Genomic DNA, 72,089 nt, shown 5'->3' on the forward strand with positions numbered 1-72,089 from the left:
CGACCCCGGGTGACCCATTAGCTGGTTGCATATGGAAGAAAGCACCTTGGTTTTCCAAAGAGGCATAGGCCTTGGAGTCTGACCCCTAGATCCCACCCTAAGCGTCACATCCCCTTCCCATCTGGACTGAGTCACGAGGCCCTCACCAACCTTTTAGAACCTGGACTGGGGTTGAGCCATCATTTTCCCACATGGCGGATGGAGGACCCAGGAAACAAAATCAAGTGTTTACAGGAAGTCATATAGGAAGTGGGCGCCTGAGCTAGGTACCCGGCTCTCAGGCTGTTTCTCTAAGGTCAGAGGGAACATACTCAGAAACTGGGTAGAATATTTTTCTCTCAAAATAGCCCCAAAGCATAGCTCTAACCGGCCTAATTAATGAGGCAACTTGTTACTGCCCACCACAGACGCCCGGAGTTGGGCGACGCCCCTTTTTTATCCCAGTGCAAGCTTTCAGAGAAAAACCACTTCAAGGCATTCCAAGAACGAGGTGTGGGCACCACGGGCCAATACAGTATGACACCTGCTTCGCGTGCGCTGGGTCCAGTGGGCCGCACCCTCTGGCTCTCAGGCTGGTTGGGGAGACGACGGTCAGGGTCTGGGTCTGGGCTGACACAGGGATGTCTGCTTGACCTGGAGCCGCCTCAAGGGTCCTGTATTCACAGTCACCTTAGCTTTAGCTCCAAAAGGTCTTCTATGGTCTTTGACATTTGTAAAGAGGGAAATGGAGAGCTGTGTTTCTTAGAAAATGTGCTCATTTTCAACTGGTTCGGAGAATTTTGAAAGAAGTTGGAGGGGCTTTAAGATGACTGGGAAGTTGTGGGGGTTTTGTTTGTTTTTGTTTGCTTTTGGGTTTTTTTTTGTTTTTTTGTTGTTTTTTTTTTGTTTTCTTTTTTTGTTGTTTTTCTTTGGGTTTTTTGGGGTTATTTTGCTTTTTTTTTGTTTTTTTGTTGTTTGTTTTTTGTTTTGTTTTGTTTTGTTTTGTTTTGTTTTTTACCTAAAGAGTGATTTCCTACTTTGCATGCCTAAATATTCCAAGTAATATATTGGGTACAGGTAGTGGAGAATGGCCATGATTATCATTAAAATGGGAAGTACGGGGAATCCGTGCCCACTGCATATGGCTGGGTGCTGATGAAACTTTGGTCCCCCCTCGGGGGAACATAAACAGTAGCTGTAGAGACAGGACACATCAACAAAACAATGTAAAATTACGCGACTTAAGTACCAAGTAAGCCTAATAAGGGCCACATGGGTTGGAAAATTTTCTTCAAAATTTTACTTCCAAGAGAATCATCACTTGCTAAAATGAACATAATAAAAAGTCTCTGTTGGGATCCCTGGGTGGCTCAGCGGTTTGGTGCCTGTCTTCAGCCCAGGGCATGATCCTGGAGTCCCGGGATTGAGTCCCACGTCGGGCTCCCTGCATGGAGCCTGCTTCTCCCTCTGCCTGGGTCTCTGCCTCTCTCTCTCTCTCTCTCTCTCTCTCTCTGTCTATCATGAATAAATAAATAAAATCTTTTTTAAAAATAAAATAAATAAAAAGTCTATGTTTGAAGTGGGAACATAAGTCTGTTCTGATAACAATGTTGTGTCCTGGCCACAAAAAGCAGATGACTGAATGAAGGGCTGGTCAAAATCGAATCCCTCTTCCCAGAATTCACTGAACAATCGACTGAAGGCGAGGAAGGCTGTTGTTACCGTCACTGTTACAAAACACAATTGCCTCAGTTCTGATAACTATGAATTAGGAATTAAGCTGTAAGCATGAATAACATAAACAGTGTGATTCTGATGCGCTTTCTACTAAACCACTTTTGTACAGTCTTTCACCGAAAAAGAAATGATACCCTCACGTTTATAAGAAAATGCACAGGATAAAAAAAATGTTTCTTTTTTAGAGTCAAGTCTGTCAAGCTGCAGGCATCTGATTGCTTTGCCTCTAGCTGTGAGGGGGCGGAGGGAAGGGGACTCCCCATGTAAGACCTCTCAGAATTTCCACTACCTGGACCACGTGGGGACATGGAAAGTCAAATGTGTGATCTCAAACAAATACAAGAAATAAAAAGAGGCAGCAGATTATATAATTGGAGGTATCATCAGGTCCTTTTCCACTATCAGATGAAAGAAAAAAAGAACATTGACCTTTCAGATGCCCAAAGAAAATCTCAGGAATTCATACTCACTTCCTGCAGTTAATGTATTTATTAAATGAAACAGATAGAACTATCTAAATTTCCACCGCTACAGATCCATTAAGTCAAAAAATAAATAAAAATAAAAAATAGAAAAAATAAAAGTTCTTAAAATTTTGCTTATCTACTTAAAAAGTGAACCTGAAGTATGGGTACTGATGCACAGTTTTTAGCTTGCACGCCTCCTTGGATGTTCTCATTCTGGCCATTACAAAATACTCTTTACAATAATTTCCACTTCAACAGAGCCAATTTTCTGTTTTTACAACCCACTTGCATTTCTTTTCTTTTGGGGAAAATATAGGATAAATAAAAAACAATCTGAATTAATATTGGAAAAGAAACAAAGTCGAAGTTTCATATTTGTCAATGCGCATATGAAGTTCATTCATTTTTCTATTGTTATTGTTACTCATCTTACAAATATGGAACCACAGTCTTCACTTCCTTTGGTAATATAGCTCTTTCGGCTCTGGCAATTACAAATTCTTGACAATTTTTATAAGCGTCTTTTTAAAAACTAAGTTTCCTTCCTTATTAGAAAATGTATTTTCCCCCCAGATGCATTTAAATAACTGAAATTGGGGACTTTAATGCAAGTAAGTGGCAAAGCTGTCCGCCGACCACGGTCCACTCTCAAACGGTCCTCAGTCCTCGGAGGACCTCGCTCCTTGAAGGCAAGATGTTATTCTAAATTCACTCTATTTTTTAGGAGGCTTGAAGGTAGGAGTGTTCTAAGGACACTCGCTAGAGATTGCGAATTACTTCCTTATGTTTTGGGCAGCTTTGTTAATTTTTTTTGAAGTTGCTAGTCTCTCTCTCTTAATGAATGACCGACTCCTGTTTTATCTTGTGGTCCTTTACAAATTTAGCTATTTGGGTGTGCTTTTTCATCGACTTGTTCTCTCTATCTCTCTTTCTGATATCACTGTGCCTCTCCTTACCACTCAGTTATAGTTTCACACAATCAGCTAAGTGGAGGCACTGGTGGCATTTACAGGAAACTGGGAGCGTTACTAGCACCCCTGATTAGAAGTGCCACCTCAGAGAGCAGAGCAGAGCACACGACACAAATATGGAAAATATGTCTGTATGAGGCTCTGCTCTGTTTCTAAGTTTAATTTTTTTTTTTTTTTTTTTTTTTTTTTTTTTTTTTTTACTTATGATAGTCACAGAGAGAGAGAGAGAGGCAGAGACACAGGCAGAGGGAGAAGCAGGCTCCATGCACCGGGAGCCTGATATGGGATTCGATCCCGGGTCTCCAGGATCGCGCCCTGGGCCAAAGGCAGGCGCCAAACCGCTGCGCCACCTAGGGATCCCTGTTTCTAAGCTTAAAACAAGAAGCTTCCATGAAATGGAAATAAAGTATATTACATATTTTTTAAATCAACAATGGTCTTGCTTCCCTCCAGTTCCCAGACCTCTCCAAAGCTAGTCTAGTATTAACGTTTCATGACTTCATCTGAGGAACCTGGAGACTAGCTTCTAAATGAGAAAAGATGGGGCTTACCTGAGTCTGTTTCTTTAGAGACCCTGTGCTCACAGTGTGAAAAAATCAACATCTGCAGGTTGGTGAGGTGTAGTGGAGACCAAGACAGAACTCCAGAGTTGCATTAATGCAAAATCAAGACTTTGCTGATTCAAGCCACCCAGGCTGAAGAAGCAGGAGGTTCAATTTCTCCAGTAACTGGAAATAAGCTGTGAACATTCAGTTTTCCTTCAATGTGTCTGTTCTGAATTAAATTACATTTAACAGTGACACCCGGGTGGCTCAGTGGTTGAGCATCTACCTTTGGCCAGGGTGTGACCCTGGGGTCCCGGGATCGAGTCCTACGTCGGGCTCCCTGCAGGGAGCCTGCTTCTCCCTCTGCTTGGGTCTCTGGCTCTCTCTGTCTGTGTCTCTCATGAATAAATAAATAAAATCTTTTAAAAATCACATTTAACAACTTACATGTTCAATTTCCTGAATGTGATCTGACTTTTGTGAAATCCGTGTTGTATTCCTCTATTTGGAGGGAGAATAAAAGGGCAGGAGGTTTCTGCAGCTAATATGAGTTGGTAGGAGGTGATGGGTCAGCAAGAATTTAGGAACTTCTTTGGTTTTAATTTTTGGTCACTAAGGGCATGTGGTGTTTCTTCCTTCCAATCATATCGATCAATTATTAGTTCATTTCCTCTCTGAAAGCTGGGAGAGACGGCAAGCTTCCCAAGTACGAGTACCATGTTTTCTTCATCGCTGAGGAAATGTGACCTCAAGGAGAGAGAGCCTGGGTTTTAGAGTCAGGCAAGCGTGAATTTGAAGCTTCCTTCAGCACTAACTCAGCAGTAATAACCTCATCGGTGTTGGGCTGCTCAACTCACTCTGGCCCCGAACAAGCATGGACAACAGCCGTGTCCCCTGATCCCTTCCCTCCCCACAAATCCCCCTCCATGCTGTGGGGACCTGAATGCAGGTGGTTATGACACATGGTTCAGAGCAGCACTTCTAGCAGTTGGCATCTACAGCCCATGGGAGGGCAGGGACCCTGAGGGGGATTTCCTATAACCAAAGAGTTGCCCTAGTGTGTTGAGGTTTCTTTGGGACTAGAAATTAGGCTAATCCTGCCGTTTGACCGTGTTCCTCCAAACTTCTCAGCTAGCACACTCAAAGATAAAGAATATTTATGCCAGGCACTTCATGTAAGATTTATCTTCTCTAAAACCCTCTGGAGTTAGTAATATTATTCTCATTTGGACTTACGGATGGGTGAACTGAAGCTCGGGAAGCTAAAGGAAGTTAAAGGCAGCGTTACAGGTTTGAACTCAAACTTGGGTAACTGCAAGTTCTGTTCCATAATGCACACTGCGCTACCCTGCAGTTCACGGCCCCTTACCATCTCCAGCTAGACAAGTTGTGAAGGTGGCAAGTCCTAAAAACCCTTGATCTTCAGTATTTCTGTGACCCTCAGGTGCAGGCAGTTCTCAGGCTGTCTCCTAGTGGCCCCTGGGGTCCCTACTGCAGTCCCTTAAAAAACCCATCCTCCCACTCTCCACACTGGCCTGGGGCTCCTTTTTCATCCTTAGGATTAATTAAATCCTCATTTCCTGATTTGGTTCTGTGTAAAGATAAGCAAGAAACAATCCCTGGACCAGGAAACTCAAAGTTTAGTCAAGACATAAGACAACTTTAAAATAAGTAGAAAACATAGAAAAGAATAATAAAAGCTTTGAGGAAGATGCAAATGCCTGAGGGAGATAATCATAGTAAATGTGTATGATCCTTTTTAGGATGAGAAGCACTATTAAGTTCACAGTAATAAATACCATCATTGAGACGTATGGAGCACTTTACATCTGTTGATTCTAATCCTCACAAAAGTCCTCCAAGAAAGGATACTATTGTTCCCATTTTGTCAGATGAGAAAATCAAATTATAGTCCAGATGATGGCCATGCAGCTAACAATGGGCGCAGCTGAAACTCAAATACATGCCTTTCTGGACCCCAGCTCAGCCGGACTCCCATGATTTTGTGCCATTATCTACCACTCCATTTTGATCCCATTTTGTGGAGTTGGCTTCTTGGTGACCACTCAGCTGCTAAGCGGAAGGTTTGGATTCAGGCTTAGATGTCCTATCCCTGAGCCCGCTCTTCTTTCCTGGAGCAGAGCTGCTCGAGAGTAACTTGCAAAGGCCTTGATGAAAGGGTGCCTTTGTGAGGATCTTAATAAAAGCAAAGGATATTTACGTGGAGAAAAGGAAAGGAATATTCCAAAGGGAAGAACTGCATGAGCTGTGGTCGGGTCAGGACAATTCAGGGCTTCTCTGGAGGTAGAGAGAAGACAGGATAGGGGGTAGGTTAGAACCAAACTGTGAGTGGCTTTCAGCAATAGGCCATTTGTAATAGAGGGGGTGGAAAGGCTTTGCACATTCATAGCAATGATGTGACGAGGGCCGCAGTGGTGTGCAGAGGGGTGAGGGTGGGAAAAGACTGGGGCCCAGAGAAGCCCATCAGCTCAGGCCATTAGCTGGGCCCTGGTGGTGGACACGGTGGAGAACAAATGATAAGACCACAGTATTGGAAAGCACAAAAAGGCTATTTCAAGAAGTGTTCTAAGAATCTATAGGACTTAACTGAGGCTCTTGAGTGCCTTGAGGCCAGAGAGGAATCTGAGTGATAATACTGTCAAATGACAGGAAGGGCGAATGTTGAGTTCAAGAACGAGAACAGATAGAGTTCTGGGTCATCTACAAGTAGCAATGCTTGAAGCAGGGTCTTCTAGGGCAGAGGTTCTCAAACTTTAATGTGCTCAAGAATAGCCTGGGAGCCTTGGTACAGCTACCTGACACATGGTACATATTTAATAGATTTCCTTCTCTAGGAGATAATGTTTGTATAGAGTCTTAAGGTGTTGATATAAAGAAATGACCGGTATAGTGATATCTTAGTTGCAGTTGCTCAATTATTTTAAATACACAGCCACTTACTACCTTTCAAATCATACCAGATAGGCCCTTATGTAACGTGTTTACTATAATATAGATTCTAACCCTAAGCTATGTGGGCTAAGGTCTACACAGCTTCCATTACCCAAGAGATAAGAATGTGGACATTGGAGCTGGGAATCTTGGGTTTGCACTTTGCTACCTGCAATATATGCTCTTAGGTAATTTACTCAAATATTGCGGCCTGGTCTCCTGCCTCTAAAAGCGGGATAACAGATGTATATATCTTATAGAGCTGGTGTGATGATATAATAGCACAGCAATGGTCACCTACATATACAAATACAATTTAATAACTGATAGTTATAAGTTTTACCATTGGTTAGCCCTTGGGAGAGGGGAACTCATACAAAGAAGCTGCAGGAAGAGGTCCTGGTGAGTCAGAAGGTCATAAGTGGTTCCTTGAGTCAGGACAGGAGCAACATGCCAGCCTGTGATACAGCAGAAGCTCATAGTGATACTCTGTCTGAAACTCAACCAGGTTGCCATGGGTTGACAAGCAGAGGCCCCTTTCAAAACTTCTGGCTACTTGGTCAAGTTTCTGATTTGGGAAATTACAATAATCTGTGAGAGAATTCCCCTTCCATTCCAGTTAGCCAGAGAACTGAGCATCATCATCACTTATTATTCTCACTGTTGGCCAACACTGAACCTTGTAGAGGGGATACACTGTGCTCTTTCTGGTGGCTAGAAACCTCCCAAGAAACCATATGCTCTGTGAAACATGCTATCAGAGGCTGAAAAGCTTACTGGGCAAGCTAACAACCAGGCTTTTTTCCGATCTACAATTCAGGTAACTTCCTGGGCTGATGTGTGTCTCCTTGATTGACCAATCGATTATTTTACTGATTTGGCCAAATTTTTTTTTTTTAATCTTCTTGGCCCAGCCCATACCTTCCATCTTATTCATCATCACAGTGTTATAAGAGCTGACATTTGGTGAGACCTTTCCATGTATCAACACTGTGCTTAGCTCTTTGAAATGTAATCTCATCCAATCCCCACAGCATCACGTACAAGGAAGCTACTATTTTCCATTGTGCAGGAGAGGAAACTGACACTGGAGCCAGTGGTGTCACTGACTCAAGAGCATATCACTGCTAGTGTATATATATTTGTTGATGACCTCAAGGCTTAAAATTCCTGAAGCTTAAGCCATTCATTACCTCAAAATTGAAAATATAAGACAAAGAAGTGTGAAATAGTTAAACAGAGTCCAAAGAACATAAATAGCAAGACCATCACGGGAAGCCAGATGACCCTCAGGGAGGAGAGATGTAAGCTGGGAGTTGAGAGAATGGGATTCCAATGGATGAAGAAGAGGGAAGAAGAGGATGATGCCTGAGGTGGGATGAGGGGGACGGGACAGGCATAGGAAGAAAGGGCAGGGGTTGAGAAGATAGGGTGAGCAAAGGCCTCCACGTTGTACGAAGGCGAATATGGCATAGCAAGGGTTGCTTCAAGAACAAATGATATGTCACTGTATTATCAGATTGTATTCATCGCTACTTATGAAGAAGCAAAAATAAATTGGCTAATCAAGACTAATGCTTGTTTTTTGTGTTCTGCATTCTAGGGAGAGGGTGCACAATTTCTATCAATGAGAAAACGTCTATATATTTCCCTTGCACTTAGATTAATGGAGGAGAGAGAAGAGGAAAAGAAAAAAAGTTTTCAAAGGATCTTAAATATTTCTATGTTGCTAAATGACAAAGCCACTCATTTTAGCAGGAACATTTTTGAGTTTTTGATGAGCTACGGGAAAGTCTGAGTTGAGTAGGGAGTGGGAAGCCGAGGAAGGGGCAAGTCAGTAAGACAGGGCGAGACTAGAGAGGCCTTTCCATTCTGCAAAGGAGGATAGCCCGGTGGCAAACTAGGCTAGTGGGAAGAGACGGAGCGTGCAGACTGGTGTCTGAGATGTCTACTGCCGGTCCCTCTCACACTGAGCCTACTCTGTTTAGCAACGCACCTAATATCTTGGGCAATGGTTTTGGGGTGTGAGATTCACACAAAAAGGATGAGTTCCCCACTCAGCGGACAATGTGGGAACTGAGACCCAAGGGGGATTGTGAGCTCAGGGAGTACTGTGTGGGAGCCAGCGGTGGCCAGGAGAGTCCCTGTGTCCCAAGAGACAAAGGCATCTGAGGGGCTGCTGGACTTCCCACGGGATGTAGAGCGAGGGGACGAAGCTAGAAAACAAATCTCAAGGACAGTTGAGATTCGTCCTTGGCCTTTAGCCCTCCGTAGATATCGCTGTAGAAACATCCTATTTGTTAGATTATTATTCACACGAAGTAACTGCTGTTTTGGTTTTGCTGTTTTTGCCTATACCTGCTATCTCTGACAAAAAGTCAGTTAGAAACAGATACTCCTAGGGAGTAACTGGTACTTTCATTATTTATGGCTTGGTTTCGTGATATATATGGTCCTCTTCCCTTTCTCTTTTTACTGATCTCAACAGTATTTGAAAATTGGTATGCGATGTAGTTATTTACACAGTGGTCAGTTTTGTAATTTCCCCTTCCACTGAGACAGGCTCCCTTGTGAACCAAAGAAAAATTCCCTCCCTTTCTTCTTTTCCTGTGTTCCTGGAGTCTCTCCCTAGTAGCCCCCATCTTCTTATCCTCACTGTCTAAGCAGAGTCATGGGCATAACCTCACCCCCGCTCAACCCTGCCCTCCCAGGACAGCTCTGTGGTTGAGCTTCTCACACACCTCTGCTGACAGTCGGTGTGACGGCTCCAACCTTTCCGCAAAGTTCTAAACCATTGACCAGCTCCCCCAAGCCCCTTCCCTACCACACACACTCAGACTTGAATTATTCTGAGAACTGTTGATTCAGATTTCAAACGAAGACACACGAATAGAAAAGAGTAGAGCTAAAAATAGTGAAGGCTGAACTCTCTAAACTCAAATGAAAACACCATAGAGGCAGGCTGTTATTATTCCCACTTTGCAAATTAGGAAACTGATGCTACCTCTGCCTAGGAAGGGAACAGCGGGAGGAGCAGAGTGCGGCAAGTGTCCTGCCTGTGGCGTGGCCCCTGCTCTGCCTTAGCAACCACAGGGCGATCTGTTAAGCAGAGAAAAGTCCTCGCCTTCTGGAGAACACTTTGATTTCCTTAGAGCTCAGCTTCTAAAGAAGTTCTAAGAAGACATGTTCTTCTCCATAGGGGACTCCCAGCAGAGGCCACATGTCCTGGTTATGTTGGAAAATGCTCGGGGTATGGGCCGGGTCGACTGAAACCAGCCAGGTGGCCAACTGGGGCTGCAGGTGCGTATGGGAGACTAGGAGACACGGGAGCACCAAGGCCTACTGCACAGAAGAGAGCAATCAAACTGTCAGTGGACTGCTGCTGTTCACCTGGAGCAAAGGAAGAAGTGGTCAGGGAGGGGCTGGTCCCCGGCTGGTCTTCATGAGCGGCCTTGCCTAATTTCGTTGCCACGTGATAACAAACAAAACCCAGAGCCACCTTGTACTCTTCTAGCATGCTACGCTTTTAAGTAATCAGAGGGATTTTAGGTTCCAGAGAGGAAATAAATGTAGCCCAGGGGAGAAGCATCCAGTCTAGCATTAGGAGACACTGTTTGGATGCTCTATTTGTGTAACCTTGAGCAAATCACACCGTGTCTTTGTATTTTTAGATCTACGAAACAGGAACTGTCTATCTCAGATTAGCTGTGAGGATTACCCTAGGTCGTGAAGAGTCTGGGAGCAGCAAAACCCGTGTTAAATAATTTAATGTGTCAAGGATTGAAGCAACAGTGCTCACACCTCAGGGCCTATCTGAAGTATGACTGGGAGGCTTGTCTTCAGCTTCCTTTTTCTGAAAATTTGCTCCCACTCAGTGGTTTCTTCTGTGCAATTCAGATACCAGCTCTCTGGATATCTTGACTATGGCTATCAAGAAAAATATCAGCAGAAACTATTACCATGTTCCTTCAAAGTAGGAAGATTCTTGCTCCTCAAGTTGGAGCGTCTTTCTGGGCGGGTGTCAGTCCTGCATAATCAAGGTACGTTTTCCCCGAGTTTCATTTTTATTCCGTGATAAATCCTTCAAACATTGTTCTTATATTTTTAAACACTTGACATATCAGAAAGTAAAATGAAGAGCTCATTAGATTTTTAAAAGATTTTTTTAAAAAAAGAAACTTAAAGAAATGCTCCCATTCAAGACAGGCATTTCCAATGATTTTCCCGAGCTCTGAAGATGTTTAATTTCTGGTCCAACTTCCTCAGTTTATTTGATCAGAGAGAAAATTGGTACCTAGAGAAATGAAGAGACTTGCTCCTCTCCTTGCTATCTCCTCCCACAAGGAAGAGCTCCCCGAGCAAAGATTTCTGTGTTGTTCGGTGATGCAATCCCCACTTCCTAGAACAGCGTTTGGTCAGGATAGCTATCACTCAGTAAGTATTTATTGAACAACTGGATTAATTTTAAGGGGGAAGAAAACTAAGAAAGCCTCTGGGTTTCCTAGGGGATATCCACATTAACTTAAAGAATGGGTCATGACATTTCCAGGAGCAGATGAAGACAAGATTTCTTATATCCAGTTCTGAGCCTATAAAATAAGTCTTTTCTGATATATCAGAAAGGGGGACAGAACATGAGAGACTCCTAACTCTGGGAAACGAACTAGGGGTGGTGCAAGGGGAGGTGGGCAGGGGCCTGGGGTGACTGGGTGATGGGCACTGAGGGGGGCACTTGTCAGGATGAGCACTGGGTGTTATTCTGTATGTTGACAAACTGAACACCAATAAAAAATAAATTCATTAAAAAATAAAAATAAATAAATAAATAATAAAATAAGTCTTTTTCTGTGATGAAATTGACCCGAACATTTCCTTAGAGACAAAAGCCCGTATGACCCTTATGAGGACAGAAAATACACTAAAGTATTCAGAGATTATTTCTTACAGTGAGATTAGGAGTGAGTTTCACCGTCTACAATTTTTTATGATGAGCTCATATCACTTACAGATGTATCAGCAGAAGCGAGTGCTACACAAACGATGTGTTTGTGCTTTACTTTAGTGCCCAAAGAAGGCATTTAGTGGGACCTCCGGGGAACATGTATGCTGGCACACTGCTGTGTGGGGTGCTGGCCTTATTTCTATTCTCAGAGGGGAAAGTGGCTCACACCAGTTTCACGACTGGCCCTGCCAGTTGAGTGGTTTAACAGTGTCCCCAGTCCTCCAAGATTTGGTTAGAAAGAAAACCAGTTGGCTGACACATAACCAAACCGTGACAGCCTTCACAGAACCCTCACTCTTCAGGCCACCTAGTCCACACCCACGCCACACTTTCTTCTTTTGTGGACTTCTGTTCCTTGTCCCTGCTGAAAGGTGACATTTCCATTCGTGGGTGACATTTTTCTTCACCAGAACTCAGAGCTCTTTGTGGAGTAGAGTGAATTAGGGAGATTACAGCCTTTGTTAGGGTAGCACCATCCTAGACTGCTTGGGGTGGGGAAGGTGAAGCTTCAAGAACTGTTGGCGGCTCTGCAAAAGTATTTTAGAGGAATTTGAGAGTTGGGGCTAGGAAGATGTTGAGGGGAAAAGAAGACAGGGAAAGTGCAGAGCTACAAAGCAGACTGAAGTCTGGAGCAAAAGGTAGGTAGGTCTATGAGAAATTCCTGGACTGAGGTTGATGAAAGATTTTTTAAAATACGGCTGCCAAAAAATAATAGGGCTGTTTACTATTTTATTTTTGGGTCTGTATTTCCAACCCTCTCTGAAGACTTATACGTCTATAAATGCCCTACGTAGGAGATTTTAGGGGACACGGGAAAAGGAACTGTCAAGGCAGAGTCTGCCCAGGGTGGGAAGCAGAGTTTGGCCGCGGCAGGTGCAGGGCAAAGAGGGGTCTTAGCAGAGCAGATGTGTGGAGGGAGAACCCACAACTATCCCTAAAGGTCCCTGAATGGGAAAAATGCTACTTTTCTCATGTTGAGGAGTTGACCCAGATCTTATTTAAACTTCAGAGAACAGCGTGACTGTAGCTAATACTTGAGTTCCACTTCTAGGTATATTCCTCAGAATAAGAAGAGCTTAAGTTCTGTAGAAATTCTAGAACTTCCCTTTTACATTTAAACAAGATTCCTCTGTCTCCATATCCTGAAATCCTTAAGAGGAGCTGCTATATTTAAGCATATTTATATTTCATTCTGTGTATAAAGGACCTACCTGAGTCATCAAGTATTTTTACACATTTGCCTGGGACTCAGACCTATGGAAAAATTAATGTCATTGTCCTTAATAACCTTATAACTGAACTGAAACTATGGAATCAAACAACTGCAGATCTGATGACATCTGTTTGCCAAGTGCTAATTTGTATGTTGGTGGCAGGGAGAAAGCAGGACAAGATTTAAAGAAAGGGAAGATACTAGCAAACCAGAGGGCAACCTGGAAAAATTTTGGTGAGAGATTGAGACTTGGAGAAGAATTTGAGGACGGACTCCTGATGTGGACAGCTGCAGATGAGAACCTCCCAGCCGTAGACCCAAGGATACTAGGGGCTAGAAAATGCTTTGCTGTGGGGGCTGCCCTGTGCATTGTAGGATGTGCAGCATTATTTCTGGCCTCTACCCTCAGATGCCAGTAGCACCCACACTCCAGTTGGACAAACAATAATGTCTTCAGACATTACTACAAGTCCCTGGGGACATGATTGGCCTTGGCTGAGAACAACATTTTGAGGAAAGGAAACCGCATGAGTTACAGGGAGAAAGAAATTTGATCTACAGAGATGAGCTCTGGTGCCGGCCTCCCTACAGGTTTGTCTGAAACAAATTCATAAACAAGATTTAAATTATGTCACAATAAGGGACCCGTAAGGCACCAGAAGGTAGTAAGGCTATGACAGACTTTCCAGGACCATTCGTCATTCCCATCCGGCTTCGGTGAGGCCGCTCCTCCAACCACCTGGTGAGAGAAGGCATCTTGGAGTCTAGGCACTGAGTCTACTAACTCTAATGTCCAAAACTGCTCCCACCTGCGCAGCTGGTTACAAGTGACATTCATCTGGCCTATCTCCAGCCGGGCCAAAAAGCACGCATCAGGTACATCGTAGGTGACAGATGTTTTGCTACATGTGGAAGATATGATAGTATAAGCACCCAGTCCCCACCAAGAGGCTCACAGCAGCAGTAAGATAGTCCATGAGAGAGGTGAGCACACGACCACCAGGGAGCGGAGAGGGCTGGGCAGGGAGGCTGTCAGAAGACCGGACTTGAATTGAGCTCAGAAGTTTGGATGGGCTTGGACAGGTCAAGGGAATATAAAATGAGGCCAATTCAGACAGAAGGAACAGCAAGAGTCACACTTTGAAGGCAAAACAGCCTAACAATAATGATGAAGGGAGAGGGGAGATGTAATATATACAAGGGATGGTTATTAGGAAACAATCACGTAACCAGGAGCAATGTTCAAAATACTCAACTGATAAGCAGGGGAACCGACCCATCAGAGTGATGGCCACCCAATCAGGAGCATGAGGTCTGTAGAGCAGAAATCTCCTACCGCCAGCCGGGGGACTTCACCAAGGAGGCCTAGAAAACAGAATGGATGCTGTTCAAGTATTTAAATAAAGTATGAATACATTCAATAAAAATTTATTCGGACAGCCCGGGGGGCTCAGCGGTTTAGCATTGCCTTCAGCCCAGGGCCTGATCCTGGCGTCCCGGAATTGAGTCTCATGTCGGGCTCCCTGCATGGAGCCTGCTTCTCCCTCTGCCTGTGTCTCTGCCTCTCTCTGTGTCTCTCATGAATAAATAGAATCTTTAAAAAATTTTTATTTAAATAATTAAGAATGATGGACGTATACTTACATATTGGATGAACTTTTGGTTTGTCGATTCAGAGCAGTGTTACTGGGAAAGGCAAGCGGAGATTAGGGGACAAAAGAGATGGGTCGTTGCCTTTGCTTGGGTAAGGAGGGAACAAGGAGACTTGGGCAAATAACCTGCCAATGCTGTAGTTATCTCATCTGAGTAAAGGGCTAATAAAACCTACCATAAGGGCAATTGTGAGAATTAGACACAACATGTGTAAAGCCCCTGGCACAGAAAAGATGCCCAAGAAGAACAATAACAATAAATATGAGAACATTAAATTCGGTTTAATTCGTATCCCTCTGTTAGACTTTTCATATCAATCTCAATTCACTCAATTCAATTCATGTGCACACACATGAAAAGGAGCAGAGTTTGAAGGACTCCCTACCTCTTCCCACAGCTTATTAGATGAGTCAAACTCTAAGGTCTCCAGTGGGGTGGAGAGGGGGCCTGAAGGCTGTGAGCCTACACAGGCTGCGGGTCCAGGCGGTGGACAACAGAGCCATTCCTCGGAGGAACCGCGTGTCTGGATTTGGGAGGTGATGACTCCCCACCACTGAGGCACCAATGCCACACCTAGATTTAGATGTGAGATCTCCCCGCTTGCTTCAATGGAGGCCATTCAATTCTCCTTTTTTAGAGGGCAGGATGGGCGTGGGAGAGCCACATGACTCATAATATTCCCTAACAGCCTGCAGGGTTCCTTCCAGATACACCTGAATATAAATAAATACGTGAAATTAGACGTGCATCCCCTTCTCCGCTGTGTGCTCACAAATGCACAATGTCTCTGTAGGGTAATTTGTGTAACTGTTTGCTGTTGATGGAAATCTAAATTGTTCCTCGTTTTCACTGCTGTAGCACGCCCCGTGCCCATGTCTGTACGTCTCTGCAAACTGCCCTGTATTCCCATGATACATTACTAAGAGTGGACTGCTGAGTCAAGGCTCATACGCATTCTACGTTTTGTTACATATTCCTAATGATCCTCCTGAATGTGGTGCAAATTAACACCGACTTGAAAAATTATGTCAAGCTAGTGTTTCTTAAATCCTAGTGTCCACAAGAATCAGTGGGAGCTTTTTAAGAGAGGCCACTGGCTGAACACCTGCCCGGAGATTCTGACTGCGAAGTCTGAGGTGGGCTCCATATATGTGTCTCGTTTCTTTGTTTTTTAACATTTTCACACTGGAAGTTTGACTGTGGAGGAGAGGGACTACAGAGTTCTGTGAATCTTGACACAGGCAGTAGGTTTGCAGAAGCAGCTGATGCTGTGGCAACCAGAGTGCGGAAGATTCCGTGACCCTAGCAAGCTGCTCATGCTCTCAAGTCGCAGTCGCATTCCACCCCCACCTCAAAGCCCTGGTGAGCACCTGTATCTTCTCTATCACTATTGATTTTTCTTCAAGTCTGGAATCATTTTGCGTGTGACCTTCCGGAATTGGCTTCTTTCACTTTGAGTAACGCCTTTGGGGTCCACTCAAGTCATTGCCTCTTGACGGCCAAGTAGTCATCCCCGGCCCGGGTGGCCGCAGTTTGCCAGTCCAACCTCTACAGGACACCTGGGCTGCTTCCAGGTCCTGGGAGTTGCCTCTTAAACAAGCCCACCAGATGATTCTGATGCAAAAGATCCTCAGATCGTGCTTGGAAAACCAACCCTGACACTTCCCCAAAAGTGGATATTACTGTCTTAAACTTTGGCTCATCTGATAAGTGCATAAACTGTCTTATTATCATATCCTCAGGGGCTTGAGAATCTTCTAAAATCCATATTCACCATGTGCAATTCTGTGAATTGTCTACTTATATCTTTTGTCACTTTTTGAAACTGAGTTGTTTCTGCTTTTCATATTGACTTATAGGAGCCTTTTATGTTGATGGGATGAGCACTGGGTGTTATTCTATATGTTGGCAAATTGAACACCAATAAAAAATAAATTTATTTTAAAAAATAAAATAAATTAAATTAAAATAAATAAAAATAAAATAAAAAATAAAAAAAAAATAAATTTTAAAAAAAGAATGTTAACCCCAGTTGTATGTTATGTGCAGCCTGCTGCTTTACTGTTACGTCTTGGTCTGTTGAGGAATAATCAGGGTGGCTCACACCGACCAAAACTAGATCCTCAGAGGGGAGTCCAAAAACCACTGGCAATAGAATGGTCTATCTAGATAACTTATATGGACTATTTTAAAACGTACCGCTTCATCCTCCCTTGCTAATGATTAATCTACTTTCTCCTCCGTCTCTAATGAGCTATTTAGCAATGAAATAAATTTAAAAAGCACAACCTACTCTCAGCTGATTAGTTTTGGTTCTATATTTTTTTAAAGATTCTATGTGTTTATTTATTTGACAGAGAGAATTCAAGGAGGGGGAGTGGCAGGCAGAGGGAGAGGGGGAAGCCGACTCCACGTTGAGCAGGGAGCGTGATGTGGGCTCCATCCCAGGACCCCCGGATCATGACCTGAGCCGAAGGCGGACACTTAACCGCCTGAACCATCCAGACGCCCCAAGTTTGGATTCTATGCATTAAAGGGTCCTTTGCTTCTGGTTATTGCAGCTGATTTTCCTGTGGCGGGCATAGCTGGAGACAGTTTTCATTGTTAATAAACCTGAAAATTAAAAAACCCTACACATACATAGTTTAGTATTAGAGTCTAGGCTGGAAGACAGCCTATTGCTGAGTGTCTTTTTTTTTTTTTTTTCCACTCTAATCAGCCATTAAAATAATCTTTAACCTGGAAGAAAGAATAATATCCCATATACCTAACATGTTTAATGTCATTATGTATTCTTTTAAAATATTAACTCAATAATATGAAAAAATTATATAAATAACATTTTAATTCATTTTGGTGGTTTCTGAAGTGCATTGAATACATTTTTGTGTCTCAGAGGAAACTAAACATCGTTTAATCATTTTTCTATGGCTTGAGAGATTTCCTAGTAGGAATATTGATTTTAACAGATCCTTTATCTAAATGATTCACCTCTAGTTGCCAGTTAGTTTCTCTCCCCTGCCACCGCTTGTTGACACCGAGCATCCCAGACACTTCTCATCGTGGGAATGAGTTTCCTTTTCTCTCTCTCCTTGTCTCCCGTCCTTATCAGTCGTTGCTCCCCCGGACATTGTTGCCCCGTGAGTGCTGAGCTTCCCAGGGGCTCACAACTGCTCCTTTGTGCCTGAAGCTCTGGCCTCCAGCCCCACAACTGGGACATGCCAGGAGTATGTGGTAAGGAACTAGGGCCCCACCTACAAGTTAGGGTTCCATCCCGATCAGTGGCTGCCCTTCTTTAGGAAAGGATATCATTCTGCATTCATTATTTTGTTGGCTCAAAATACATCTATTGCCTGCCGTGCCCAGTCAGTAGGTGAAGAGCAGATGCCCTAGGGGCTCCTGGGTGGCTCATTCAGCTAAGGGTCAGACTCCTGATTTTGGCTCAGGTCCTGGGATCAAGCCCCACACTGGGCTCCGTGCTCAGTGGGGAGTCTGCTTGAGGCCCTCGCTCCCTCTGCTCACTCTTGAGCTCCCTCTTTCTAGATAAATAAAGTCTTTTTTTTAAAGGAGTACATGCCCTGTAACTGGATGTGGCAAATTAATGAGAACACCTTTAACCCTGTCCTGGTGGCAAATCAGATCTTTTCCGGCCTCGCTGAGGCTAGTGTTAGCTCTCCCACCACCCTTTTTACACAAAATATGTCCATTCCACGTTTCTCTCTATTTTGGAATCCAGTGGTCTGTGTGGAAAATCAGGCAAAGACACTGGCGCTGAGGGAGATTTACTCCCCACCCCATAGGCGGGGGGCTGGACCAGATCCGCAGTTTGGGGAGTGTTGCAAGCTGTGGATCAACTTTATTAGTAATTGCCATATGGCCTCCATATGTTGAAAGAAAAGTGTGGCTGCAGGATTGTTTTCTGTTATATTTACTGCGATTTATAAATTTTGCAGTTGTATTACGAGGCCACTGACTCTTAGAGGCTGACCCGAAAAGAGAGCCATTAACTATACCACTGTATCTGAGAGAAGCTATTCAGGATTCCAAACAACTAGCTTATTGCTACATATATCATAACATATTAGAAAACTGAGTGGTGTTTGAAGTGTCCTGCACTTTGAGGAGCCATGAACATGTGAGGTTGGTTGCTTGAATAGTAAATTGTCTGGGACATACTCTGCCTTCTGAGTTCCTGAGCCTAATATTTTAAGACAATCTTGTATAGTTTTGCAGTCTCCTCCCACTGCCCTAAATTCAGAGTTTCCATTTCTGGCAGCATTCTCTCTGTTTTATTTATTTATTTATTTATTTATTTTGGTTTTGTTTTTGTTTTTTTCTATTTTGGTTTTTTTTTTTTATAAATTTGTTTTTTATTGGTGTTCAATTTGCCAACATATAGAATAACACGCAGTGCTCATCCTGTCAAGTGCTTCTCTCTGTTTTAAATACCTTTTGTTAACTAGGTTTAGCTAGTAAGCCAGACTGTCACATTTGTTAGAATTGGGCATAAAGAGTAAATAGATTTGAATAAAGGTGAAGCTCACTTATATATGATACACAAACTTGGTTGCATCTATATCTTTTGTTCTTTACTCCTAAATTTGCTACTGGGTTTCAGATAGTTGAAACTAGAACCTAAATCGCTGAAGATTTTTTTGTTTTGGGTTTGTTTTTGTGTTGTTGTTGTTTTTTTGTTTTGTTTTGTTTTTTGTTTGGTAAGTAGTTTCAATTCATTTTATTAACAATTTTCAACACATTCTTGTCATGATTTTCTGTGTGACATTATTACATTTTACATTTTTTTAAGACTTTCCCTCTTACACAGAGATCGACTTTAGGAGTTGCTGGATAACTCTCTATATGAAGGCAGAAAGACCCCCCTTCTCCCTTAAACTATGAGCGCTTGGAGGTCAGCTTCTAAGTATATTTGTCTTGTGTTCTTCTCTGATCACAGCATATTTTCTCTTCAAAAAAAATTGCAAATTCTCTTTAAGCAACTTTCTAACCCTGTCTAAACAGAAGCTTGATTTGGAGTGTGTGAGTGAAATCTGGGTTCAGCACTTCAATAAAGCACCCATACTGAACTACATACCAACAAATCAGTGCTATCTCATCTCACCTCATCCTATTCATCATCCATCATCCATCCATCCATCCATCCATCCAACTGACACAGCTTTTTTTTTTCATACCTATCAGATGCCAGGAACTCTGCTAGATTCTTGAAATACAAAGGAAAATAAATGTGATCCACTCACTGTTTTCATGGCGTCTATCTCACATTCAAGTGGAAAAACTGGGACATAATAAAATCTACTCAATATATCAAGTGATGCCTGAGGACCTCACAGAGGAGTAGAACTGGTATGACCCAAAGCCAACAGCTCATGGTTATGAGATGCTGAATATTTCTCAGAGTCCCCTGTACCTGGGTCAAAGCACACCCTTCCCCACAGGCCTCCTTCAGAAAGAAGTCATATGACCATTTCCTATAATGAATTCACCAGTGTCAACCAACCTATACCCAGCACTTGAGTCTTATATATGGTAATAAACCTAAAAGGTGGAGTTCGAAATATCTTTATTATAATTCATATGGTTTTGGTTTCCTTCAATAAGATATTGATAGACACAAACAGAGACATTGAGGAGTATAATATGGTTCTGGAAAACACAAGCAGTGAGGCTAATGCTCTCAATGTTAGAGAGATTCCAGCCTCCACAGCTGTAGCAGGTGAGTCATGAAGTGCAGCTCTCTTTTTAGGTATTTTCATTTCAGGATATTTTTGAGGTGCATAACTTTCCAGAACAGTTCTGAGGTTTGTCCCCGCGGAAAGATCAGCATTTCTCATTCCAAGGCCACCACTATAGAGCAGATGGGCTGGGCACCAAATATGTTTCCAGATTCCCATTCAAGGTGCCCAAGTTCATGATGAATCCCCTTATATCTCTGCTCCTAGACTCAGATGATGACCTTCAGTGAAGAGGCAAGAGGAGACTTTTAGTGAAATGGAAAAATGTTAATTATTCAATGTTTAGTGATCAAAAGCTGGCTACAAACACAGGATATACTGATACAATTGTATATAAATGGGCTACTACAAAAACATCTACCAAAATCTTAACAGTTATTATATTTTCTTCTTTAAGTTTTTTATTGGTGTTCAATTTGCCAACATATAGCGTAACACCCAGTGCTCATCCCGTCAAGTGCCCCCCTCAGTGCCCGTCACCCAGTCACCCCCATCCCCCGCCCTCTTCCCCTTCCTCCATCCCTAGTTCGTTTCCTAGAGTTAGGAGTCTCTCATGATCTGTACCCTCTTTAAGTTTTATAGTTTATGTTTTACCTATAAATCTACAATCCATTTTGAGTTATCTTTGGTATCAGGTATGAGGCGTGGGTTGAAGCTAATCTTCTGACATACAGAGATACTGTTAGCCCAACACTCTTTTGTTTGTTGAAAAGACTCTCCTTTCTCACACTGTTTATGGACTTTTGTCAATAGTTAATTGACCATAATTGTGACTGTCTACTCTAATTCATCAATCTTTTTGTCTATCTTCAGGTCAATATCACACAGTTTTAATTAGTGTAGCTATATAGAAATTCTTGAAGTCAAGTAGTATGAGCCCTCCATCTTTATTCTTCCCATCTCCTTATTTTAGTTTTGCTAAAAGATTTCAGACATTTGGTATTTAAGGCTTTATGACATTTCTCCCTTTGTATTTCATTACAGAATGACATCACAAGCCATCATAATCCTAACATTAATATTAATTCTATATTGTCTTCTAATTCTTGGTACCTTTTTATATTTCTAGAAACAATTATTTTTTAACACATCATTCCTATTTTTAATTTTTTGAGGAATGTTCAAACTGTTTTCCAGCAGGCATGGAGCCTGCTTCTTTCTCTGCCTGTGTCTCTGCCTCTCTCTCTCTCTCTCTCTCTCTGTCTGTCATGAATAAATAAAATCTTTTAAATATGCATATTCTTGCCCCTTTTTGTCATAGCTTGACCTTATGTACATGGACTTTATTTCTGAGCTTTCATCTTCTGTTCCATTGATTCGTGTGTTTATTTTTGTGCCAGTACCACATTGTTTTGATTACTACAGCTCTGTTACATACCTTGAAATCTGGAGTTCTGATACCTCCAGCTTTGTTCTTCTTTCTCAAGATTGCTTTGGCTACTTGGCATCTTTTGTGGTTCCATACAAATTTTAGTATTATATATTCTAGTTCTGTTAAAAAATGCTGTTGATGAAGAGGATCAGGTGTTATAAGCAACTGAGGGATTACTGAACTCCACATCTGAAACTATGATGTGCTATTAAATTTAAATTTAAATTGAATTTAAATAAAAATACTGTTAGTATTTTGATATAGATGCATTGTAGGTTCCTCAGAAAATTAAAAATAGAAATACCATATGACGGGTACCTAGGCATCTCAGTCAGTTGAGCATCTGCCTTTAGCTTAGGTCATGATCCCAGGGTCCTAGGATTGGGCCCTGTGTTGGGCTCCCTGCTCAGTGGCAAGTCTGCTTCTTCCTCTTCCTCTTCTGCTGTTCTCTCTCACTGTTTCTCAAATAAATAAATAAAATCTTAAAAAAGAAAGAAATACCATATGATCCAATATTTCCACTACTAGATATTTACCCAAAGTAAACGTTAATTCAAAAAGATATATGAACCTCTTTGTTTATTGAAGCATTATTTATAATAGCAAAAATGTGGAAGCAACATAAGTTTCCATTGATAAACAAATGGACAAGGAAGTGTGATGTACACACACACACACACACACACAGAATATTACACAGCTATAAAAAAGGATGCGATTTTTGCCATTTGTGATGATTTGAATGGACCTAGATGACATCATGCTAAGTGAAATAAGTCAAACTGAGAAAGACAAATATCACATGATTTCACTCGTGTGAAATCTAAAAAACAAAACAATGATTAAACAAACAAAAAGCAGAATCAGACCTATAAATACTGAGAATAACCTGATGGTTACCAGAGAGGAGGAGGGAAGAGTGAAGAGCAAAATGGGTGAGGGGGTGTGGGAGATACAGCCTTCTGGTTATGGAATGAATAAGTCATGGGAATAAAAGACACAGCATATGGTATACAGTCGATGATGTTTTATAGCATTGTATGGTGACAGGTGATAGTTACACTTGTGGTGAACATAACACAACATATAGAGTTGAATCATTATGTCCTACACCCGAAACTAATGTAACATGTGTCAACTATACCCAAATAAAAAATTAAAATAAATTACTTATTTCTCTCTCCCATTAAGATCACCATCATCTTTCTAGAAGAAAATACAACAAAACAAAGTCACCTGCCTTTACCCATCACATCTCTTATTACTTCTTACCTCATAGTACTTCATTACAGAAAACCTCAGCTAAGCATCTACCCCAGAGAGTGCAGAAGGAGAATGAAATTTCTGATAATCTATGACTTTTAATTGCACCATAACAAAACAACTGGGCTATCTTCTATTTGCTGGTATTTTGTTCTTGTGTGAAATTCAATGGATTGAAATTTTAGAAAACAAATCCTAATTTTATCTCTCAATTGCTTTGTGGTTTTGAACAATTCTCACAGCATCTAACTAATCTTCTTATGAGAATTGGGCTTCCTCTGAGTCCTAGCTTGAGATTAGTAAACCACAAAAAGTTATCCTGAAGATACGAAGTGTATGACAAATGCCCTTGGTGTGTGGCTTTGGGAGAAAAAAGGCAACAATATAAGCATCATAGTATATTTCTGGTGTCACAGTAAGTCACGTAGGAAAAGTACATAGAATTAGGTCCCTAAAAAGGCAAAGAAAAAAATCTATGTATCCAGAATAAAAGAATGATCAGAAGTATGCTGAATCATGATGCAGTTAAAAATTCGACTGGGGGAATTTTCTCAATCTTGTTAGTATGCTCAAGAGATTTAAAGTAAGATTAGAAAAAGGAAACAAAGAGGAGAGAGAGGAAGGAAAACCAAGCAGATGTGCATTAAGGAAGTTACTTTTTTGAAACGTGCAAGGTGTTCCTCTGAGTGGCACCCGACGTGGAAGACTAGTCACAACGTTCTAGGGAAATTGCGCTCTGCCTGTGTGTAGGAGTCATTCGTCAGTGGGAATGCCCCAAGGTGCTCCACTTGTTAAAAATTCATAAGATAAAAAGTACAGACAAAATTTGTAGTTCTCACACCCCTAGAGCCATCTCAGACAATAATTTGACTTAGGAATCATGTCCTGCTGTGATTATGATTTAACCCCAATAATAAATGGTGACATTTGTGGAGTATTAACCATGTCTTGGTAACCTAAACACAGTACACGTATTGATTCATTTAATCCTCGTACAAACCACCCTAAAATGTGGATACTATTATTATTCTTACTTTATAGATGAAGAAACTGAGGCCCAGAATCTTGCCAGGGTCACCTAGTTAGAAATTGGCAGTGTTAAAATTTGAAATTAAGTCTCTAAAATCAGAGTACACAACTGTAATCTAATATCACCACTCTCTCACTCGTTTTCAGGCATTATCCATTATAAAATGATTGGATTCTATACAAATACATACATCACACATGACAGCAACTTTGGGTTATACAAGTAAAATTGACATTAATTTGACCAATCAGCACTGTCTCCGCTGGTTCCTCAGTCACTTCCCATTCTAGGTAGCCACCACCATGTTATGCCAGCCCTAACACAAACAGATTCATTTTCATCTTGAGTTCTCAGGGTCCCTCTTTCCCTCTTCCCAGAAGTCTTTCCCCATCTTCTCTAAGTTCTGCTTTCCTCCCGGCCCTGCTGCACACCCAGGTGGATACCCAGGTGACACCAACTTCTCACTCCCTATCCTGGTACTAGGAGTGCTCGTTTCTTACTGAGCTTCTCTGAAATTTACTTTGTCAAACAAGAGTCAAGATGGCAAATTAAAGTTGTTTTTCTTAAAGAATATTTTTTGTTTAGATATAACACATATATAGAAACACATAAAATGTGCCCTGAATAAATTATTATTAGCAAACATCCTAGCCACCACCCAAGAAGAAAACTGTACACTGCAGGGATGAAAGATGTTCAAGGTGTTCCAGGTGGAAACAACTGCAGGTACAACGGCTCTGACACAGGAGAGCTTGAGTGTAAGCGGGCTCTCATGGGTTCAGACTGAACACTGTTCTCCTCCAGGGACTGGATCTAGGGTTGGCTTCCCAAGCATACATCCTGGGCAATCACACAAGATCTTGTGCTCAAAAGAACCCCGTACTTGGTCCTTTGCTGTCACCATCTTGAGATTTTTTAAAAAATATTCTTTGACATTTTTGTACAAGGAATTCCTCATTTTCATTTTGCACTACAATAATTTGTACCTACAAATTATGTAACTCGCCCTGGCTGGGCCTGTATTTAGAGTAGAAATGGCTAATTCTCCTTCCATGCTGGCTCTTCGCTGGCCTATTCTGATGGTTAAATGCCACAACTGTCTCCAACTCCAGTCCTTACACAAACCAAAGTAGGACCATCAGAAAGATAGTTGTTTGTTTGTTTTTTTTCCCTCTGTCTTCTGCCCAGACCCTGATAGCAGTTGGCTCCCAAGGGCTTCTCCACTTATCACAGAACCCAGGGCTCCCATCATGAGTGGAGAGTGGCCCTTCTTTCTTCTGGGGACTATTTATTTATTTAAAAGATTTTATTTTATTTAATATTTATTTAATAATAAAATAAAATCTAAAATAGAGAAAGAGAGAGAGAGTGAGCATGAGTGGGAGGAGGGGCAGAGGGAGAGACAGAGAATCCCAAGCCGACTCTGCACTGAGCCCAGAGCCTGATGCGGGGCTCAACCTCATGATCCTGAGACCATGACCTGAGCTGAAACTAAGTCAGACACTTAACCAAGTAAGCCAACCAGGCACCCCTGTTCTGGGGACTTTTAAATGTTTGTGTATGTTACTTGCATTTTCATTGTGAGGTAGCATCTGTTTCTAGCCTTGTGATGGCTGCTATAGAGAGTATATGAATAAACAATGACCTCTCACCTTGAGGGTTACCCTTTGGTCGATGGTCTTTATTACTTCTCTGTCGCTAAAGGTAATCAAGAAGTCCATTGGTAAAAAAAAAAAAAAAGAAGAAGAAGAAGAAGAAGAAAGAAGAAAGAATGAGAAGAAGAAGAAGTCCATTGGTTAAGGTGTTCTTGAGCCATGTTTTTACAGTACTGAATAATAGCTACGGCTACATCCTTGCCCTTTGGTCAACACATTGAGAAGCCTCAGGATGCCTCATTATGGGTCATGGTTGTCAGCGGCACAAGTGGACAAACCTACCCTGATCTCCTAAAGACTGTACACAGATCTCCTCCTGAAGACCTAAGTCACTCTTCCTGTGTCTGTGAAGGTCTAAAATACAATACTTCTTTGAAAAGAACCTTGAGCTACAGGCTGTAAAGTGAGAGACGGAGATGGGTGCTCCAGGTGTCTCTTCATTTCTTGATGAGCTAGAGCACATTTCTGTGGTCACTTCAGCCCTCCAAGTAAGGACAAAGTCAGGCACAGCATGCCTCTTAGGAAGGAAGCCTCCATCAAGTTGAGGCAGCCATCATCACTACAAATGTTTCAGAACCCTACTCTTAGCATCATCATTCATTCATGAAATCATTAAATCAGTCTCTTTCATTCACTAGATCATTGGCTCATGTATTGCTTCATTCAACCAACATTTACTGATATCTTATATGTCTCAGACACTGTGTTGGGCAGAGAGAAGGACATAAGAGAAATTACAGTCATGGTCCTGCCCTCAGGCAGCTCACAGCTTGCTTGAAGGGCCTCCACTTACAAGAAATAGTTAAAAACAAAAATCAGAACTGTAAGGTACTGGTTGTAGAAAATCCTGGTAAAATTCTAAGATGGGCTCCTAACTCTGGGAAACAAACTAGGGGTGGTGGAAGGGGAGGTGGGGGGTGGGGGTGACTGGGTGACGGGCACTGAGGGGGGCACTTAACAGGATGAGCACTGGGTGTTATGCTATATTTGACAAATTGAACACCAAAATAAAATAAATTTATAAAAAAAATAAAGCTCTTGTTTCTTTGGGAAAAAAAATTCTAAGATGGGAACCATCAGGGAAGGTGTCACTGAAGAAGTGCGATTTAGACTGGCTCTGACGGTACGTACAGGTTTTGAGTAGATAGAAGAGGGCATTCTAGGCAGCGAAACAGCAAGAGGGTTTGGCAGGAATACACCTGATGTGTGTGGTCCGCAGGAGCTGGCTCGCCTCCCCAGAGTGGGCTAACCTACCGAGGAGAAATGGAGAGCTTTGGAACAAGGCCGAGACTTTCTAGGTTGGTTTTGGAAGTATCAGAGAGTCGCTCTGTGTCCTTGAGCAACCGTGACGAAGTAACAAATCTAGTCCTGTATGGTTTTAGGACGACAGCTGTTTGTAGGGAGGACTGGCGGGAGGAAGTGAGTCAGGAGGCGGAAGTCACCTGGAGAGGAAAGGGCAGACTAAGGGGGTGGACATGGAGAGAAGAAATGAAGCACAGCTAATGACTGGGGAGGGAGAGGGAACATTTACAGCGAAGAGTGAAGTTTCTAGCTTGGGCATTGTTACGGGTTGAACTTTATTCCTCTCAAATTTATATGCCTCGGTGTCCAATATCTCAGGATTTGACCTTATCTGGAGACAGGGTCTTTACAGAAGTTATCGGGTTAAAATACGGTTATTAGGGTGGGCTCTAAACCAATGTGGCTGCTGTCATCCTACAAAAGGGAGATTTAAAGACAGACACACACACAGGGAGAAGTCATGTGAAGACGAAGGCAAGGGTTGGATACACCAAAGGTTGACAGCAAACTACAAGGGACCCTCAGATGGAACCACCTGCCACCACCTTTATGTCAGACTGCTGGTCTCCAAAGCTGCAAAACTATACATTTTTGCTTTTGCTTTTCAAAACAGAAAAGAAAGAACTGTGTTCTGAAATAACATTAATTCATAGACAGGCACCAGAGGCTTGTTTTATCTTTCAGAAAACTCCTGCAGAGACATGGCCAAGCCTGTATGAGAGTCCACATTCAAAGAGGAAGGAACCCTACCCACAAGGGCCCTTCTGTTAAATTTCATGGAAAGATCTGGATTTGTTACCTACATTAGATACTATTAGCCAACTCAGGTTTCATTTCCACCAAGTAAGGAAATGAATAAGTTACTTGGAAATAAGAGTCGGGTTTATAGGATCACTATATATATATATATATATATATATTCATAATGATTTGGGGTTTGGGAACAACTGTCATTAAAACAAAAATGTTTCATGAGTGAGGAGTTAACCAAACACACCACAAAGGGTGCCTTGCTCCTCTCCCACAATCATATGGCTCCCTCTAGAGGATCCCTTTGCCACTCAAAAGTGAGGGGGAAATTTTACGGTTTCGCCCACATTAATCTATCTTCCTGTCAACTGCTGCCCATAACTGTGGGGCAAAGAGTCACTGAATATGGTTTGTGGGGTGAAATTCAGATGAAGCTTCCAGTTAAAATGCCCCTTCCTTTGTAAAGCCTTTCTGGATCTCCCCAAGTGGTTTGTCACTCGCTCACGTGTGTTGATACATTATGGAACAAGATATAATTTATGCGTGTCTGTCTTTCCCTTAAACCATGAACCCTTGAGTATATATTTATTTTCTTACTCATTTCTATCTTGCACCTAGCCACAGTGCCTAGCACGTAGTAAGTGTTCAGTAAATATATATCTGTTGACTTAATAAATCAATGACATGCTTGCTAATTCATTCAGTCTCCTTCCTATCACATACAAATAAAATTTTGGCACCTTCAGGATTAATATGCTGTAGGTCAGTGGACTTGTTTCTGATCTGTAAGAATCAAAATATTGGAGGATATTAATCTTTTGCAATATAGTTTAAAAGAGTTAACGTATTATGGGTTTTTTTTTTTTGGAAGAAATAAAGTATTAACAGGAAATCTAAAATCCTAATTTATATGCTAAAAATTCAGCATCTTTTGTCACAGATAAGCACAGGACCCAGTGGGAAGAAACATAGGGTAGTAAAGTTTTGATGTGATGTGTGATTTATTGATAAAGCCCAGGAGAGCCCTAGGCTGCCAACGGCAATGGGAAGAATTTAGGGGCAGGGTAGCGCTCATTTAGTGGTTCTGATCCGAAGTGGAAGACCTCAGGTCCTCCAAAGGAGTCACAAATGGCGCGACACGTTGTACATGACATACAGAGAATGAGAGATTTTAGAGACGATCTGGCCCAGTCCTGTCACTAATGATTCAGGACCCCACAGCTACAGGACTCAGAGCCCTCGGGTCAGAATTACGCCTTCAGATTCAGGAGCATGAAAGTGAGAACTCTGACCTCTTTCCTGCTGCCATGACCAACCCTTCTTTAAAGTGTGAAGCTGTGGTCTATGTACACAATGGAATATTCCTCAGCCTTAGAAACAACAAATACCCACCATGTGCTTCCACGTGGATGGAACTGGAGGGGATTATGCTGAGTGAAGTAAGTCAATCGGAGAAGGACAAACATTATATGATCTCATTCATTTGGAGAATATAAAAAATAGTGAAAGGGAAAAAAGGGGAAAGGAGAGAAAATGAGTGGGAAATATCAGAAAGAGAAATGGAACATGAAGACTCCTAACTCTGGGAAAGGAACTGGGGCGGGGGGTGGAAGGGGAGGTGGGCGGGGGGTGGGGGTGACGAGCACTTAGGGGGGCACTTCATGGGATGAGCACTGGGTGTTATTCTGTATGTTGGCAAATTGAACACCAATAAAAAATAAATTTATATAAAAAAAATAAATAAAGTGTGCTCGAGGCCACGGGCCGGAGGGAGGCAGCTGGACGAGCGGGCACCAGGCAAGCAGAATGGACAAAAGTTGTCAGAAACCCAGGGTGGCCGCCCTGTGAGGTGCCTCTAACCACAGAAGCAGGGCAGGAAAGTTATTTTTGGATTGGTTATGACTATCAGATCTGGGATTTGGGTGCAAGCATTACTCATAAGTGAGCAGAGTATGTGTCTCAGCTCTGGCCCTTAGCAGCTAGCTGACCTCAACAGGGGACTTACTCGTATTCTCTGCACTTTACAGCTTCAGTGACTTGGTCTGGTATCAGCGTGACTACTTGTTCTGCTGCTGCTGCTGCTCAGAAGCAGGTTGACTGGAAAAGTCAGTTACCTCCTTGTTCTTCAATTTTCTCAAATGTAAAATAAGGAAAGTAAAGTCATGTGCTCACGGGGTCGGTGTGATGGTTAAGCAAACTAATGCACCAAAGAGTGTAGGACCGTGTGTGGAACATAGTAACTCCTCAGTAAACTGCCTACTATTATTGCTGGCTTCACTTTGGGGTTGCCAACACACAGACTTGTGCCTAGGATCTAGTGTGTGTGAAAGTGCCTTCAACCTGAGAAAAGAGATTGTGAATGTGATAATTTTGAAAAGTAATCTACAAGTGGGCTTGGCTTGTAGGTACTTGATAAACAGTGTATTTTTAATGGTTATTGAACAATAGGGAGATATGATTGCAAACTATCAGGTCTTGCCTTCAAACTTTCATGTTTGGGTTTGGAATCATTCTCATAACTTGTTTTTTATGTGCACTTGCTCCTTATCCATCAATCAACAATTGTTTGTTGAAACTTACCCTGTGCCAGGGTCTCCCGTCAGCTTTGGTTAAACAGGGATGAGAAAGAGAAATATTTCTTATCCTTTAAAATTTGCAGTCCTGGGAAACCTGGGTGGCGCAGTGGTTTAGCGCCTGCCTTTGGCCCAGGGCGTGACCCTGGAGACCCGGGATCGAATCCCACGTCGGGCTCCCGGTGCATGGAGCCTGCTTCTCCCTCTGCCTATGTCTCTGCCTCTCTCTCTCTCTCTCTGTGTGACTATCATAAATAAAAATTTAAAAAAAATAAAAATAAAAATAAAAAAATAATAAAATTTGCAGTCCTGTGGGAAAAATAAATAGTAAACAAATCATTACAAATTGGTTTTGCAATAATGTTAAAGACTATTGGTGTAGGATTTCTCTTACCCTCCATACGAGCTAGTAAATCTGCCTGTTACAGTTCCACGGATGCGGACAGACGATACCAGACTTCTGGGTCAGAGACCAAGAACTTGATCACTTGCAGCGCAACAAGAAGCTCACTCATCAGCCTGCTTGTGTCGGTTCCCTCTGCTAAATCGTCACCCAGGTGATGTCATGGGCTCAGATGAATGCTCTGCGCACAGAGCCTTTGCGTCGCGACTAAGGAACCCAGAACTTAGACAATCTCCTGCTTCTACAGCAGGCAGCAAACAAGCCTACTCTTTGGAGAAAAATGTTACCTTATCTCTCAAGGTCACTAACTACCCACACAACCCTGAGGAGTGGCCCACCTAAATGGCCTTGCAGCTCAGCATTCCCAACAAGACGTGTAACAGATCAAAAGGCCCAAGAGAGTCATTTCTTCTAACAAACATCTGGTAGAGAAAAATAATAATAATAATAATACCCATAACCCTATTACTTACACTGTTACTTATCACTGTTTTCTTGCATCCCCCCAAGAATTTTCCTATGTACATGTGTGTTTATATAAACACGTGTTTCCTATATACGTGTATTAGAGTTACAACCATGCTTCATACACTACCTAATGTTCTGCTTTATTCATTTAACTTTGCGTCACAAACATAAACTCAACACAGCGCTCACAATTATACTTCAGTGAGTACATCTGCCTGCTTCACTGTGTTGCTGGACCATAATGATTAGACTTTCAGGGTTTTTTAAGCTTGTTTTTTAGAGCAAGCCCTAAACACAGTAAGGAGAACAAGTGGGAGTGGGAGGAGAAGATTCCATACGCCGTGTTTGCTTCTCAGGGGTGTAGTTGGCCTTCCTGTGCCCCCATGCTGCCACCATGTTTGGGATATTCATCCCAAGTAGAGAAGAACTCCTAGAGGTTTCAGATACTTTCTGCTCAGAGAAGAAAATACCTGGTTAACTGCATCCCACTGCAGCAGTAACTTTGAATGCTATCCTACATCTTTCATTCCAAAAGAAAATGTCAAGGTCAAGCAATAACAAAACCAAAGGAAAGGCTCTTTAATATTGTGCTTAGAGTCCTAGTTAGGATACAGAGCTGCCCCCTGTACTGCAAATAATATTTCCATGCCATGGTGGCCCTTGGGTTTGGTTGAGACCTTGAAATAAGATTCTTCATCAATTTCTTTTTTTTTTTATGTTTTCTCTCAGACATTTTTTATGTTTTCTCTCAGACATTTTTTCATTTTTTAATAAATTTATTTTTTATTGGTGTTCAATTTGTCAACATACAGAGTAACACCCAGTGCTCATCCCGTCAAGTGCCCCCGTCAGTGCCCGCCACCTAGTCACCCCCACCCCCACCCACCTCCCCTTCCACTTCATCAATTTCTGCATCTTTGAAATATATAGTTCTCACCAACGCATTAATAAAATCTTTTCTCTTCAATAGTTGTGGTTCTTTTTTAATGTAAGATCGATATTTGTTTCAAGGTTCCAACAGAAAACGTGATTAGAGTATTTTGAAATTAGGACATTTGAGCAGGGTTTAACAAAGGGCCTGCTTATAAAAGTGGACAAGAAACCACAAAGGAAAGTGAAGCTTATTCCTGCCCTTGTAACAAGGAAGCTCTTACCACTCCTAAGTGTACTGAAAGCCCAGAACCCAGAAGGAGAGTTGAGTAGAAAGGGCCATCTAAAGAGGAATAATGATGAACTCAGCTAATGCCAATACAGTTGGGTATGAAGGAAAGCTGCTCTCCTCCTTGATCTCATATCCTCCAGGATCTCCACTGGCCAACACCAACTAGAAGCTGGAAGGCAAGGGGCCATTGTGTGGTCATTCTGGTCAGTTACCCATGGCACCAGGAAAGATGGAGAGTAGTCCTGGAGGGGCAAAGGGAAGAAATCTGGCACAAAATTCTTGAGAGGTATATTTCTCAAAGGGTGCACACCATATTCTAAATTCCTAGCTTGGTCATGATGTGAGCATGGAAATATTTCTCATCTGTAAATAGGAATAATAATAGCATGATTTAAATGTAGCTAGGATCACTCCAGGAAGACCAGCCTTAGAAAAGATACTAGAAGAAGCTTGTGTTCATGAGAAGGTAGCAGAAGCCATGTGGGTGATTTGAAGGTACTTTCCCTAAGATGGTACTCTCCCCAATTCACCTTGCTCAACTTGAGCAGCTGCTGCCTCTGGAGAACCACCTTGGGGGTGCGAGGGGGTGGAAAGCAGCAGAGGGTACATGAAGCAGCTTACTTAGCATGCAGTTCCTGGAAATACCTTTTTCTCCACTGCTCTTTAATTGTCAGTAAGGAAGCTCTGAGCTACCTGTCCAGCACCTGTTTGACCAACCGTCTCTCCAGCTGTGGACCACTCAGAAAGGAACAAAAACAGAACAAGGGCACCTTTTTCCCCCCTGCCACCAGAGTGTGGGTCTCTCACCTTCCTGCTACTCTTTGCTTCTTCAGACTAAAGTGGAGAGGAGACTGGGCTTCAGGCAGTCTCTTCTGGAAGCAGAAAGTTGATGTTCAGAAGGAAGCCTTGTGGTTGTTGAGTGGAAGATGTTTCCTATTTCACTAGTAGGTTCTTTAGTTTTATGCCTGTATCCACATGGGAATTCAGAAGCGGAGTGTGGGTACGGAAAGGAGTAAGGCCTGAGTTGGGAGGAGAGGCAAAGAATCAAAGCCTCAGGTCAGTGACTTAATCAACATTATGGTTTGCCCCCTGCACATTTCCATGAATTAAAGCTAAGAGATATGCGATTATAATTTTCCCTAAATACAGTTTCAGTGGTACCCAATTATAGAAGATGTGTAAAGAAACAGTAAGATTCCTGGCTTTGTTGGTGCCTATGGCACTCTTGGGCTAGCATTTTCTGAATCTTAAAACTGAATGAGATATGAAACATTGGAAAGGTTGTAAGGTTGGAGAGCCTCAACCCTCTAGGAAGACCATTTGTCACTTCCACTGATAGAAGCTTCATTACCCTTTAAGCAGCTTGCTCCTTTTTAAACAATTATTTTTGTTAAACTTCTTTAACAAAAGATCGACATTTTAAAAAAATTGTACATATATAATGCATATGACTTGATGAGTTTGGCTCTAGGTACACACCCATGACCATCACATAACATGATCTACGCCATAACATGTCCATCTCCTCCAAAATTTCCTCTCGTTCTCTTTACTTCTTATTACTATTGTTAGAAATCGTTACCTCATATTTAGCTGAATAGTCAAAACACTCTATAATGTAATGTTCATGTCCAAATATGCCTCTCTACATCGCTAAATGGAATTAAAAGGTCATAAACTTCAGATATCTTAAATTCAGCCATGGGAGAAGCAATTGATTTTGAGATTAAGTGCTTCACTAATCATTACCCTTGATTAGAAAGACAGGAGAAGGTTAGAAAATATTATATAACCTTTATGATAAATTTTAAGTTCTATTTTATTTTCTATGTTGTCATTTTAAAAATGCGTTTGTGTATTTTTTTGTTTTTAGTTTTTTAAATTTAAATTCAATTTAATTAATATAGACTGTATTATTAGTTTCAGAGGTAGAATTCAGTGATTCATCAGTTGCATTAAACATTACGCGCTCATTACTTCAAGTGCCCTCCTGAATGCCCACTTCCTAGGTACCCCATCCCCACCTACCTCCTCTCCAGCGACTCTCAGTTTGTTTCAACCTACAGTTACGTCTCATGGTTCCCTTCGTCTCTGTTATCCTCTTATTTTTCCTTCTCTTCCCCATGGTCATCTGTTTTGTTTCTTAAATTCCACATATAGTAAAATCATATATTTGTCTTTCTCTGACTGACTTATTTCACTAAGCATAATATCCTCTACTTCCAACCATGTCATTGCAAATGGAAAGATTTCATTACTTTTGATTGCCGAGTAATATTCCGTGGTAGTCTGTTTACATATGATAAAACTTTTAGATAATACCAGTACAATCTTGAGATCATGGATGTTTATCATAGGAAATGGTATTTATTGGAGTTTTTCTTGCCACTATGTTTGCCACTGAGGTTTGACCTAATTCCTTAACTTCGCAATGACTAGCTTGCTGATATCACCTGGCTGACCTCTGATGTATTGACTTAACCAAGGACTTTATAGCCTCTCACAGAGTTAATATAGCTAATGGTTTTCCTCTTAGTAAAATATTTTATAAATATAATAAAATGACCATAGTAGATTAACTTTATAATACAAAGAATCTCAATTTTTCTCAATAAGCATAAAGACTAACACATATATAAATTTTATAGGCTTTTAAATTAGCCAATTGTTAGCAGAAATGCCTGTATAATTTATTATCTCATTTTCATATTTTTAAATTTAGGTCTGTAGAGATGTGGAATGTTGACTTCTTTTCCTAGTAAATATTCTACTTTTGACCTGGAATATGCTAGAACCACATGATACTTCATCAGACTATAGAAAAATATCTAAAAGCAGAAGTGACTATTTTCTCAATAAAAATAAGTGCTAATAAATATGACTTTGGTATTAAATGGCAATTAGGCCAGAACAACCTGAACTTCTGCTTTCTGATACTAAGAGTGAACTTGGCTGAGATTAATATTTCACTCACCGAAAACATCAAAAGTATACTCAGAGGAGTTATTTTTTACTTAATGTAACTTTCAAAATGAAAATGAAAGAAATATGGGAATTGAAACATAATTCAGTTAGGTATCTCAGCATGCTGTATAAATTTGATTGCATTCTAAACAAGTTGGTTATGTTATATATTTTAATTTTTCTGTGATTCAATTCATGCTAAGTGATCTTATACAGTTACAAAACAGATTTTCTTTATGTCCACCTTCTACCTAATGAAAAGAAATAACAGATCCTTTTGCTGTTTTCAATATGTGATTCTTCTTGTTTCTTTATAAGAAAAATTTATATAAATTCAATTTGACAACATATAGTATAACACCCAGTGATTGTCCCGTCAAGTGCCTCCCTCAGTGCCCGTCACCCAGGCACCCCATCCCCCTGCCCACCACCCCTTCTGCAACCCTTTGTTTGTTTCCCAGAGTTAGGAGTCTCTCATGGTTTGTCTCCCTCTCTAATTTTCTCCCACTCAGTCCCCCTCCTTCCCTTATAATCCCCTTCACTATTTCTTATATTCCCCGTATGAGTAAGACCATATGATGATTGTCCTTCTCCAACTAACTTCCTTCACTCAGCATAATACCCTCCAGTTCCAACCATGTTGAAGTAAATGGCGGGTATTTGTCATTTCTAATGGCTGAGGAATATTCCACTGTATATATAGACCACATCTTCTTTTTGTGTGTGTGTATACAGTATCCTGTCATCTGAGAAGAGGGAGAGTTTGACTTCTTCTTTGCCAATTTGAATGCCTTTTATTTCTTTTTGTTGCCTTATTGCTGAGGCTGGGACTTCTAGTACTATGTTGAATAGCAGTGGTGAGAGTGGACATCCCTGTCATGTTCCTGATCTTAGGGGAAAAGCTCCCAGTGTTTCCCCATTGATAATGATATTTGCTGTGGGTTTTTCGTAGATGGCTTTTAAGATGCTGAGGAATGTTTCCTCTATCCCTACACTCTGAAGAGTTTTGATCAAGAATGGATGCTATATTTTGTCAAATGCTTTCTCTGCATCTATTGAGAGGATCATCTGGTCCTTGTTTTTTCTCTTGCTGATCTGATCAATCACATTGATTGCTTTATGAGTGTTGAACCACTCCTTGCATCCTGGGGATAAATCCCACTTGATCTTGGTGATTAATCCTCTTAATGTACTGGTGGATCCTATTGGCTAGTATCTTGGTGAGAATTTTTGCATCCATGTTCATCAGGGATATTGGTCTATAATTCTCCTTTTTGGTGGGCTCTTTGTCTGGTTTGGGGATCAAGCTAATGCTAGCCTCATAAAACGAGTTTGGAAGTATTCCTTCCATTTCTATCTTTTGAAACAGGCAACACTACTAAAGCTGTTTCATAATACATAAAATACATAAAAAACTCTAGAGAATTTCTTAGTGCAGAAATGAGGTCTAATCAGGCCAAAATTAAAAATACTTTAACTTAGATGCAGTCTAAACTGGATACTCTAACAGCTAGAGTATATGAGGCAGAAAAGAGAATAAGCAACATAGAAGACAAGTTAATGGAAAGGAAGGAAGCTGAGAAAAAAAGAAAAAAAACTAAGAGCCCACAAGGTGAGGCTCTAGGAAATAAGCAATAGATTATTTTTAAAATAATAATAATAAATAAACAAACAAATAAATAAATAACATCAGAATTATTGGAATTCCTGAGGGCACACAGAGAGAGAGAGAGGACCAGAAGGTATACTTGAGCAAATCATAGCTGAGAACTTCCCTAATCTGGGAAAGGGCATAAGCATTCATATCCAAGAGGTAAAGAGGACTCCACCAAAAATCAATAAAAATAGGTCAATACCCCAACATATAATAGCAAAGCTTGCAAATTTCAGAGCTAAAGAGAAAATCCTGAAAGCAGCCTGAGAAAAGATTCCTACCATACAAAGGGAGACATATTAGATTAACAGCAGACCTCTCCACAGAGACGTAGCAGGCCAGAAAGGGCTGGCAGGATATATTCAGGGTTCTAAATAAGAAGAACATGCAACCAAGAATACTATACACAGCAAGGATCTCATTCAGAATAGAAGGAGAGATGAAGAGCTTCCAGGATAGACAGGCCTGCAAGAATATGTGACCACCAAACCAGTCCTGCAGGAAATATTATGGGGGAACCTGTATGCAAAGAGGGAGCCCAAGACACAGAGACAATCTACAGAAACAAGGACTGTATAGGTAATAAATGCAATAAATTCATATTTTCAATAGTTACTCTGAATGTGAAATAGCTAAATACTCCAGCCAAAAGACACAGAGTATCAGATTGGATAAAAGCACAAGAGCCATTCATATGTTGTCTGTAAGGGACTCATTTTAGACCTAAAGTCAACTTCAGACTGAAAATGAGGGGGTGGAGAACAATTGACCATGCAAATGGACCTCAAAGATAGCTAAGGTAGATTGGGATAGCAATCCTAATATCAAATAAATTAGATCTTAAACCAAGGACTGTAGTAAGATATGAAGAGGGACACTATATCATACTTAAAGTGTCTACCCAGAAAAGATCATCTAGCAATTGTGAATATTTATGCTTCTAATTTGGGAGCCGCCAATTTTATCAACCAATTAATAACCAAAGTAAGGAGACATGCGGATAATAATACATTAATAGTAGGAGACTTCAACACCCCACACTCCACTCTCAGCAAGGGACAAATTATCTAAGCAGAAGATCAACAAAGAAACAAAGGCTTTGGATGATAAACTGGACTAGAAAGATCACAGATATATACAGAACATTCCGTCCTAATGCAACTGAATACACAATCTTCCCAACTGCCTATGGAACTTTCTCCAGAATAGACCACATACTCAATCACAAATGAAGTATCAACTGATCCCAAAAGATTGGGATTATTCCTTGCATACTTTCAGATCACAATGCTTTGAAACAAACTCAATCAGAAGAGGAAATTTGGAAGGAACTCAAACACTTGGAAGTTAAAGAGCCTCCTACTAAAAAATGAATGTGTCAACTAGGAAATTAAAGAATTAAGTAGATTCATGCAAACTAACAAAAATGTAAGCATGCAAACTATTCAAAACTTTTGGGATACAGCAAAAGCAGTCCTAACAGGGAAGTGTATTTCAATACAAGCCACTCTAAAAAATTATATAAATTCCAAATACACAAACTGATCTTGCACCTAAAGGAGCAGAGAGAAGCAACAAATAAAGCCTAAATAAAGAAGGAGAAGAAAAGCAATAAAGATTCGAGCAGAACTCAATTAAATAGAGACAAAAATAATAGTAGAACAGATCAACAAAACTGGGAGCTGTTATTTTTTTTAAAGAATTAATAAGATAAACCACTAGCCAGCCTTACTAAAAAGAAAAGAGAAAAAGTTCAAATTAATAAAATCATGAATTAAATAAGAGAGATCACAACCAACACTTGGAAATACAATTTTAAGAATGTAGTAAAAGCAAATATATGCCAACAAATAAGGCAATCTGGAAGAAATGGATGCATTCCTGGATATTTATAAACTACCAAGGCTGAAATAGGAAGAAATAGAAAACCTGAACAGACCCATAACCAGTAAGGAAATTGAAGCCATAATCGAAAACCTCCCAAGACACAAAAGTCCAAGATCAGATGGATTCCCAGGGGAAGTCTACCAAATATTAAAAGAAGAAATAATACCTATTCTACTGAGGCTGTTTCAGAAGATAGAAATGGAAGAAAAACTTCCATAATCATTCTATGAGGCCAGCATCACCTTGATTCCAAAAATAAACAAAGACCCAACCAAAAAGGAGAATTACAGATCAATATCCCTGATGAACATGAATGTCAAAATACTCACCAAGATATTAGGCAATTATATCCAACAGTACATCTAAGGGACTATTCACTACAATCAGTGGGATTTATTCCTGGAGTTCAAGGGTGATTCAATAATAAAAAATATCAATCAATGTGATAGATCACATTAATAAAAGACAAGAAGCATATGATCCTCTCAATGTATGAAGAAAAAGCATTTGACAAAGTACAGTATCCTTTCTTGATTAAAACACTCCAAAATGTACAGATAGAAGGAACACACCTGAAAATATAAAAAACCATCTATGAAAAGCCCACAGTGAATAAAATCATGAATTATTATGATTAATAATTATGAATTATTAATAATCATTAATTATTAATGAATTAATAATTATTAATAATCATGAATTAGTGAATATTATTCTCAGGGGGGAAAAGCTTTCTCCCTCTAAGATCAGGAACACAACAGGGATGTCCACTCTCACCACTGCTATTCAACATAGTACTAGAAGTCCTAGCCTCAGCAATCAGGCAATAAAAAGAAATAAAAGGCATTCAAATTGGCAAAGAAGAAGTCAATCTCTCCCTCCTCCCAGATGACATGATACTGTACGTGGAGAACCCAAAAAACTCCGCCCCAAGATTGCTAGAACTCATACAGCAATTCGGCAGTGTGGCAGGATACAAAATCAATGCCCAGAAATCAGTGGCATTTCTGTACACTAACAATGAGACTGAGTAAAGAGAAATTAAGGAGTCAATCCCATTTACAATTACACTCAAAACCACAAGATACCCAGGAATAAACCTAACCAAAGAGGTAAAGGGTCTATACCCTAAAAACTAGGGAACACTTCTGAAAGAAATTGAGGAAGACACAAAGAGATGGAAAAACATTCCATGTTCATGGATTGGAAGAATAAATATTGTGAAAATGTCAACGCTACCCAGGGCATTTACATGTTCAATGTAACCCCTATCAAAATACCATGGACTTTCTTCAGAGGGTTGGAACAAATCATCTTAAGATTTGTGTGGAATCAGAAAAGACCCCAAATAGCCAGGGGAATATTGAAAAGGAAAACCAGAGCCAGGGGCCTCACAATGCCGGATTTCAGGTTGTACTACAAAGCTGTGATCATCAAGACAGTGAGGCCCTGGCAGAAACACAGACACATAGATCAATGGAACAGAATAGAGAACCCAGAAATGAGCCCTCAACTCTATGGTCAACTAATCTTCAACAAAGTGGGAAAGAATATCCAATGGAAAAAAGGTAATTTCTTCAATAAATGGTGTTGAGAAAATTGGAAAGCCACACACAGAATAATGAAACTAGACCATTTTCTTACATCATACAGAAAGATAAAAAATAAAAATGGATGAAAGATCTAAATGTGAGACAGGAATCCATCAAAATCCTAAAGAAAAACGCAGGCAGGAACATTTTTACCTTGGCAGCAGCAACTTCTTGAAAGACACATCTCTAAAGGCAAGGGAAACAAAGGCAAAAACAAACTATTGGAACTTCAAGATAAAAAGCTTCTGCACAGCAAAAGAAACAGTCAACAAAACTAAGCGACAACCTACAGATGGAAGATATTTGCGTATGACATAATAGATAAAGGGCCAGTATCCAAGATCTATAAAGAACTTATCAAACTCAACATCCAAAAAACAAACATTCCAGTCAAAAAATAGGCAGAAGACCTGAACAGACATTTCTCCAAAGAAGACCTAAATATTGTCAACAGGCATATGAAAAAATGCTCCATGTAACTTGTCATCAGGGAAATACAAATCAAAACCATAAAGATACCACTTTACACCAGTGGCTAAAATTAAGAAGACAAGAAAAAAACAAATGTTGGTGAGAATGTGGAGAAAACGGAACCTTCTCATACTCTTGACGGGAATGCAATCCGGTGCAGCCACTCTGGAAAACATTGTGGAAGCTCCTCAAAAGTTGAAAATAGAGCTACACTATGACCCACCAATTGCACTCCTGGGGATTTATCCCAAAGATTCAGATATAGTGAAACACCAGGACACCTGCACCCCAATGTTCACAGCAGTAATTTCCACAATAACCAAACTGTGGAAGGATCCTCAATGTCCTTTGACAGATGAATGGATAAAGGAGATGTGATATATATATACATACATACATACCCAGCCATCAAAATGAATACCCACCATTTACTTTAAAGTGGATGGAACTGAAGAGTATTATGCTGAGTGAAATAAGTCAGTCAAAGAAAGACAATTATCATACAGTTTCACTCATCTGTGGAATAAAAGAAACAGTGCCGAGGATCATAGGGGATAAGAGGGGAAACTGAATGGGGAAAAAAATTAGAGAGGGAGACATACCATGAGGACCTCTTAACTCTGGAAAAAAAAACAAGGTTTGCTGAAGTGGGGGTAGGCAGGGGGGTGAGGAACCAGGTGATGGGGCATTAAGGAGGGTACATGATGGGATGAGCACTGGGTGTTATGCACAATTGATGAATTATTGAGCACTACATCTGAAACTATGATGTACTATATTTTGGCACATTGAATCTAAATTTTAAAAACGTGTTGATAGAGGAGAGGGGCAAGATGGCAGAAGAGTAGTAGGGGCCCTCCACTCACCTGGTCCCACAAACTTCCCTAGATAACTTCCAAAACATCCTGAGCCCCTACGAATTCCACCTGAGATGTAAAGAGAGAATAGCGGAATGCTACAGAGAAAAGGGTTTTTGGTTCTAACATAAAAAGGCAGAAAAAAGTAAATAAATAAATAAGAATCAAGTAGGGGAGGGGCCGCACAAGGATCCAGGCTGAGGGAGGCAGCAAAAGCCTTGGGACACGAAAGCCCAGCCCCGGAGAAATGGGAAGTTTAAAAATCTGCGCTGGGATCCCTGGGTGGCGCAGCGGTTTGGCACCTGCCTTTGGCCCAGGGCGCGATCCTGGAGACCCGGGATCGAATCCCACGTCGGGCTCCCGGTGCATGGAGCCTGCTTCTCCCTCTGCCTATGTCTCTGCCTCTCTCTCTCTCTGTGACTATCATAAATAAATAAAAATTTAAAAAAAAATAAATAAAAAATAAATAAAAATAAAAATCCGCAGGAGGGGGCAGGGAAGCCTCCAGATTCCCAGAGACACTAATAGAGGAGGGGCGCCTGGGAGAAAGCGCACCGCCGGGGAACAGAGGCCTCACGGGGTCAACAGCTCCCACTGAGCCACCATCCAATGGGGGACAGGGCAGCTCCCCCAGGTGCACACACCTGAGAATCAGCACAGAAGACCCCCCTCCCCAGAAGACCAGCTGGAAGGACAGGGGAAGAGCGAGTTCTTGACCGAGCAGCGCTGGAAAGCTCCAGGACTGAGGGAAAATAGTATAGAACTAGAGGGTCGTTTTTTCTTCTTTCTTTTTTCTTTCTTTTTCTATTATGACTTGTTTGTATATCAGACTAAAAATTTCCAATATTTTTTCTCTTTTCCTGCCTTAACTACAATATTTTACCAACTCTTCATTTTTAATCTTTTTCCTTTTTGACTTTCATATTTCTATAATTACATGTCTTAGATATATTTTATGCTTCTGGATTCCCTTCAACATATTCAATTTAATTTGGGGAGATATATGAGATATGGGTTTTTGTTTTGTGTTTTTTGTGTTTTTTTTTTTTTTTTTGCCTCGTCCTGTTTTCAGTGATGGAAGTTAATACCTTCTAAAACATGACCAGCATGCACCCAGAACCAAGGGGAATACCGCATTGGTTCATTCTGTGAGATTATATTCTCTCTTCCTTCCCATTCTGCCCCCCTCTTTTATCTCATTTATGTTTTTGTGATTGATGTTGGGGCTTTCTACAAGTATTGCCAGTTTATATAAACTTGGGACTGAGAATCTCCTAACATACAGAACAAAATACACTCAGCATCAAAAGGATCACCCTCTAGGACACCTCGGGTAGACTATGTTCTCTCTCCACTACAACTTCTCACCACACCATCCCCTTCTTTTTTCTTTTTCCTCTTTTCTTTACTTTTTTCTTTTTTGTTTTTGGTTATTGGCTTATTTTTACTACTTTGCTTTAAAATTTTTTTCACTTTAGTGTTCATTTGGTTTTATTTTGCTCTGTTCTTCTTTTTCTTTTATTTTCTGGTCTCTGACCTCTTCAAAATCATCTAGGGTGTATTTTACTTAGGTAGTGGTTGATATTTTTGACTCATCCCACTCATACAGCCACTCTGCACTGAACAAAATGACTAGAAAGAAGAATTCATCACAAAACAAAGAACCGGAAACAATACTCTCTGCCACAGAGCTACAGAATTTGGATTTAAATGCAATGTCAGAAATTCAATTCAGAAGCACAATTATAAAGTTACTGGTCGCTCTGGGAAAAAAAGCATAAAGGACTCTAAAGACTTTGTTACTGCAGAATTGAGATCCAATCAGGTAAAAATTAAAAATACTTTAGCTGAGAGGCAATCTAAACTGGATGCTCTAACTGCTCAGGTTGATGAGGTGGAAGAGAGATTGTGTGACATAGAAGACAAGGTGATGGAAAGGAAGGAAGCTGAGGAAAAAAAAGAGAAAAATAATTAAGAATCCACGATGAAAGGCTTAGGTAAATAAATGATGGCTTGAGAAGGAAGACTATTCATCTTATTGGGATTCCAGAAGAGGCTGAGAGAGAGAGAGGACCACAAAGTGTATTTGAACAAATCATAGCTGAGAACATCCTAAATCTGGGGAAGGAAAGAGGCATTCAGATTCAGGAAATAGACAGGGGTCCCCCCAAAAAATCAATGAAAACCATTCAACACCTCGACATTTAATAATGAAACTTGAAAATATCAAAGATAAAGAGAAAATTTCTTAATGCGGGTCAAAACAAGAGATTCTTAAATTATATGGGGAGATATATCAGATTAACAGCAGACCTCTCCACAGAGACCTGCAGGCCAGAAAGGGCTGGCAGAATCTATTCAGGGTCCTAAATGGGAAGAACATGCAGCTGAGAATACTATACACAGCAAAGCTCTCATTCAGAATAGAAGAAGAGATAAAGAGCTTCCAGGATAGACAGAAAAGGAAAGATTATGTGACCACCAAGCCAGCCCTGCAAGAGATATTAAGGGGGACACTGTAAAAGAAAGAAGGATCCCAAAGAAATAATCCACAGAAACAGGGAATGAATACATATTACAATGACACTAAATTCATATCTTTCAATAGTTACTCTGAACATGAATGGGCTAAATGATCCCATAAAAATACTCAGGGTATCAAACTGGATAAGAAAGCAAGGCCCATGTACACGCTGTCTACAAGAGACTCACTTAGACCTAAGGACACCTCCAGCCTGAAAATGAAGGGGTGGAGAACCATTTATCATTCAAATGGTCCTCAAAGGAAAGCAGGGGTAGCAATCTTCATATCAGATAAATTAAAGTTTATCCCACAGACTGTAGTAAGAAATGAAGAGGGACACTACATCATACTTAAAGGGTCTATCCAACAAGAGGACCTAACAATCATGAATATTTATGCCCCTAATGTGGGAGCTGCCAAGGATATCAATCAATTAATAACCAAAGTAAAGAGATACTTAGATAATAATAAACTAATACTGGGAGACTTCAGTTGTTTTCTGCAACTGATAGATATTCTAAGCACAACGTCTCCAAAGAAACATGAGCTTTATATGATACACCGAACCAGATGGATTTCACAGATATATACAGAACTTTCTGTCCTAATGCAACTGAATCACATTCTTCTCAATTGCACCTGGAACTTTCTCCAGAATAGACCACATACTGGGTCACAAATCATATCTCAACCAGTACCAAAAGATTGGGATTGTCCCCTGCATATTTTCAGACCATAATGCTCTGAAACTAGAACTCAATCACAAAAAGAACTTTGGAAGAAATTCAAACACGTAGAGATTAAAGAGCATCCTGCTAAAAGATGAATGGGTCAACCAGAAAATTAGAGAAGAATTTAAAAGATTCATAGAAATGAATCAAAATGAAAGCACAACTGTTCAAAATTTTTGGGATACAGCAAAAGTGGTCCTAAGAGGGAAACACATCGCAATACAAGCCCCCTTCAAAATATTGGAAAAACTCAAATACACAAGCTAATCTTGCACCTAAAGGAACTGGAGAAAGAACAGCAAATAAAGCCTAAATCAAGCAGGAGAAGACAAACAATAAAGATTAGAGCAGAACTCAATGAAATAGAGACCAGAAGAACTGTAGAATAGATTGACAGAACCAGGAGCTGGTTCTTTGAAGGAATTAATAAGATAGATAAACCATTAGCCAGCCTTATTAAAAAGAAAAGAGAGAAGACTGAAATTAATAAAATCATGAACAAAAGAGGATAGATCACAACCGATACCAAGGAAATACAAATGATTTAAAAAACATATTATGAGCAGCATTATGGCAACAAATTAGGCAATCTAGAAGAAATGTATGTATTTCTGGAAACCTACAAATTACCAAAAGTAGAACAGGAAGAAATAGAAAACCTAAACAGACCAATATCCAGTGAAGAAATTGAAGGAGACATCAAAAACCTCCCAAAACACAAAAAGCCAGGGCTAGCTGGCTTCCCAGGGGAATTCTATCAAATGTTTAAAGAAGAAATAATACCTATTCTACTTAAGTTCTTTTGAAGGATAGAAATGGAAGGAAAACTTGAAAACTCATTCTTTGAAGCCAGCATTACCTTGATCCCAAAACCAAAGACTCCACCAAAAAGGAGAATTATAGACCAATATCTCTGATAAAAATGGATGCAAAAATTCTCACCAAGATACTAGCCAATAGGATCCAACAGTACATTGAGATTATTCACCATGACCAAGTGGCATTTATCTCCAGGATGCAAGGCTGGTTCAACACTCGTAAAGCAATCAACATAATAGATCACATCAACAAGAGAAAAAACAAGAATCATAGGATCCTCTCAATAGAAGCAGATAAAGCTGCTTGACAAAATATAGCCTCCATTCCTGATTAAAACTCTTCAGAGTGTAGGGATAGAGGGAACATTCCTCAGCATCTTAAAAGCCATCTATGAAAAGCCCACAATAAATACGATTCCCAAAGGGGAAAAACTGAAAGTCTTTCCCCTAAGATCAGGAACACGACAGGGATGTCCACTCTCACCACTGCTATTCAACATAGTACTAGAAGTCCTAGCCTCAGCAATCAGGCAACAAAAGGAAATAAAAGGCATTCAAATTGGCAAAGGAGAAGTAAAACTCTCCCTCTTTGCAGATGACATGATTGTATATATAAAACCCAAAGACTCCACCCCAAGATTGCTAGAACTCATACAGCAATTTGGCAGCGTGGCAGGATACAAAATCAATGCCCAAAAATCAGTGGCATTTCTGTACACTAACAATGAGACTGAGTAAAGAGAAAGTAAGGAGTCAATCCCATTTACAATTGCACCCAAAATCATAAGATACCCAGGAATAAACCTAACCAAAGAGGTAAAGGTGCTATACACTAAAAACTAGGGAACACTTCTGAAAGAAATTGAGGAAGACACAAAGAGATGGAAAAGCATTCCATGCTCATGGATTGGAAGAATAAATACTGTGAAAATGTCTATGCTACCCAGAGAAATTTACACGTTCAATGCAACCCCTATCAGAATACCATGGACTTTCTTCAGAGAGTTGGAACAAATCATCTTAAGATTTGTGTGGAATCAGAAAAGACCCCAAATAGCCAGGGGAATATTGAAAAGGAAAACCAGAGCCGGGGGCATCACAATGCTGGATTTTAAGCTGTACCTAAAAATAGGTCCTCAACTCTATGGTCAAATATTATTTGACAACACAGGAAAGACTCTCCACTGGGGAAAAAAAACAGTCTCTTCAGTAAATGGTGCTGGGAAAATTGGACATCCACATACAGAAGAATGAAAATAGACCATTCTCTTACACCAGACACCAAGATACACTCCAAATGGATGAAAGATCTAAATGTGAGACAAGAATCTATCAAAATCCTAGAGGAGAACACAGGCAGCACCCTTTTGAACTTGTCCACAGCAACTTCATGCAAGATGTATCCATGAAGGCAAAGGAAACAAAAGCAAAAATGAACTATTGGGGCTTCATCAAGATAAAAAGCTCCTGCTCAGTAAAAGAAACAGTCAACAAAACTAAAAGACAACCTACAGAATGGGAGGAGATATTTGCAAAAGACCTATCAGATAAAGGACTAGTATCCAAGATCTATAAAGAACTTATTAAATCCAACACCTAAGAAACAAACAATCCAATCATGAAATGGGCAAAAGACATGAACAGAAATTTCACAGAGGAAGACATACACATGGCCAACATGAGAAAATGCTCCGCATCACTGGCCATCAGGGAAATACAAATCAAAACTACCATGAGTTCCCACCTCACACCAGTGAGAATGGGGAAAATTAACAAGACAGGAAACCACAAATGTTGGAGAGGATGTGGAGAAAGGGGAACCGTCTTGCACTGTTGGTGGGAATGTGAACTGGTGCAGCCACTCTGGAAAACTGTGTGGAGGTTCCTCAGAGAGTTAAAAATATATCTGCCCTATGACCCAGCAATTGCACTGCTGGGGATTTACCCCAAAGATTCAGATGCAGTGAAACATTGGGACAACTGCACCCCGATGTTCACAGCAACAATGTCCACAATAGTCACACTGTGGAAGGAGTCTCGGTGTCCATAGACAGATGAATGGATAGAGAAGATGTGGTCTAGGTATACAGTGCAATATTACTCAGGCATCAGAAAGATGAATACCCAACATTTGGTTTGATGTGGATGGAACTGGAGGGTATTACGATGAGTGAAGTAAGTCAGTCGGAGAAGGACAAACATTATATGGGCTCACTCATACAGGGAATATAAGAAATAATAAAAGGGATTATAAGGGAAAGGAGGGAAACTGAGAGGGAAAAGTTAGAGAGGGAGACAGACCATGAGAGACTCCTGACTCTGGGAAATGAACAAGGGGCTGCGGAAGGGGAGGTCGGGGGGATGAGTAACTGGGTGATGAGCACTGAGGAGGGGACTTGATGGGATGACCACTGGATTTTATACTATATGTTGGCAAATTGAATGTAAATAAAAACAAATAAAAATTAAATTAAATTAAATGGGTGTTGATAAGAGTCTAGAGAAAGTAGAATCTTCATACATTGCTGGTAGGAATATAACATGATGAAACTGCTTTGGAAAACAGTTTGGTAGTTTCTCAAAATATGAAACAGAGAGGTACCATATGGCCCCAAAATTCCACTCTTAGAGAATTTTTAAAAATATATTCACACAAAAACTTATACACAAATTATGCACATAGAAGTGTTATTCATAATAGCCAGATAATGGAAAACCAAATATTCACCAACAGATAAATGGGTAAAAAACAACTGGTGTAACCATACAATGGACAATTACTCAGCATAAAAAAGGAATGAAGTACTGATAATAGGCAACAAAATGGATGAACTTGAGCACTTGAAAGTGCTAATATAAATAAAAGCTTTCCACCCAGAATTCTATACCTGGCAAAACTATCCTTCAAAAACTGAGGGTTGATGGAGGGAGGTGGGTGGAAATAGGCTAAATGAGTGGTGAGTATTAAGGAGGGCACTTGTTATGATAATCTCTGAGTGTTGCATGTAAGTGATGAATTGCTAAATTTACTCTTGAAACCAATATTACACTACATGTTAACTATAATTAAAATAATTTTTTAAAATTTCCCTTTATATTTATCATATGTTTAAAAGATAAATGCATATCACATTACTAGAATAAAAATATAACCATCTCAGTGGGGGGGAAATGTATTTGGCAAAATCCACAATTAAAGCACTCAGAAAACTAGGATCAGAAGAGAACTTTGCCAAAATGATAAATGGCATTTATGAAATGTTCATAAAAACTTGATAGCTAACATCACATCGAATGGTGAAAGAATGAAATGTTTGCCCCTAAGAATGGAAACAAGACAAGGATGACGTTTTCATCATTGCTATTCAAGATTTTACTGAAAGATGTAGCCAGAGCAATTAGAAAAAAAATTAAAAGACATTCAAATTGAAAAAAAAAAAGTAAATCTCTATTCACAAACGTCATGATCTGTGGAATATAAAAGATTACATTCTATAGGATATAAAATATACCTAAAACACACACACACACTACCAGAGCTTATAAATTAATTCAACAGAATTGCAGGGTGCAATAACATACAAAATGACACACATCTATTAGTGCGGATATTTTTAAAATATTACAACAATTTGTCAAGTCCTAAAAAATTTAAACATAGAATTATTAAATGATCCAGCAGTTCCATTCCTAGGTAAATTTCTAGAATTGAAAAGGATTCAAACAGCTACTTTTTTTAAGAGTTTAAAAAGTGGGGATCCCTGGGGGGCTCAGTGGTTTGGCGCCTGCCTTCGGCTCAGGGCATGATCCTAGAGTACCGGGATCGAGTCCCACGTCAGTCTCCCTGCATGGAGTCTGCTTCTCCCTCTGACTGTGTCTCTGCCCCCCCCCTCTCTGTGTCTCTCTATGTCTCTCATGAATAAATAAATAAAATCTTTTTTAAAAAGAGTTTATAAAGAATCAATCAGAGTTGAAGAACATAACAAATGAAATTAGAAACAGGCTTGATGCAATGAACAGCATGCTGGAAGAAGCAGAGGAATGAATTAGTGATCTAGGAGACAAAGTAATGGAAAGTAATGAAGGTGGAAAAGGAGAGAAAGAAGAATTATGCAACATGAGAATAAACTTAAGGAACTCAGTGACTCCAAATGTCATAATATTTGTATTATAGGAATCTCAGAGGAAGAAGAGAGAGATAAAGGGGGACAGAAAATTTATTTGAAGAAATAATAGTTGAAAATTTGCCTAATCTGGGGAAGGAAACACACATCCAGATGCAGGAGACACAGAGAACTCCCATAAAAATCAACAAAAGCAGGCCTACACCAAGATATATTGTAATTAAATTAGTAAAATATAGCAATAAAGAAAAAAATCTTAAAAGCAGCAAGTAAAAGACATCCTTAGCTTACAAGGCAAAATCATAAGGTTATCTGAAAATTTCTCAACAGAAATTTGGCAAGCCACAAGAGAGTGACATAATATATTCAATGTACTGAATGGGGAAAATCTGTAGCCAGGAATACTCTATTCAGCAAGGTCATCATTCAGAATAGGAGAGAAAGAGTTTCCCAGACAAACAAAAACAAAAGGAATTCATGACTACTAAACCAGCCCTGCAAGAAAAATTAAAGGGGACTCTTTTGAGGTTTGTTTGTTTGTTTTAAAGATTTTATTTATTTATTTCTGAGAGACACAGAGAGGCAGAGACACAGCAGAGGGAGAGGCAGGCTCCCCACAAGGAGCCCAATGTGGGACTCAATCCCAGATCCCAGGATCGTGCCCTGAGTCAAAGGTAGATGCTCAACCACTGAGCCACCCAGGCTTTGCTAAAGGGAACTCTGAATGGAAAGGACAAGCCAAAAATGACAAAGACAAGAAAGGATCAAAGAAAATCTCCAGAAACAATGACAGAACAAGTAATAAAAGGGAAAAAAAGTACAAATCTACCAATAATTACATTGAATGTAAATAGATTAAATGCTCCAATCAAAAGACCTAGGATGTCAGCGTGGATTAAAAAACAAAACAAAACAAAAAACAAGCCGAAACAACCTTGAAAAAGAAAAGCAAAACTAGAGGCATCACAATTCCAGACTTTAAGCTATGTTACAAAGTTGCAGTCATCAAGGCACTATGGTAATGACACAAAAATAGACAAGACAGAACAGAATAGAAAACCCAGAAATTGATCCACAACTATATGATCAATTCATATTTGACAAAGTGTGAAGAATATCTGATGGAAAAAAGACAGTCTCTTCAACAACCTGTGTTGGGCAAACTAGACAGCAACATGCAAAAGAATGAAACTGAAGCACTTTCTTACACCATACATAAAAATAAAGTCAAAATGGATGAAAGACCTACATATCAAGCAGTCAACCATCAAAATCCTAAAAGAAAACACAGGCAGTAACTTCTTTGGCATCAGCCATGACAACTTCTTTCTAGATAAGTTTCCTGGGGCAAGGGAAGCAAAAGCAAAAATAAACTATAGGAACTAAGTCAATATAAAAAGCTTCAGGAACAATCGATGAAACTGAGTGTGACCTATGGAATGGGAGAAGATGCTTGCAAATAACATATCTGATAAAGGTTTAGTATGCAAAATATATAAAGTATTTATAAAACTCAACCCCAAAGAACAATCCAATTAAAGAAGTGCAGAAGACATAAATAGACATTTTTCCAAAAAAGACATATAGATGGCCAACAGACACAGGAAAAGATGCTCACTGTCACTCATCATCAGGGAAATAAAATTAAAACTATAATGAGTTATCACCTCACACCTGTCAGAATGGCTACAATCAACAGCGCAAGAAACAACAGGTATTAGCAAGGATGTGAAGAAAGGGAAACCATCTTGCACTGTTGGTGGGAATGCAAACTAGCACAGCCCCTCTGGAAAACATTCTGAGGTTCTTCAAAAAGTTAAAAAATAGAACTACCCTATGATCCAGCAATTACACTACAAGATATTTCCCAAAGAATGCAAAAATATAGATTCAAAGGGGTACGTGAACTCCAACATTTACAGCAGCATTAGTTGGCTGCTATAAACGTGTCCATGGACTGATGAATGGACAACATATAGTATTAGATGTACCACGAAATGTTACTCAACCATAAAGAGAATGAAATCTTGCCATTTGTAATGATATGGATGGAGCTAGAGTGTATTGTGCCAAGCAAAGGGAGCCAGAGAAAGACAAATACCAGATGGTTTCACTCATATGTGGAATTTAATAAACAAACAAACAAAATGAGCAAAGGGAAACAAAAGAGAGAGGCAAACCAAAAAACAGATTCTTAGCTATAGAGAACAAACTGATGGTTACCAGGAGGGAGGCGTGGGGGGAATGGGTTAAAAAAGGTGATGGGGATTGAGGAGTGCTCTGTTGTGTTGAGCACCTGGTGTTGTATGGAAGTGTTGAATCACTATGTTATACACCTGAAATTGATATTACACTGTGTGTTAACTAACTGGAATTTAAATAAAAAATTAAAAATAAAATAAGACAAAATTTATTTGTCTTTTTTTTTTTTTTTTTTTTTTTTAGAGAGGGAGACAAACCATAAAACTCTTTAACTCTAGGAAATAAACTTAGGGTTGCTGGAGGGAGGTGGGGGGAATGGGTGATGGGCACCCATTTGGGCACATGATGTAATGAGCACTGGGTGTTATAAGCAACTGATGAATCACTAAGCTCTACATCTGAAACTAATAAAAGAGTCAGAAAAGAAAAAAAAAGGAGACTAATTGAAAGTCAACTCTGAGCCAGTCTGGAGACAGAGAGAAGGTTATATTTGGGAAATAGACCATATGCCCCATGGAATTTAAAGTTTATCTTAGAAGACATAATTAGTACAGATAAGGTTGGTTTGGAGGACATGTTCTTGAGGGACCTTATTTGTGAAGGTGGTAAGAAATCAGTCTCGGAAAGAGCAGTTATTTTAGCTCAGGCCTTAAGGATATAGCTGAGGAATATCTTGGAAAATTTGGTGTAGAAGTGGGAATTGGTTTAGTAGATTAAGAGAGTATGTGTAAGCCACTCAAGACAACAGAGAACCGTTGTGTCATTGTAAGTGAAATAGAATGGATTTAGGTAAGTGGAGCGGGTAGGACTTGGAGAACAGCAGGCAAGATCATTCAGGATTTGAATGGTCAGTACTATGGCCTTTGTTCTAAGTCCAGTGGGAAATCAACCACAAAGTTAAGGCAAGAAAGATACATGATGAGATATTTTGTTTACAAAAGAAGCCTTTAAATGCAGAATGAATTGAAGTAAACACTAGAGAGTACACTTGGAGAAAACTTAGGAGAGTACTAATGAATTTTAAATATTCAGTGATGGTTCCTCTCATGACTTGATGAAAGAAATAGCACCTCTAAGGAGGAGTGTACTTTGGGGGAAGGAGTCAGAAATAATGGAGTCTTCCCTCTCCATGAATTATTTGGAACAAGTAAAGATTTACAGAGCCTTGGTATAGTCATCTTCAAGGGGATCTCAGTAGTCAAACTGAGAACAATTTGAGCATCAAAATAGATAATGATGAGAGATTACAACATATTTAATAAGAATTGATGAATTCATCATCATAATTAAATTGAGAAGCAGAGCAAACCCTTTCTTATAGTAGAAAGTCAAATGTAAACACAAAAGCAGTGATAGAAACAGAAATCATGACTTGGTGGCCATCATAGAAGTGGTTGATGAAGCTGAGTCATGACTGGACAGCAAGGCTCATAAGACCAAGTTGAATGTGGTCCGGGTATTGACATAATTTCAAAGGGAAAGGTACATTTTGTATGTGGAGAAAGCTAGCAGAATTTTCACTGAGTTATTCAATTAACATCAGCAGTGGTGGGGTGGGTGGTGGTCCTAATAGTTTTATTTTTGCTTTTATTTCCCTTGCCTCAAGAGATACACCTAGAAAAATGTTGCTATAGTCTATGCCAGAGACCTTACTACCTATTCTCTTTTCTAGGATTTTGGTTTCAGGTTTCACATGGCACTTTATCCATTTTGAGTTTATTTTGTATATGATATGAGAAAGTGGCCTAGTTTCATTTTTTTTGCATGTAGCCATCCAGTTTTCCAAATATCATTTATTGAAGAGACTGTCTTATTTCCATTGCATGTTCTTGCCTCTTTTTTCATAGATTAATTGACCATATTATTGTAGGTTTGTTTCTGAGCTTTCTATCCTGTTCTATTGATCTAGGTATCTGTTTCTGTGCCAGTACTATACTGTTTTGATTACTACGATTCTGTAGTATAACTTGAAATCTGGAATAGCAACCTTTGTTATTCTTTTTTAAGATTGTTTCAGGCTATTTAGGATCTTTTGTGGCCCCATGCAAATTTTAAGATTATTTGTTCTAGTTCCGTGAAGAATGCCGTTGGTATTTTGCTAGAGACTGCGTTGAATATGTAGGTTGCTTTGGAAAGCGTGGAAAATAATTGATCTTTAAAATGACCTGTCAATACCATGAGAGTAAAGCAGAGACAACCTTAAATTTTATCATAAAGGCTAAGCACTACCCAAATTGAGCTCAGCCAGAGTTGGAAAACTAGTAGCCTTTCCAAGAGTCTGAATATTATTAAGGAGGCAGTCTGTAACTACTATATTAATAGTAGTTAATATAGTATATATTAATATATATTATATTATATATATAATATATATTAATATATAATTAATTAATGTATATTATAGTATATATTAATATATTATATATATAATATTATATTACATATAATATTAATATATTAGTTAATATAGTATAACTAATAGTAGTTAATAGTCTGTAACTACTATATTAATAGCCACTTTATCTTTGGTGTCATGAATAATTTTGGGATGCTGTGGAAAAAAATGGAATTTTAGAATTTTAGTTATTCTTCATGAAGTCCTTCCTCTACTGGGTGGTTCCTGTCTGTTGCCCCAGACTACAGGCCAAGGAGAAGGGTGTTCAGTGGTCTAGCTGCCTCTCCCACTGAGCTTCAGTCCCTCTAGTGCCACTGCTTCTTCTTACTTCTCCATCTCAGATGTAAGCTCAGTTTTCAAGTGCAGTTTTTGTCTTCGGCGATGGTGATTTGAACTTGTCTGTACATAAGTGTTTTGAGAGTCATGCAGAAGAATGCTTGGAGTTTCAGGATCATCCCTCTGGCTCTGTCCTCTGCAACATTGTATTGGGGAATTTTAGTTTCTCTGGGTTCACAAAAGATTGATGTGGTCTTGACACAGATTACCTGATAGACAAGGTTGGAGAAGATCCAGAGATTTCCCCCTTTCTCCTGCCCTGGGAAGGGGATAAAATACAAACAAGGCACTTCCACTCAAATTAACAATATTTATCAAATAGTAACATGTGCAAATCAAATGAGAAACTACACCACATTGAAATCAAAGCATCACAATGCAAGTAGATTATACACTTAAAAAATATTTAAATTCAATTTGCCAACATTTACTATAACACCCAGTGCCCATCCCAGTAAGTGCCTTCCTCAATGCCCACCCCCCAGTTACCCCAACCCCCTACCCACCTTCCCTTCCACAATCCTTTGTTTTTTCCCAGAGTTAGGAGTCTCTCATGGTTTGTCACCCACTCTAATTTTTCCCACTCAGTTCCCTTCCTTTCCTCTATAATCCCTTTCACTATTTCTTATATTCCCCATATGAGTGAGACCATGTGATGATTGTCCTTCTCTGATCGACTTACTTCACTCAGCATCAGACCCTCCAGTTCCATCCACGTCAATGTAAATGGTAAGTATTCATCTTTGTGATGGCTGAGTAATATTCCATTATATACATAGACCACATCTTCTCTATTCATCATCTGTCAATAGACACCGAGGCTCCGTCCACAGTTTGGCTATTGTGGACATTGCTGCTATGAACTTTGGGGTGCAGGTGTCCTGCCATTTCACTGCATCCGTACCTTTGCGGTAAATCCCCAGCAGTGCAATTGCTGGGTTGTAGGATAGTTCTATTTTTAAATTCTTGAGGAACCTTCACAATGTTTTCTGATTATACATTTTGTACAGATTATCAAAGTAGAAAGATATTTAAAATCAGGGAAAAATAGACTAAAAAGATAGCCAAGGAAAAATTCTGGCAATATGCCAAGCGTTATGATAATTACAGGGCCTAACCATTTGTTTACAACCAATGTGAGAAACAACTTTAAGAGTGTGTTAGGCGAGGGATCCCTGGGTGGCGCAGCAGTTTAGCACCTGCCTTTGGCCCAGGGTGTGATCCTGGAGACCCGGGATCGAATCCCACATTGGGCTCCAGGTGCATGGAGCCTGCTTCTCCCTCTGCCTGTGTCTCTGCCTCTCTCTCTCTCTCTGTGACTATGACAAATAAATAAAAATTTAAAAAAAAAAAAAGAGTGTGTTAGACGAAGGTAAAGCTTTAATAAAACATGAATACTTTATGAATTTTAAAATAAACAGCAACAAAATGAAATAAAAATATTTCTCTTTGATATAAATAAAATAGCTAAATTTAAAGTAGTGTCACGAGTTATAATACACCTATTCTTTAATTTTCCAATTAACTGCTTAATGCTTTAGGAAACATTAACCATTCAAAATTTAATGAGAACATGTGCATTCACTTTTGTGGCTCAAGTGACACTGGCTTGTCCCCAACTCACTCCACAGAAAGGCCCCACTATTTTGTACATTTTTTTCATTATTATACATGAGTTGTTCCTTGCTCTGAATCTGTATCAGTATTTCTCCTCAGAAATAATCCTGGATCTGAAAAACAAAACAAAATACATGGGTTTGACCCATGAAAACCTTCAATGAAGGCATTTTTTAATATATAAGGTAAATCTTGCCAGAAAGGAGAAAGCAAAAACAACATGAGAACATTCCCAAAAGTGAGAACTTTTGCACTTGATATTTTCTTTATTTTATATTCATATCTAGTTTTAGTGATATATTTTTATTTTTTAATTTAATTTAATTTATATTCAATTAATTAACATGTGGTGTATTGTTAGCTTCAGAGGTACAGTTCGGTGATTCATCAGTTGTATATAACACCCAGTACTCATTATAGCTTGCTATTTTTAAAAAATGCCCTGAAGCCCTTGTCCAGCCTCCTCCTCAAAGGTAGAAACAGAACACCAGTAGGAGCTTTTCTTCCTTCGCAGAGGCTTAGGTCATCCGAACTTCTGTGGGAAAAGAGGAGTTTGAGTGCCCTCTTTTGGTTGCTGAAGGCAGCGCAGGACCCACAAAAGTCCATAGCTTTTCCATATACCAGTAAATGAACAATTGGAATTTAAAATAAAAACAATACCATTTACAATACAACGAAAGAAAAGAAAGGAAAAAGAAAAAGGAAAAGAAAATAGGAAAGAGGAAAGGGGAAGGAAAGGAAAGGAGAAAGAAAAGAAAAAAAAGAAAAGAAAAGAAAAGAAAAGAAAGAAAAGAAAAGAAAAGAAAAGAAAAGAAAAGAAAAGAAAAGAAAAAAGAAAAGAAAAAAAAGAAAAGAGAAAAGAAAAATCAGAATACATAGGGGGAAGGTGTCAGAAAGGACAGAAAGACACACACAAAAAAAGAAAATAAAAAATCTTCAACTATAAATCCAACAACGTATGTACAAATTAGGATGTAGAAAACTATAAAACACTGTTAGAAATTGTGAAGACAACAATTTTTCCAAACTTAATTGATGGATTCATCATACTCTTAAGAATTCCAGCAAACGTATTTTTGCAGACATTGGCGAACTATCTTTAAACTTCGACCAGTCTGACAATACTGAAGAACTGATTTGAAGAACTTATACTCCTAATTCCAGGATTTATTCTAAAGTGACAGCAATCAAGAGAGGATAGATAGAACCGGGATCTGCAAACAGACCCAGGCAAAACTAATCACCTGATCTTGGTCAAAGCAGCAAAGGTAATCAGAGGGAGAAAAGACCATCTTTTCAAAAGGATGACCAAACGGGAAAAAAAATTAACAAAACATAAACTATATACCTCACATATAAATTCACTTAAAATCATTCATAGGCTTAATCTAAAATGCAAAACTATAAAACTGTGTTTCCAAAATTGTGATTCTAGGAGAAAATATACAATAAACATTTCCTTTTTAAGATTTTATTTATTTATTCATGAAAGACACACACACAGAGAGAGAGAGAGGCAGAGGGAGAAGCAGGCTCCATGCAGGGATCCGGACGAGGGACTCCATCCAGGGTCTCCAGGATCATGCCCTGGGCTGAAGGCAGTGCTAAACCGCTGAGCCATCTGGACTGCCCACAAGAAACATTTCTGTCATTTTTGCTGTAATGGTTAATTTTTACATACACAAAAGCACAACCATGAAAAAAAAGTAATATGGACTTTATTAAATTATACTTTCCCACTCTGTAAATGACATTGTTCAAAGAAAATATTTTAAAAACACAAAGAGAGTTTGACTTCTTCTTTGCCAATTTGAATGCCTTTTATTTCTTTTTGTTGCCTGATTGTTGAGGATTGTTGAGGCTGGGACTTCCAGTACTATGTTGAATAGCAGTGGTGAGAGTGGACATCCCTGTCTTGTTCCTGATCTTAGGGGAAAGGCTCCCAGTGCTTCCCCATTGAGAGTGACTATTTGCTGTGGGCTCTTCATATATGGTTTTTAAGATACTGAGGAATGTTCCCTCTATCCCTACACTCTGAAGAGTTTTGATCAGGAACGGAGGCTCCATTTTGTCAACTGCTTTCTCTGCATCTATTGAGAGGATCCTATGGTTCTTGTTTTTTCCTCTTGTTGATGTGATCTATCACGTCGATTGCTTTACGAGTGTTGAACCAGCCTTGCATCCAGGGGATAAATCCCACTTGGTCATGGTGATTAATCCTCTTAATGTACGGTTGGATCCTATTGGCTAGTATCTTGTTGAGAATTTTTGCATCTGTGTTCATCAGGGATATTGATGGGATATAATTCTCCTTTTTTGGTGTGGTCTTTATCTTGTTTTGGGATCAAGGTAGTGCTGGCCTCAAAGAATGAGTTTTCAAGTTTTCCATTCCCTTCTATCCTTCAGAACAGCTTTAGTAGAATAGGTATTATTTCTTCTTTTAACGTTTGATAGAATTCCCCTGGGAAGCCATCTAGCCCCGGACTTTTGTGTCTTGGGAGGTGTTTGATGACCCCTTCAATCTCCTTGCTGGTTATTGACCTGTTTAGGTTTTCTATTTCTCCCTGTTCCAGTTTTGGTAATTTGTGGCTTTCCAGAAATGCGTCCATTTCTTCTAGATTGCCTAATTTGTTGCCATAATGTTGCTCATAATATGCTTTTAAAATCATTTGTATTTCTTTGGTATTGGTTGTGATCTCTCCTCTTTTGTTTGTGATTTTATTAATTTCGGTCTTCTCTCTTTTCTTTTTAATAATTATTGCCAGGGGTTTATCTATCTTATTAATTCTTTCAAAGAACCACCTCTTGGTTTTGTTGATCTGTTCTACAGTTCTTCTGGTCTCTATTTCATAGAGTTTTGCTCAAATCTTTATTATCTCTCTTCTCCTGCTTGGTTTAGGCTTTATTTGCTGTTCTTTCTCCAGTTCCTTTAGGTGCAAGGTTAGCTTGTGTATTTGAGATTTTTCCAATATTTAGAGAGGGGCTTGTATTGCAATGTATTTCCCTCTTAGGACTGCTTTGGCCATATCCGAAAGATTTTGAACAGTTGTGCTTTCATTTTCATTAGTTTCCATGAATCTTTTAAATTCTTCTCTAATTTCCTGGTTGATCCCTTCATCTTTTAGTAGGATGCTCTTTAACCTCCATGTGTTTGAGTTTCTTCCAAATTTCTTCTTGTGATTGAGTTCTAGTTTCAAAGCATTATGGTCTTAAAACATGCAGGGGACAATCCCAATCATTTGGTATCGGTTGAGACCTGATTTGTAACCCAGTATGTGGTCTATTCTGGAGAAAGTTCCTTTTTTAAAACATTTTTTAATTTAAATTCAATTTGCCAGCATATAGTATAATACTCAGTGCTAACCCCATCAAGTGTCCCCCTCAGAGCCCATCACCCAGTCACCCCATCCCCCCGCCCACCTCCCCTTCCACCACCCCTTTGTTTTTTTCCCAGAGTTAGGGGTCTCTCATGGTTTGTCTCCTTCTCTAACTTTCCCCCTCAGATTCCCTCCTTTCTCTTATAATCCCTTTCACTATTTCTTATCTTCCCCACATGAGTGAGACCATATGATAATTGTCCTTCTCTAACTGACTTACTTCACTCAACATAATACCCTCCAGTTCCAACCACGTCAAAGCAGATGGTGGGTATTTGTCGTTTCTAATGGCTGAGTAATATCCCATTGTATACATAAACCACATCTTCTTTTTCCATCATCTTTCGATGGACACCGAGGCTTCTTCCACAGTGTGGCTATTGTGGACATTGTTGCTATAAACATCGGGGTGCAGGTGTCCTGGCGTATCACTGCATCTGTATCTTTGGGGTAAATCCTCAGTAGTGCAATTGCTGGGTTGTAGAGTAGCTCTATTTTTAAATTCTTGGTGAATCTCCACAGTTTTCCAGAGTGGCTGTATCAGTTCACATTCCCACCAACAGTACAAGAGGTTTCCCCTTTCTCCACATCCTCTCCAACATTTGTGACTTCCTGTCTTGTTAATGTTCCCCATTCTCACTGGTGGGAGGTGGGATCTCATGGTGGTTTTGATTTGTATTTCCCTGATGGCAGGTGATGCGGAGCATTCTCTCATGTGCTTGTTGGCCATGTCTAGGTCTTCCTCTGTGAGATTTCTGTTCATGTCTCCTGCCCATTTCATGACTGGATTGTTTCCTGGGTGTTGACTTTGATATGTTCTTTATAGATCCATGTGCATTTGAGAAGAATGTATTCTGTGCATTGGGATGGAATCTTCTGTATATATCTGTTAAATACATTTGATCCAGTGTCATTCAAAGCCCTTGTTTCTTTGGTGAAATTCTGCTTAGAAGATCTGTCCTTTGCTGAGAGTGCCACATTGAAGTCTCTTATTATTAATGTATTATTATCCATGTGTCTCTTCACTTCAGTTATTGATGATTGATAAAATTGGCTGCTCCCAAATTAGGAGCATAAACATTCAAAATTGTCATTTCTTCTTGTTGAATAAACCCTTTAAGTATGATATAGTGTCCCTTTTCAACTTTTACTAGTCTTTAGCATAAAGTCTAATTTATCTGATATGAGGATTCCTACCCTAGGCTTTCTTTTGAGGGCCATTTGCATTGTCAGTGATTCTCCACCCCCTCATTTTCTTTCTGGTGACTTTAGATCTATTTTTTTTTTTTATTTTTTTTTATTTATGATAGTCACACAGAGAGAGAGAGAGGCAGAGACACAGGCAGAGGAAGAAGCAGGCTCCATGCACCGGGAGCCCGACGTGGGATTCGATCCCCGGTCTCCAGGATCGCGCCCTGGGCCAAAGGCAGGCGCTAAACCGCTGCGCCACCCAGGGATCCCGGTGACTTTAGATCTAATATGAGCCTCTTGTAGACATCAGATGGACAGGTCTTGTGCTTTTATCCAGTCTGATACTCTGTGTCTTTGGATGGGATCATTTAGCCCATTCACATTCAGAGTAACTATTGAAAGATAGGAATTTGGTGTTCGTATTACCTATACAGTCCCTGTTTCTGCAGACTGTTTCTTTGGGCTCCCTCTTCATTTATAGGGTCCCCACTGATATTTCTTGGAGAGCTGGCTTGTTGTCACATATTCTTTCAGTTTCTGTCTCTCTTAGGAACACTATTATTTCTCCTTTTATTCTGAATGACAGCTTTGCTGGATAAAGTATTCTTAGCTGCATGTTTTTCTTGTTTAATACCCCCCTGACTATATCCTGCCAGCACCTTTCTGGCCTGCTATCTCTGTGGAAAGGTCTGCTATTAATCTGATATTTCTCCCTCTATATGTTAGGAATATCTTTTCTCAGGATTTTCTTTTTATCTCTGAAATTGCAAGATTTGCTATTATATATCAGGGTGTTGATCGGTTTTTGTTGATTTGTGGGGAGGTCCTCTCTATCTGTTGGATCTGAATGCCTGTTTCCTTTCCATGATTAGAGACGTTCTCAGCTATGATTTGTTCAAACATACTTTCTCCTCTCTCTCTCTCTACATGCTCTGGAAACTCAGTGAGACAAATATTATTCTTTCTCAAACTATCATTTAATTCCCAGAATCCCTCGTCATAGGCTCTTAGTTGTTTTTCTCTCTTTTCTTCAGCTTCTTTTCCATCAATTTATTTTGTATGTTACTCACTCTCTCTTCCACCTCATTAACCCTAGCTGTTAGAGCATCCAGTTTAGACTGCATCTCAGCTAAAGCATTTTTAATTTTGGCCTGATTAGATCTCGATTCTGCAGTGAAGGAGTTTCTAGAATCTTTTTGTTTTTATTCAAGAGCCACCAGTAACTTTATAATTGTAGTCATGAACTATATCTCTGACATCTTACTTAAACCCACATCCTTTAGATCTGTGGCAGAGAGTATTACTTCTGATTCTTTCTTTTGTTGTGAATTCTTCCTTCTAGTCATTTTGTTCTGTGCAGAACGGCTGTATGAGTGAGCAGAGTCAAAAATAACAACCACAAGCTAAGTAAAATACACCGTAGACAACTCCAAAAAGGTCAGGGACCAGAAAATAAAAGAAAAAGAAAAAAAGACTAAGAAAGTGAAAAACAAATTTTCTGAGAATAATAAAAAGTTTTTAAAGGAGGGGAAGGATGTAGTGGTGGAGAGAGAATATAGTCACACAGAGTAGACCAAGATGCTTATACTCTTGGCTCTGAGTGTATTTTAGTCTGTATATTAGAAGGTACTAAATTCTAAATTTATATAAAAAAAGCAAAACATATAGAGAAACAACAGCAACAACAAAAACTAAAACAAGAAGACAAAAGATGGGGGCGGAATGGGAAGAAAAAGAAACTATAATCTCGTGAGTGCTCCATTTGGTTTGAGTGTATTTTGTTCCATATATTAGAAGGTACTGAATCCCAAAATTATAAAACAAAATAAAACAACCCGAAACTTATATATCTACAAAAATTAGATTGAATATGTTGCAAGAAATCCAAAAATGAAGAATATATCTATGACACATAATTGTAAAAATATGAAAGTCAAAAAGGAAAAAAAATTAAAAACTGGTTGATAGAACATTGTGGAGATAGGAAAAAAGAAAGAATATTGGAAATTTTTATCCTGAAAGATAAACGAATCATAAGGAAAAAACCTCAAGTCCTATATACTATTTTTCCTCAGTTCTGGAGCTTTCCAGCACTGCTTGGTCAGTACACTTGCTCTTCCCCTGTTCTTCCAGCTGGTCTTCTGGCAGAGGGGCCTGCTGTGCTGATTCTCAGGTATGTGTGCCTGAGTGGGGATGCCCTGCCCCCTGCTGGGTGCTGACTCAGTAAGAGCTTTTTATCCCATGAGGCCTTTGTTCCCTGGAGAGGCAGGAACAGACCCAGGAGAAAAAAAAAAAAAAAAAAAAAGGAGAAAAAAAAATGTTGGCAGCCAGATCTCCAGCCCTGGAGCCAAGAGCTCCCAGCGCCATCTGAACTGCAGTCTAAGTGTGCGCTGCCTCAGATCCTCCTGGGGGAAGGCGTGGGAGCACTGATGCATGCAATATAAAGGGCGCCTGGCTGCGAGAGACCTTTTGCCATCTTGTGCACTCACTGGCTCTGTCTCTCCTGGAGGAATGGAGGAGAGCCTGCTTCTCTCCCTGCCAGGCTCTGGGGCATTCACCCCCTGGAACACATACTGCTCCACCTCTCCTTGATGTCCATGGAGGGTTGCGGTGTTTCAGTCCTTTACCAGGACCTAGGATGGTATCATTCTCCCCAATCCAACTGTGGTTTATAGTTCATGGTACAAGTTGAGCTTTCCCCCCAGGCCCCTCTGTTTTTTCTGTGTCTCTGGGAATATTGAGACTTCACTGCCCCTCCTGCAATTTTGTCCTATTTCACCACTGAGCACTTTCCAGTCAAGGAAGACTCTCTTGGGAGCAGATTTCTAAAGGATCCAATTGTACGCCCTAGTGCTGTACCACTTTCCTGCAACAGCTTACGAAGGTTCCCTTCCCCTGCCGTTTATCTTCTAATATATACCCTCCATTTTTCTTCTCTACACTCCTGCCTTGTAAGAGGTAATCACTTTTCTCTCTGTAGCGTTCCAGCTCTCTTTACAACTCAGGTTAAATTCATAGGCGTTTAGGATGGCTTCGAAAGTTCTCTAGGTAAATTTAGGGGACCAGATGAAATAAGGACTCTTACTCTTCTGCCATCTTGCTTCCTTCCCTACCATCTGATTATTTATTTATATTTTTACTCCAATGTGGTATGAGTATGCAACCTATTTGATAGGTCAATTTTGCAACTCTTTAAGATTTTTCTATGGCCAACTACAAGTTCATATTTGAAGGATGTTCTACAGGTGTGTTGAAATGAAATAACAAGTCTTTGCTTTAGGAATTTTCTGTGGTTTATGTGATGAAGCTACACTTATGCTGTAGTGTCTGAGAACTCAAAACAAATGAAAAAATCCCAAAGGCTTAAGACGTAACAGGTTTACTATTGTGACTTAATTACTCCACTCTGGGTTGGTTGATCCTCTAGGAGTACTGACTCCCAAGTGTAATTCAGGGATGCAGGTGCTTCCATCCCATAACTGGGCCTCTGTGATATGACTGCAAAGGAAGAGAGAGCAAGAGCTCACACAGTGGCTCTTAGACATTTAAGCTGGAAATAAAATGTCACTTCTATTCATAACCTTTTAGCCAAAATTAATTATATGTCCTTGCCTTGATGCAAGGGGACAGGGAAATAAGGAAGGCAAATGATTCTGTACTGTGGAGCTTTAAAAGACTAAAAAAGACTATTATTATAATATGGAGTGATTTCTCTATGTGAAAAGCCACAGTACAAAACATTGTATAGCCTGCCATTTGGTGTAAAAATGGGAAATAAATTTGAAAACAACACAAGAGGTTACTTACTGGTAAAAGAAAAAGAAAAGGTAGAATTGGAGTGGAGATTATCTAATTATATATTTTAATATAATTTTTGCTATAGAAACATAGATATTTTATATATGCATAATAAAATAAGTAAAATGAAAAAACAAAATTTTAAGACTGATCCAATGGCATTAATTACTTTTTGAAAATATAAAATGAAGAGACATTTCCTTCAAGTAGTTTACAAGAAACATGATGTTAAAAATTATAATTTTTAATGCACACCATGAGTGGCTAGGAGGCTATATAGGGATGCTGTTGAAGTCCACTTGCTTCACTGGAAGTTTAATTAGTTATACCAATTATCAAAGTCATTGAGTTATAATCATAATACTAATATTTAAGCTATTTTAACATATCATTGAATGATATTAGAATATTTCACAACTACCATATTTTCCTGTAGTACTGCCTCTTAATAATAGAATGGCATTGAATGAGGAAGACCCCAATAGTAATTATCTCTTTTTCCTTATTTTGTAGTAGAATCTGAATAGCTATATTAAAGCCTCAAGAATTGTTTTAGTTTGTTTAGATTCAGTTAGAGCCCTATGGAAATAAATCTATAAGTTAAGAAACATTAAATACTGTATAATTATTATTTGTTTTTCACTTGGGTCACTGAGTTTACTGGACACATGATACTTGGAATATTAGACTGAGGATAAAGAATAAAATCTTTAAATATAGTGAATGTCTTCCCATAGGTTTAATTATAAGGTATGAGAATTTTCATTAATTCCCAAATTGGTAAATATGGTAAAAAGAAAAACTGAGTTCTCATTTTCTTTCATATGGAACAGACACATTAAGTTACTTCTTCCATATTTTATTGAGAAAGTAACATAAAACCATCCTAGAAAATGGGTATAAGTTTAAGTTATCCTGGATCAACAGGCGTAACAACAAATAAGCCTTTCTATTACCATCTTAATCTTGAACCATTTCTGCATTCATTAAATTCAACTTTTCCATGATGTAGTTTCCTCGAATATCATATTACAATCTATGCATCAACATTTTATTATAATCTCAAAAGAGGGCAGCCTGGGTGGCTCAGGAGTTTAGCGCCACCTTCGGCCAAGGGCCTGATCCTGGAGACCTGGGATCGAGTCCCACATCGGGCTCCCTGCATGGAGCCTGCTTCTCCCTCTCCCTGTGTCTCTGCCTCTCTCTCTCTCTCATTAATAAGTAAATAAAATCTTTTTAAAAATCTCAGAAGAGTTATTCATAGTTGATATTGGCCCATATAGGAAATCTTTACACATAAATAGAAAATTGCCACAACCAAAATTATAATAAAAATACCCCCAATCTAAAAGTCAATGAAAAGGCATAAAAATAAACCTAACTGTAGATGTGGATTATTCAAAGCACACAGTTAAATGCATTGGCTTTTTATTGCCCCCCCCCCCGTTTAAATCCCCATTCTACTCCTAGCCAGAGTGTGAATTTAGATAACTCAAGCTCTCTTTGCCTAAATTTCCCTCATCCTTACAATGACAACAAATATCAGTGCTTCACTCATAGATTTGTGAAGAACAAAGCAGTTAACATATGTACCAAATTCACAGCACTGATTTAAATACAAATGCTTTTTAAGGGTTTTGTAGTCAAGCTTGTTCAAAGACTCTTGAAGGAAAAAAAAGACCCTTAAGTAAATATTTCAAAGTGGAACATAACGGTAAATGAAGACTATTGCATGTCAGTTGATGGAATAAATGTAGCACAGTTATGTTGCTGTGATGGACTCTTTTAACTGGACCCGAATGTCAGTCCCTGGAAAATGACAAATGATCTCCAGTGATGGGAAAGATCTTCTTACCTCAGATTATATTTGTATTCTTGTGGGAATTTCTTTCTTTTTTATTATAATAGCTTCCTTTTAATTCATTGGATGCATGTTAAGGCCCACAGATTTAATGCTCAAGGATTTGACTTTCCCTAAAGAAATCCCCCAGATATTGGCAGCTTTGGGGTGGAAACAATTTGTCAGTGATTTTTGGATGCAAACTTGTTTTCTATGTACACAAAGAGGACAGTGGTGTGTCTTCTTGTACCATTTAGCTCTTAAGTATCTTAAAGTTCATCACAGTCTGCCCCAGGAACTCCAGGTAGAGAGACCTTAAATAAAAGCTCTCAACTACACTGGACACTTAATTCTCCTATGCTGGATCTTACACATGCTGGCAAACATCATTTTCCTATATATGTGACCAGCAAATGAAGAAAGAAAAACATCACAGGGAATGGATGTTCAAATCACAGAGAAAAGGATTTGAGATCCACATGGAGGAGCAAAAAGTAGGTGGCGCTCTAGGAACAAAAGCTTCAGGTCCCATATATCCAGGAAAAGAGATAAAGAGAAAAATTAAACACTAAGAGACATCAAATATGTAATATGTTTATAATATTCTGTATGGCACAGTCCAGGTGGGGTTTGAGGTTCTATTATCACTACTATACACATTTCCTGAAATCTATTGGGAAGACTGTATACTTTAAAACTCTTGGGGGATCCCTGGGTGGCACAGCGGTTTGGCGCCTGCCTTTGGCCCAGGGCGTGATCCTGGAGACCCGGGATCGAATCCCACGTCGGGCTCCCGGTGCATGGAGCCTGCTTCTCCCTCTGCCTGTGTCTCTGCCTCTCTCTCTCTCTCTCTCCTCTCTCTCTGTGACTATCATAAATAAAAAAAATTAAAAAAAAAAACTCTTGGGAAGGGAAGATGGTAAGATGGATGCATAGTAGAAGGACCCTAGGTTTGCCTTGTCCCTTGGACACAGCCAGATAACTATCAAATTATTCTTTTTTCTTTTTCAAATCATTCTGAATACCCAAGAAATTGACCTGAGGACTGATAGAACAAACTGCCCAACCAGAAGGAAAGAAGAGGCCATAGCTAGGAAGGTAGGAAGTGTAGAGATATGGTTTGAGGGAGAAAGGGATTGTGGATACTGTGGAGGGAAGGGAGCCCTGGTCACAGTGAAAGACAAGAGGGTGGAGCACACAGAGGTATGCACAAAGAGAACAGTTTCCTGAAGACATTGGGTGGGGAAATGATAAGGGCTGCTTTTCATGAGTTTTTGCAAGCGGCAGGGCTCAAAAAATGTACATTTAGAGGTCTGTGGGTCTGGCTGGGATAGAGACCTACTCCGGAAGAGAAAGCAGACAAGTAACCTGGATGGATAGCGTGATCAAAATGAGGACTGCCTAAGCACACGAGGAGTGCCTGTTCATCTTGGAGCAGATCTCTGAGAGGTGGCCTTGCCTCTCTGGGAACAAAATTTTAAAAAAGACAGTGGGCACTATTTCACTCTACTGTCAAGTATAGGAAGGGAAACACCTGCTGAGTGTGGCTAACCCAGACACTTGCTGTTTAGCCTTCTTTTCTCCAAATCCCATCCCCCTGCATTCTGGTGTGACTGCCCTTCTGGGTTAAATCTGCATTAGTCTCAGCATGGCATAACCTACTCCACCAAGAAGACCAGCACAGGACCCCAATACACCAGGTCTCTAAAGTTAGGGGATTTTTTGTTTGGTTGGTTTGATTTTTTCCTCCAAAGTTCACTCACTTTTTTCAGTATTATTTTTATAATTTTTACTTATATTCTAGTTAGTTAACATATCATGCAATATTGGTTTCAAGAGTAGAATTCAGTGACTCATCACTTATAGGCAACATCTAGCGCTCATCATAACAAGTGCCCTCCTTAATGCTCATCACCTACGTATCTCATTCCCCAGTCCCATGTCTCCATCAATCCAGTTTGTTCTGTATCATTAAGAGTCTCTTATGGTTTGTTTCCTCTCTCCTACTTTTTCCCCTGCCCATATGTACATCTGTTTTATTTCTTAAATTCTACATATGAGTGGAATCATATGGTATTTGTCTTTCTCTGATTGATTTATTTAACTTACAAAAATACACTCTAGCTCCATCCACATAATTGCCAATGACAAGAGTTCATTCTTTCGGATAGCTGAGAAATATACCATTGTACATATACAGATCACGTCTTTATCCACTCACCAATTAATGGACCCTTGGGCTCTATCCATAGTTTGGCTACTGGTGATAATGCTGCTTTAACATTGGTGTGTATGTACCCCTTCAAATCTGTATTTTTGTATCATTTGGGTATATATAGTGCAATTGATGGGTCATAAGGTAGCTCTATTTTTAACTTTTTGAAGAACCTCCACAGTGTTTTCCAGAGTGGCTGCACCAGTTTGCATTCCCACCAACAGTGCAAGAGGGTTCCCCTTTCTTCTCACCTTACCGCTTTTGTTGTTAATTTTAACCATTTGGATACTTATGAGGTGGTAACTCATTATGATTTTGATTTGTATTTCCCTGATGATGAGTGATGCTGAACATCTTTTCATGAGTCTGTTAGCCATCTGATTGTCTTCTTTGGAAAAATATCTGACCATTTCTTAACTGGATTGTTTTTGGCGGGGAGCACTGTTGACCTGTATCCATTCTTTATATATTTTGGATACTAACCCTTTAGCAGATGTCATTTGCAAATATATTTTCCCATACCATACACTGCTTTTTAGTTTTCTTGATTGTTTCCTTCACTGGCAGAAGCTTTTTATCTTGATGAAGTCCCAAAGTTAATGTTTTGTTTCCCTTGCCTTGAAAGATGAGTCAAGTAAGAAGGAAACTTATGGCCAAGGTCAGAGAAATCGCTGCCTATATTCTCCTCCAGTATTTTCCTTTTTCCTGTCTCATATGTAGGCCTTTCATCCATTTTGAATTTTTGTGTATAGGTAAGAAAGTGGGCCAGTTTCATTCTTTTTCATGTTGTTGTCCAGTTTTCCCAACACAATTTGTTGAAGAGACTGTCTTTTTTTTCCATCGGATAGTCTTTCCTGCTTTGTCGAATATTAGTTGACCATAGAGCTGAGGCCCATTTCTGGATTCTCTATGCTGTTCCATTGATCTATATGTCTGTGTTTCTGCCAGGACCACACTGTCTTGATGATCACAGTTCTGTAGTACAGCTTGAAGTCTGGAATTGTGTGCCACCGGTTTTGGTTTTGTTTTCAACATTCCTTTGACTATTTGAGGTCTTTTATGGTTCCATACAAACATTAGGATTATTTGTTCCAACTCTGAAATAAGCTGATAGTATTTTGATAGGGGTTGCAGTGAATGTATAGATGCTTTAGATAGCATAGACATCTTAACAATATTTGTTCTTCCAGTTCATGAGAATGGAACATTTTTCAATTTCTTTGTGTCTTCCTCAGCTTTTTTTAAAATTTTTATTTATTTATGATAGTCACACAGAGAGAGAGAGAGAGAGGCAGAGACACAGGCAGAGGGAGAAGCAGGCTCCATGCACCAGGAGCCCGACATGGGATTCGATCCCGGGTCTCCAGGATTGCGCCCTGGGCCAAAGGCAGGCGCCAAACTGCTGAGCCACCCAGGGATCCCTCTTCCTCAGCTTCTTTGAGAAGTGTTCTGTAGTTTTTAGGGTATAGATCCTTTACATCTTTGGTTAGGTTTATTCCTAGGTATCTTATGCTTTTGGGTGCAGTTGTAAATGGGACTGACTCCTTAATTTCTCTTTCTTCAGTCTCATTGTTAGTGTAGAGAAATGCCACTGATTTCTGGGCATTGATTTTGTATCCTGCCACACTGCCGAATTGCTGTATGAGTTCTAGCAATCTTGGGGCGGAGTCTCTTGGATTTTCTATCTACAGTATCATGTCATCTGCAGAGGGTGAGCATTTGACTTTTTCTTTGCCAAATCATATGCCTTTTATTTCTTTATGCTGTCTGATTGCTGAGGCTAGGACTTCTAGTATTATGTACTGTGTTGAACAATGTGATGAGAGTGGGCATCTCTGTCGTGATCCTGACCTTAGGGGAAAAGCCCTCAGTTTTTCCCCATTGAGAATGATATTCACTTGGACTTTTTGTATATGCCTTCTATGATTTTGAGGTATGTTCCCTCTATCCTTACACTGTGAGGCATTTTAATCAAGATAGGATGCTCTATTTTGTCAAATGCTTTTTCTGCATCAATTGAGAAAATCATTTGATTCTTGTCCTTTCTTTTATTAATGTGGTGTATCGCATTGATTGCTTTCTGAATGTCGAACCATCCTTGCATCCCAGGGATAAATCCCACTTCGTCTTGGTGAATAATTCCTTTAATGTACTGTAGGATCCTATTGGCTAGTATCTTGGTGAGAATTTTTGCATCTGTGTTCATCAGGGATATTGGTCTGTAATTCTCCTTTTTGGTGGGGTCTTGTGCTTGCTTTGGCAGCACGTATTCTTTTGGTGGGATCTTTGCCTGATTTTAGGATAAAGGTAATCTTATCCCATAGAACACATTTGGAAGTTTTCCTTCCACTTCTATTTTTTGAAACAGCTTCAGAATAGGCATTAATTCTTTAAGTGTTTGGTAGAACTCCTGTGGGAAGCCATCCAGCCCTGGACTTCTGTTTGTTGGGAGATTTTTTTTATTACTGCTTCAATTTCCTTTATGGTTATGGGTATGTTCAGGTTCTCTATTTCTTCCTATTTTGGTAATTTGTAGGTTTCCAGGAATGCATCTGTTTCTTCCAGATTGCCTATCTGGAAGGCATATATTTGTTGGCATATATTTGCTCAAAAAATGTTCTTATATTTCTTATATTTGTTTCCTTAGTGTTGTTCATAATTTCTCCTCTTTCATTCATGACTTTATTAATTTGGGTCCTTTCTCTTTTCTTTTTGATAAGTCTGTATAGGAGTTTATCATTTTGTTAATTCTTTCAAGGAAACAGCTTCTAATTTCATTGATGTGCTCTAGTGTTCTTTCAGCTTCTATTCTTTGATTTCTGCTCTAATCATTATTGTTTTTCTTCTGCACAGCTTGCGGTTTATTTACTTGTTTCATTTTACATCTTTTACAGCTTTTTTTTAGGTGTAAGTTTAGGTTGTGTATTTGAGACTTCTTGTTTCTTGAGAAACAAGTAATAAAAAGGCACTAAATTCATATCTTTCAATAGTTACTCTTAATGTAATTGGGCTAAATGATCTAATCATGGGCAGCTGGGGTGGCTCAGCAGTTTGGCACCTGCCTTTGGCCCAGAGCATGATCCTGGAGACCTGGGATCAAGTCCCACTTCCGGCTCCCTGCATGGAGCCTGCTTCTCCCTCTGCCTGTGTCTCTGCCTCTCTTTTTCTGTGTTCTCATGAATAAATAAATAAAATCTTAAAAAATAAATGCTCTAATAAAAAGACAGAGGATATCAGATTGAATTT

General features: G+C 39.7%; 1 long non-coding RNA gene across 2 annotated transcripts; it reads right to left on the reverse strand.

The window, feature by feature from the left end:
- Positions 1 to 20,083: 20,083 nt before the first annotated feature.
- Positions 20,084 to 32,396, reverse strand: LOC144306587 (uncharacterized). Of its 2 annotated transcripts, XR_013373664.1 has the most exons (7): positions 32,243 to 32,396; positions 30,225 to 30,305; positions 26,724 to 26,842; positions 25,590 to 25,635; positions 21,963 to 23,985; positions 21,651 to 21,776; positions 20,084 to 20,493 (listed from the first exon to the last, which is right to left on the reverse strand). It is a non-coding gene; the product is annotated as an uncharacterized LOC144306587 (long non-coding RNA). The 2 variants fall into 2 exon arrangements; XR_013373665.1 differs by lacking the exons at positions 30,225 to 30,305; positions 32,243 to 32,396 and adding an exon at positions 28,385 to 28,506.
- Between the last annotated feature and the right edge of the window lie 39,693 nt (positions 32,397 to 72,089).

Source organism: Canis aureus, chromosome 37 (assembly GCF_053574225.1).
Source record: "Canis aureus isolate CA01 chromosome 37, VMU_Caureus_v.1.0, whole genome shotgun sequence".
Taxonomy (NCBI): Eukaryota; Metazoa; Chordata; class Mammalia; order Carnivora; family Canidae; genus Canis; species Canis aureus.